This window comes from Mus caroli, unplaced genomic scaffold, assembly GCF_978045245.1.
Source record: "Mus caroli unplaced genomic scaffold, Mus_caroli_1 scaffold_4, whole genome shotgun sequence".
Classification (NCBI taxonomy): Eukaryota; Metazoa; Chordata; class Mammalia; order Rodentia; family Muridae; genus Mus; species Mus caroli.
Window position 1 is genome coordinate 85,323,492 of NW_028227259.1, and position 72,089 is coordinate 85,395,580.

Genomic DNA, 72,089 nt, shown 5'->3' on the forward strand with positions numbered 1-72,089 from the left:
TCTAGGCAGACAGATGAACCTGGGTGCCCTTCGATGTCTCTCGTAGCAGAGTACTGTGATGCGTCCTGACCTCCCCAGAGCTTTTTAAATATTCCTTAAATTGGAATGTGCTGCAGAAGCTGATATCAGAAACTGTGAGCACACTTCCCAGAACAGCAACAGGCAACTCAAATAAATGCTCTCTTTTCCCAAATGCTTGACTCCTGAATGTGAGCCCCTGAGTCACAGCTTTTGACTTCAGGGTGGCCTGGCCTTTGAGATGCTGGCCTGAGTCATACCACCTGACCATACACTTATGTTCTTGTCAACTGGGCATCTTCTCTGTGTAGATAAGGCTCCTTTCTCCCACCGGGGCTGCCATGAGGATTTCACCTTGTACAGGGCTCAATAGGGGCACATGGAGATCTTAAACACAATGGAGTCAAAGATGCCAGCAACTGTTGCCACTTGCTCCTTTGAAAAAGTTTTTGAAAATTGTTGTAAGCCTGGCAGAGAATAGGTAAATAGAACCCTTCATGAATAAGTTTCATAAGCCAACCCTGATTGAGGATAAATGTGCTTGCAGCACATTTAGCAGAAACAAGAGAGAACCACAGGTAGTTGATAAGCACAATGGAGGAGTCTCTTCCACTACTACAGAGCCCTTCTAAGGCCTTATCTGGGAAAAAGATAGGCACATTATTGAACCTTAATGCTGTTCAAAAGCTAATCTGGTTCTCAAATTGTGTGGTGTCCACCTTCATCTTTATTTTGATACTTGACTCCATTGGTCTTCTGGTTTTATTTCTGGTGCTGTGGTCTCTATGGGTAAAGAAAGGAACTGCAGATCCAATGGTCCTTCAGAGACTTCAGTGAGAGATGCACATGATGCTCAACATGATAAAGCCATTAAACAAATGTGAAAGACTCAGCCTTCCTGTTACATGCCCAGCTACAGAAGATAACCAAATATTACTAGCAGTGAAAAATCTAATGAGCCTCAGGATTTGGAAGGACCCACATGAGAATGGCTATGGGCTAGCATCCTGGAGGCTGGACAGGCTCATTTTTATTTTTGCACCTATATTTTCTATCTTCTCCATGTGATAAGAAAGTATGTTAGATAAAAAAGTAATAAAAATAAAAATCATAATCACCAAAAATAAAACTAATGAAAAATATTAATAACTAGCGAAGCCATTTTGAGAAATTAGTGTCAGAATTAAGTATTGAAGGAACTCTTTTGAAGAAAAGTTAATCATGTGCTAACTATGTACATTGACATCACTCCAATTTTTCAATCATTATAATTTTTATTACCATGATCTATGAAGAATATTGTGAGTTATGACATAGTTTTAAGAAAGTGAGGTAATGGTTATTTCTGTGCTTGTAATGGCATTTCAACTGTCCATGGGGAAGGAGTCTTTCTACATCTGGGAATTTCTATTGGAAATGAAAGCTGTGATATTAGAAAATATGTAGTGTAATTCAATAACAGTGAATTTATAGGAGAGAGGAAGAGGTATATGGGAGAATTATGAGGGGGAAAAGAGAAGGAAGAAATGTAACTATAATCTCAAGAATATATGTAAAATCTCTTGAAGGTAAACCCCTGTTGCTGAAGATATTACATACCCTGCACACAGGACTTGGAGGACCTGAACTGAAATTACCCTGATGACAGAGTACTAACTCTCATAGTAGTAAAGATGCTATTAAGGCTGCCTGGTTAGAAAAGAGTCAATACCCACACACAGCTGTTCCATGTATGATTCACAACAATGACCCACTGCAAGATAGTCTCAGTGGTACAATAGTGGCATTTATATTTTGAGAGTAATAAACAGTGTCTCATTTAGACTTATGACCCACTCATTAGGTTGATATTAATTTGTGGCACTGTAAATCTAGCCAACTATTTATAACTAGCGTTCTAGGGAACCTAGATGAGAACACACTACTTTTCTAAGCCAATGCAATTTCTAAATGCATTATATTTATCCTCAGAATCCAGAGATGAGTTTTGTTCTCAGCCATGATCAAAGAAGTTTCTTTTTCCACCATGGAAGTACACAAGGGGTACCAATGCAGAGAACTGGCCATTGGATTCCCAGCTGAAACACAAATATGTACAACACAGCCTTTGTACCTAAATCTCAAGGATCATGATGAAAGAAGGGATGGAAAGATTGTAAGCATCAGAGGAGTAGGAGGTCCACTGTAATATTGCATTTTCTATACAGGACAGAGACTGCATCCAGGAAATCTCCATATGGTAACCAAAACAAAACTGAATAATGCTAACACCAGTTGACATGCCAACTGTAGACATAGAACATCTTAAAAGGCCCTGTTTGTATATGGATATTAACAAACTACTAATGACTGAAGAGAAACGGAGAGTCCATGTTCTGCAGGGATTAGCACCTGGTTTGGTGATCTAACACCAAGTAGCCAGCCCAAGAACACATACAGAGAGAAACACTAAATGAAACAAGAAGATTGTTATTACATTATTAATATGTATTTATAAATGTTTATGTACATAAAAAATAAAACTTAAACTAACTATTAAAATAGGGCAACTATTAGTGATTAACTGTAAAGGAATTAATCTACTTATCATATTTAGTAGTTTGGAAAATATAGATTAGGTTTTCAAAAATTAATTTGTTTTGGGGTGATATTAATTTTAATATAGGAGATTGATTTCCAAGAAGTGTCTTACCACACAGTATATGCACATATATGCAATTAGAGGTGTGTATATCAACATTTACCAAAATGAATAAATACACAGCAAACCACATACACACTAATCACTCTGCCTTCACACAAAATTAAAGGAAAATTGTGCAGACACATTGAACTAAACATTTTATGTATATTGGCTTGATAAAGCATTTCTCTACGGTTTAATTGCAAAGATAGCTTCATATGAAGGCAAAAATGTTTTTCTCATAAACCTATTTAATAATGTTATTTTCACTTTTGTTACTAAGGGGATTTTTTCTTGAAACTGGCATATTATGAAAGATGTAAAATAGGGTGACAGTGCTCATTTAAAAATAGTTAACAATGTTATATAAGAGATTAACATTGTATCTTTAAGATTACTTTCCTATTAGAAATGTGCATAATAGGATACTTTGCAGAGTTGTGAATTTGCACATTATTTATGCTGAGATTGTGACAACTTTTGAATATGAAGATAAATAACCAGAACTGCTGGGATATTAATATGCAGCAAACATTCTAACAATGCTTCTAGCTAAAGAATGATTAATCTTACACATACGGATGATGTTTAAAGCAGAATCATTATTGAAATTAATCTTGTCCTGTGGGATAATTCAGTGAATGCTGCTGTTTCAAATTTGCAACATATTCTGTACCTTTACTATGTATAACTAAAAGTATTTTGATAAACTAGTCATATTTCTTCACTAAAGATTAGATACTTTTATAAACCTGGTAGTATTCATTTTGAAATAAATGATACTATGACAGACTGAATACTATATAACAACATCTTGGTATGCTTTCATTTATAGTGTAGAAATCTTGGTAATGGAAATACACCTTATGGACTCAAACCTACAATATAAAATACATTCTATTACATGAAACTTTGTGAATATAAGTTCTTTTTTACTTACTTATAATTGTTATTTTTAAAATTACTTCTGTGATCATTGAAAAAATAAACTTATTAAAATGGCAGTAAATGCCTCTTCTCCAATAAGGCGCCAGTTTCTCATATTGTTAAAGTAGTAAAAATTAGTTTTCAATAAATTCTGGTTGAAAACTCTGTGTATTATTTGCTTTTAGAAAATATTTTAAAAGACACAAGGACATGTTTTGCATATCTTTATTCATCAGCAAATACGTCCTTATTTCTTTTGCTTTATTTTGTAGTATTCTTAAACAATGAAAACATTAATTTTATAGTCATGGAGTTATTTTATCAAAAGTATTGGAATTACAAGACAAACAAATTAATAGGTGTTTATTTTTAGTAACATATTTTTGAACATATTCAACATGAGATAGTCTTCCTAGAAATAAAGACAAAAACTTAAACTGAAATATGGTTAATTATATATTTTATAATGGATACTTTAGAAAGCTTTGTTTTAAATAATATGTGTGAAAATCTTTAGCAATGATAACATTGAAAAGTGAAAAAGTGTGTGGTTCAGTCATGGACTTCCCAAAGCTGACATGCTTTGTTATGAGGGACTGGCAGTTATTCTTTATTGTCATCTTAGTCTATCATAATGTTTGTATTGTAACATCAGGGAGGTTATCTCAGTGTCAGTGTTAGTTATATCTAATCTCATGAAAAGTTAGCAACAGGGATATGTCTTTATGACTCAGTTAACTCAAGCCTGGATATATAGGTGATGGGAAAAGACAGGATCATCAGATTTTTAGAGGGTCAGGTTTGTCCTTGTCCAGTTTGCGTGGTGTCCCTGTAGCTTGGATAGGGGCCCCAACAGTGGGAGACAGGGGAATCCTGAGGCTGAGTTTCTACCTATTGGTCAGGGTCGTCTTCAGCTGTAAACGGGTTTGTGATTACAACTTGTGTGTGATAGGATTCAGGCTTTAATCTTATCCATCTTTTGTGCAGTAGCCGTGGTCAGGGTGATGACATAGGGACTTTTTTAAGGAGTCTGTAATGACCCCTGGTGGTGTCCCTTTATTAGGACCCAATCTCCAGGCCACTGATTCCAGAGGGTCGCCTGTTTTATAGAGATTATGAAGTTTACACCAAACATATTTATGAGCCCCTTGGGCATTTATGAGATTGTACAGCAATTGGCGATCCTCAAATTTAGCAATGACCTCTGTCTTCATATTAAGAACAATTGGGTTGGGATCTCCAACACGATTTTAAACGGGGTGAGTCTCATCTGGTAAGGGGAGTTTCATATTTGTTAGAGAGTAAAGGGGAGTTACTCAGTCATGACCAGTCTCTTCAGTTAAGGTTCAATTTAGTTAAGGTTTCTTTTTTTTTTTTTTAATTGGATATTTTATTTACATTTCAAATGTTATCCTCTTTCCCAGATTCCTCCCTCCTGGAAACCCACTATCCCATCCTCCTTCCCTCTGCTTCGTTCTGTGTGGATGCTCCTCCACCCACCCACCTACTCCCACATCCCCACCCGCATTTCCCCCTACACTGGGGCATCTATCAAGTCTTCATAGGAGCAAGGACCTCTACTGCCATTGATGCCTGACAAGGCAAAGCTTTTGACAATGCTTTGACAAATTGGACAATTTCAGCATCCCTTCATGTTAAGTCTTGGAAAGATCAGAAATTCAAGGCCCCTACCGAAACATAGTAAAAGCAATGTACAGCAAACCAGTAGCCAACATCAAACTAAATGAAGGTTTCTTTCCATATTTGTTTATAGTTTTTTTTTTTTTACCTGCTGTGAACTATGGAATCTAAGGTATAGTAAAGTTTTCAGTCAGTCCCCAGAATATTGGCTAGTCTCTGACTTATTTGGAACATAAGTCAGTCCATTGTCTGACCCTATCATCTGAGAAAACTCACACTTTGGCAATATGTCCTCTAAGAGTTTCCTTGTCATCATGAATGTGAATGTAGTTTGATGTTTGGTTTGGGAAGCCTCAGTCTAACTTGAAAAGGTATCTATAAATATCAATAAATATTTATATCTAATGTTTTTGGTTTTACCTCTGTGAAGTCTGTCTCCCATTAGGCTCTAGGCTTTGTGTCTCTGAACCTATTATCGAAGTTCCTCTCATTAGTCACCGCATTAGCTAGCTAGCAGGCTTTACAGTTCTTGATAATCTCAGCTATCTTTGAGTTGGTATCTCTAATCATGATATCAGATCCTGCATTCTCTGGATGCCCAAATGGTAGAAGCCGTGAATCTTCTGAAGTATGTATAGTGTCAATTATTCTGGCATAATAGCTTTGTAATCTATTGTTTTCCTTTTTTAATCTTTTAGTATATTGAGATGTGGGCAAATTCCTAGCCCTGGTTATATCATCCTTTGAATATTTAGGGTGGTCGGGGGATTGACTTTGGAATAGGAGCAGAGAAAGAATAGGTAAAGATCTATAGTTAACCTACTTGCTTCCCTGGTCATGCCTGTGGGTTCTCAGGGAATTCTGGTAGGAGCTGGGAACTAGGCTAACGCAGTGAGTCAAGGAAGGAAAGTAACGGAGGGGAGGTCAGTATGATCCATGGGACATTGGGTGGAGCCAAATGAGAGGGGAGATCTGGAGGAAATGGGAGGAAGACACACAGGGAAAACCACCAAAATCAGCATATATTGTGCGATGAAAATTGTATGCTCAATAAATGGGGAAAGAAGAGATAAATAAAAGTTAAAGATGGATAGAAGATAATATACATTCACTTAATGAAATGGATTGACAGAAAAAATACTAACCTATAAAACATTGTGTGATTTTGTTTTTATATAAAGCCATAAGAGGCACACAGAAACACTATCTTTCTTTGTTGCTGTTATAATTTGTTTTTGATTAGTAAAGTTTTAAAAAAGTTTTGTGTTTATGAGATAATTGTATAGAAAATATAAAGGAATCATTTTGACTACTGCCACCCCACCCGGTTTCCACCATATTTCCTCAGTACTGACATCTTATGTTGCTGTGATCCTTGTCTTGCTGTGGCTGAGCCAATGTCTCTGGATTGACATTCATGAAGAGCCACAGTTTAGATAATCGTTGGGATCTTGTCGTGGTTGTGCTATCTATATTCTGATAACTGTTAATGAAATCACCACCATGGTATCACACACAATACGTTCAAGATTCTAATCATCTCTGTGCTCTACCTATCTATTCCTGGATCCACCAGAATCTTTGGGAAAAAATTGTCGGTTTTATTGTTTTTGTTATTGTTTTGTTGATGTTTGTTTGTTTGTTTGTTTGTTTTTACCCGTTGTGTACCTCTCCTAGTGCATCAAAGATTTGGAATCATCCACTACAAAGCTAAGAACAATAATTTATTGTATTTTGCACTGTCTGCCTTGTCTCATGCTTTTCTTTGATTTTATATCTTCTTATTTAAGACTGCATAATGCTGTACCGATGTATGATAATTTATTCTACCAATAACCACCCCCAAAGAAACTGTTCCTTTTAAGTTTAGGAAAACTATGATTAAATCTGAGGAATTTGCATGTAAAGTAATGCTTTACTTTCTAAGTTAAGTAAAACCAAAGGATATAATTGCTGAATGATAAAATTATGCATAAGTTTATAAGAAACATTACCAAGTATTTCTAAATTGACTGAGTCATATTGCAAAGGACAGATATTGCTTCTGTTTCACACCTTCAGAAACATTCAGTGTTATTATTTTTCTAATGTAGCCACTGTGTTAGATGAGCAGTAGGACATCATTATAGTTGAAGATTTCTAATTTCTCAGGACATGTTTGAGGATATGTTTACATACATACTTGTAGTGTCTATTTTATCGACAAGGTCTCTGCTAAGACATTTTGCCTGCTTTTAAAATTTTATGTTGAATTTGAAAGTTTCTTTATATATTTTCATAAGTAATTTGCACATTTATCTAAAAATAGTCAGATAAACTGTGGTTTATCTTTTAAATAACTTTTTAATATCAGAATGTTTAATTTAATAATATTTAGGTTATAAATACTTTGGTATGTGGATGACATTATTGGGGTTGCTAGAATAAAAAAAAACATAATCACCATATCAAAGGACACTCAGATATTGTGCTGTGTGTTATTGAAATAAATTGCTTTGTATTTTATCTTTTGCTGACAAATGAGAAGTCAGTAAGTTAGTATGAGCTAAGTTTTCTGGTTAAGGACTCAGTTGGCCTAATCTTTGGGACTCCTAGATGAAACAGTCTTTTGTAGCACTAAGAAATGTTTTATAAACAATGTTTCAGACAGCACATCACTGAAAAGTGTTCTAACTTAAAAGATGTTTCAGGATTTCTGTTCATGTTAGAATGTCTGAGCTCACTTTAGAAATAAAGTGAAACATCAAGTAAAAATGAAAAGAAAAGACTATGCAATGTTTCTGCTCAACTGGAGGAAATCACTAAATTAATACTTTTTTAAAAAGTAGAAAATGTATACATTTTTAGCAAATATTTATAAGACAGTAAGAAATGGCAACTAAAGCAAAATAATATGGTAAAAAATAACATTATTTTGTGAACCTCAATATTTAACCATAATATATGAAAATGTCTCAAATAATTTATTATCATCCTGAAATACCCATCATTACACCAATCCCTTAAGTGTTCTTTCCAGGTATTTTTAAAACGTGCTAAATAATAGCCTTTTAATAAGAACATGTTTTTCAAAATGTCAATGATTTACTTTTCTCAGACATCCATTCCTTGAATAAAATACTGATAAAATTTTTATTTTCTGCTTAATATTTTGAAGCAAGATTCAAGAATTAAGTAAAATTCTTTCACAATTAGCTAAAACAACAGCAACAAATAAGCCAAACAAATAAGATAAAAGCACAAAAATCTTAAAAGCCCTTCAATTTTGAGAATAGCCATAGATTGTTAAACTATATTTTACTGGATGTCTTCAAATTACCATTTTTGTAATTTACTTATACTTTCTTCGATACTTTCATACAAGGTAGTTTGTTGATATTTATTCCTTTCCCAGACTCTCTAATATTCCCTCACAGCCTATGCTATGCCCTTTCTCTCTCTCTTTAAGCACATGACAAACTATTATTTGATTTAAAATGCTAAATAAAGGAGGATCAAAGCGCATGGCAAGGGCTGAGCATCTCGTGAATCTTGTCAGTAAGCATTGCTGTCATTGGGTATCAAGAGAATTTTTTTCTGATCTCTATAAAAATACTTGAAAATGGCCAATATAATAATATATCTTATGTTCGTTTTCCTCCAAAATGTTTAAAAAAATGGATCTTAGAAAGGGATTAAGAAGAATAAGAGAAATAATAGAGATTAAACAGAATGGAAGGAAAGAATTATTAAAAGGTAGCTGTTAGTAAAGTAAATACAAAACAAACAATGTGCATATATTACTATAATTTCCAGAGTTTTAATAAGGACAGAGACAGAAAGTAACAGAGAAAAGGAACAGCAAGCTAAATTATGTAGCAAAGCCTGACATATAAATTCCTTATTATTTTTACTAACATTACCTAATCTTCATAATTTCAAGTCCCCTATGTGTTAAGTTAATTCAAATTTAAATGTTAAAAAATATACACAAATGGATGCCCAAAATACAATTGAAACAGATACTATGTAATTAATACATTTGTATATTCATAAAATCAAATTTTATCAAATAGAGATAAACTTGTACATTAATTAATACATCAGTAAATTTGGCTTAAAACCACTTCCATTTAGAATATACATGTCATTACATATATTCTCTAATACAAGTTCTGGTTTTCTCAGAAAGATCTATCAAATTTACAATTTTAATATATCAATGCCCAAATGAAATCATACTTTGCTATTTTTCTTTCATGAATATGCAATAATTACAATCATTATAGTGATAAGCATTTTGTCTCTTTTCCATGTTTATAGCATTACATTCCAGACATTTGTCATATTGTTCATAAACAAGATTTCATAGGATATAATGCGTGTTTTTCCAACTTCCCCAGTTTATTTATATATTTTTATTTTTTAATTTTCTTTTTAAATAAACTTTCTTTACTGGATTGATTTTCTTCCTCTAGATTAAAATTTTGTCACCTTGCAGGTACATTTTTTTAAAAAAAATCTATATTGAAGAGTATTTTAATCCCTCAAAATAAGAGATAATTAACAATATTTAATTGTAGAGAAATTTTAATACAGTAAAATGGCTGCTCTTGCATGGGATCACCTCCAAAGATTTAGGTATATATGATCTGAATGGAATATATACATGCCCTTAGTACATACCTTGAATCCCTAAAGATGAAGGTAAATTCATTTTGTAGAAGAAAGCAGCCATGTTTGAACCTGATGTCTAATTGAGAGGAAAAAAAGGTGATGAGTCAGAGAAAGATTTTTCAGAGTGAATCAGAGATAGGATATGTCTGACTGACATGAGAATAGCAGAGGAAAAGGGCCTCTTAAGAACAAAGAGGGAGAGAAGTTGGTGCTCATGAATGGCAGTTTTACAGAGACAGCTGGCAGAGAGAACAAGCTAGATACAGGTGAAGACAATGTTCAGAGAAGAAGGAGTAAGAAGATTAGAATGTATCAGCAAAGTTTGTGTGATGCTAAGCAGAACAGTTCAGTGAGAAGCCAAGAGAAGCCAGATTGAATCAGTCAGCTCATCTTGGAAGATTATATTGTACATAGGATAAAAGCTTCTATGAATAAGCCTAAGGATAATTACAAAATAGGAAAAAAAATTATACTCTGGGCTTAGCTGAAGCCTTGTATTGAAACACCTTGGGTATGGTTGGCTCCCATCTCATCCCTTCATTTGAGGAACTAAAATGACACTACATTTAATACTACCATCATATATATATATATGTGTGTGTGTGTGTGTAAAATCTGTTTTGTAATACAAGTTCACTTGTAATGACAACAAAGCACAAGATATAGTACATTTGGTTTATAGTAATGGAAAAAAATGAAATTTTATAACAAAACTGCTTTTCTCTCTCTATGGATGGTAAACTTAATTGAAAGTAGAATACTGTACGATATTATGTGCATTTTTTGTTACTTAATGCCAATAACATGTCAATGAGCTTCTCTCATTTTATGCCTGTGTTGTCACTCACGAACAGTGCCTTACTCATCTGAAATTTTAGTGATCAGTTGACACATTTTAAATATTAATTATATTTTGACTTTTAACTCTCTATATGGAGTGTACAATCACATATATACATATATTCATACTTATATGCATTTGCATATACATATGTGTATGTTTATATATCCTATATGCTTAATTTGAATATTTTTGAAGTGTTATAGAAGCCATATGGTATGTGATCATCTATATTATTACACGTTAAACTTATAAGCAAAGCAAAACAACATAAGTGCCTAGTTTATAGTTTATTTAGCTGTTTTTATCACACTCTTCTAAGAATTTAAACTGTTATTCTTGTTCCTGGATGGGTGAACTATTCTTAAATTATGTTAATGTTTTAAGCTAAACTTTCAAAATTACCAGTTTTGGGTGTTGTTGTTAATGTTGTTTGTTTTATTGTTTGTTTTGGGTTTTTGTTTTGTTTTGTTTTATTTTGGTTGGTTTTTGGTTTTAGAGACAGTATTTCTCTGTGTAGCCTTCACTGACCTTTAACTTGCTCTATAGACCAGGCTATCCTCCAGCTAACACAGTATACCTGCCTCTGCCTCCTGAATGCTAGATAAAAGGCATGTACAACAAATACCCAGCTGAAAATTAACCAGGTTTATACTCCAAAATATATAATAGGCATACATTTTCCAAATCATTTTTCTAGAATGATAAAGACTCCTCTATTTATGATCAAGACACATCTGAGTAAACTCAATTAAGGTGGAAAACATCCATTAAAGTTGTATTAAATACAGTTAACCTATTTGAGAAAATGAAGGGGTCTAAAATATTTGATTCAGTAAGACGAAAAAGTTCATATGATAAGGTTAAAAAATAGGAAAAACACTTCAAGATAAAGCTCTAGGCACAAACTTCCTAAAAGAAGACCTATGTCTCCACTCTAGAGGCAGTGGGACCTGGGATGACTTGAATTTATAAGGTGGACTAAAGTCACAAGTAATGACACATTTTATTCAGAGCATCAGTTTGTATTCTGAGGTATAAGAAGTCATGTTAGTACAGTGTTCGATTCCAAGGCAAAGTATTCTTTTTTCTTTAGTGGCATAGAAACATCAAATTGAATCTGCTCTGAGTGTGAGGAGCAGCGAAACACATTACAAGAACAATTGCAGGTTTTGGAGAAACTGAGATGATGATACTCTTGTTCATTTGCTTGGAGTTTTTTCCACAAGCACTCAGAATTCTTCTCATTTGACTCCATTCCTGAACCGTGTTCTGCCAGCCTCCAGTAGCTTAGGAAGTAATCCTAGAAATTCCCAAGGGAGACAAAATGGTATTGAGATGCTCTTACAACTTTAAAGAAACAGTTAAATGAAGACATTCCATAGAATGAGGAAAATTCTTTGCTAATTATACACGTGAGAGGGGATTGACATCTACAAAGTATGAAGGACAGAGGAATTTAAACACAACAAAGACCCAAGTCAGCTACCTAATAAAAATGTCTATAATAGTCTCAATGCTTATTATTTCTCAAGTATTCTCTATGTTCTTTGTGAATTTCCCATTATTCATCCAATCCCACTCACCTTTCCCTCCCTTAATACCTATCCTCCACCCTTGCAACCACTCCACCAACAGAGGGGGGAAAAATCTTGTGGAAGATGTAGTATTTACTAGGGTGTCCCATAGTATGTACTTTTGTCCATTCTCTCCTTGAAAATGTTCATGGCAATAAGTTGTTGTGGTTACAAAGCCTTTGGCTTTTGTTCCAGTATCAATACTGGAAACTTGTTGGAACTCTTCTCAGATATTTTGTTGATGACCTGTGCTATGGAAATCCTATAGCTTTGGATCTAAAGAACCAGCCCTTTCATAATCCAGAAGTTCATTATTTGGGTAGACGTTGGGGTGGGCACCAATTAAACAGCCCTGGATATGGGCCTGAGAGGTATCTGAGCTGGTTAACACCCTAATACCCCCTGTTCTACTCTCACATCCTGAATGCTGGGCAATCAATAACCTTTACAAATAGGATCAACTCTAACCTTCTGCCTAGGCAAGTTACAGGGCTTACTCTCCTGATTGTTGCAGTCAATGAGGGACAAGGCCAGTCCTCCCAATCTCTTAACCCTGGTCCCAGCCCTCCTATCTGCCATAGGTAGTAAAGGATGGGTGAGGAGAGAAAGGCTTCTCTCCCTAGTATACCATAGCACAGATGGCAAAGGGCAGAGCTGTCTCTCTTTCACTGCCTGTGCCCTTGGGGCTAACTCAAATGCAACCTCCATCTCAGGGTCAACTCTATGGTGCTGCTCAGGTGAATTGCTCTCCTAAGTGCTGCAGCTGATGAAGAACAGAAATAACTCTCCTTCTCTATGACCCCAAGGCTCTCTAATCTGCTATGGGTAGTAATAGTTTAGGGTGGAGGAGTGCATATCTCTCTCTCTCTCTCTCTCTCTCTCTCTCTCTCTCTCTCTCTCTCTCTCTCTCTCTCTCTCTCTCTCTCTCTCTCTCTCTTTGATGTCACATTATAGACAGAAGAAAGACAGAATTGTGGGATCAGCTCTTCCATGCTAACATCCTTGGGGCTAACTCACAATGCCTACACCTTCATTCCCTGTCTTAGTCAGGGTTTCCATTTCTGCACAAAACATCATGATCAAGAAACAAGTTGGGGTAGAAAGGGTTTATTCAGCTTACATTTCCACACTGCTGTTTATTACTAAAGGAAGTCAGGACAGGAACTCACACAGGGTAGAAACTTGGAGGCAGGAGTGGATGCAGAAACCATGGAGGGATGCTCCTTACTGACTTACTTCCCCTGCTTTGCTCAACTTTATAGAACCCACAACTACCAACCCAGGGATGGCACCACTCACATTGGACTGGGTCCTCCCACCCTTGATCTCTAATTGAGAAAATGCCTTACAGCTGGATCTCATGGAGGCATTTTCTGAAGGGAGGCTCTTTTCTCTGTGACAACTCCAGCTTGTGTCAACCTGACACACAAAACCAGCCACTACGCTCCCAATCAATCTGGGCCTGCTCTCCTGAGTGCTGTAGCTGAGAGAGACAAAGACAAATCTGCTTTCATGAAACAGGGCCAGCTGATTTGCCTGCCACAAGGGGTAAAGATCAAACAGGAGATAGTTATCTTGCTACTTCTTAGTAGATGAGTGGCAGAACAAGCTCTCACATGCCCATACCCAAGGCTGACTAACTCCTAACTCCCAGGTCCAGCTACACTGTGCTTTCTGGGTAATTCCTGGGGTTGGCTATCCTGAGTACTACAGCTGGCTAGGAATAGGGACACCTCTCCTGTTCTCATGTCCCCAGTGCCTGCTCTCTTATGATGCCCAGGCTAGGGGTGGGACCAGTTCTGCACAGCCCTCAGATATGTACCTTGGTGGCAGCTTAGACTAGAGACATCAGTTTGGCCTTTGGTAGTAACAGACATCTGCTGTGACAGGGCCACAAACCTAGATGTGACTCCTGGTGGCAGCACAGTCTGGGATGTCACCTTGGTCTTAGGTGGCATCATCAGCTACTCACATTAGGCCATTTCTCACCACCCTGAAGTCTCCAGTTTTGCCTAGCTTCCTTGTGCCTACATCCTTCTATTCTCTTTGTTTTTCATTTCTCTACCACTTACATATTCCTCTTGATGGTGTCACAGATTTCTGAGATCCTGGTATTTTTAGAAGTTGTCTCTGGAGTCTGATGGCCTGCCCATGCATTGTGGCCCAAGAAAGGGTTCATCTCAAGCATGGTCTGCCCTTCTCCTCTGTCCCCAGGCCTATAAAGTGCTGGAATGGCTCTTTGTCTGGGCCCACACACTTGGTCACTCCTAGGGATTATCTGTCTTGGCTCCTTTCCACCTAAAGCCAGGTGAGGTTCTTCTAGTCTCTAGCTAGCTCACATCATGCTACATGTCCCCAGGCACTGTTTATCTCATCTACACTATTAATATTATAGTGTGAATTTTTAGGCTGCAGTGTAATGCATTTGTTATTGAAAATACTTAGTCCTAGAACATGCATAAAATGCAAGGTTTGTCTATCTATGTATCTATGCATGCATATATAATACAATATATGCAGAATCTATCACTCATATAACACTTTGTAACTAGAGTACTTAAAGTATTAAGAACAATCTAATAATCATAATGATGGATTAAACAGTGTTTTGTTGATAATATTAAAAACATATTTATCTACTGGTTTACAATGTATTGAAACCAATTGGATGAGGAATTTCTTATAAAAGGTGTTGCTTTGGCATGGTAAATGTAGTGGCTATTCCTGTTTGTCAACTTGACTATATCTGGAATGAACTACAATCCAGAATTGGAGGCTCACTAGTGATACTAATCTGGAAGCTGGAAGATACAAGTTTCTGACATGCATATTAGCATGGAGATCTTGAGGCATAGTGGCTATGAATTCCAGAAGACTAAGACAGGGAGACCTCTGAGTTCAAGGTCATCTGGGAATTAAAGGCATGGTGGCAACACCTTTAATCTGCACTACACCTTCTGCTGGAAACCTACATAAGGACATTGGAAGAAGGAAGATTTACACTCTTTCTCTTTTTGCCTGCTTGCCTTGTGGAACTGAGCAACTACTAGATCCTTGAACTTCCATTCACAGCTGCTGATGATTGTTGTTGGGAGTTGGACTGCAGACTGTAAGTCATCAACAAATTCTTTTACAATATAGAGACTACCCATAAGTTCTGTGACTCCAGAGAACCCTGACTAATACAGAAGTTAGTACTGGGAGTGGTTCTAGAGGAGTATAAGGATGAATCTTTTAAAAATCCGGAGTTGGCTTGATGATTCACCAGCACCTTCAACTACTGAAACCTCTCCAGATTCTCTCCCCTCCTGGGAGCTCAGAGAATATTGAAGAACTGTGGTTGAAACTATATTTCAAGCTTAAAAAAGCTAATGCCCTTGATTATCTTGATGAATTGGGTGATTTGGTGTACAAAGCTTTCTACAAGAGGTGGAAAAAATCAGAAAATGATTTTACTGGTTGGTTGCTCTTAGCATCTCGGAGAAAGACGATGAAGGAAAAGGAGGAGTTATGTGATAAAATCGAATGGCTCCAGACACAAGTAAACAATCTAAAAGTTGCTAAGTGTGTTGTTGAAGAGAAAGTTTTCCCCAGCAGCCATAGAGCTCAAGTTGCAGAAAATCAAACTAAAGCCCTCATTATAAGGTTGGCTGAATTACAGTGAAAATTCAAGTCTCAGCCTTAGAGGGTGTCAGCAGTTAAAGGAAAGGTATTAATTGGCAAAGAATGGGATCCTATAACTTGGGATAGGAATGTGTGGGAAGACCCTGTTGAAGTTGAGAATTTTGATTTGTCAGATTCTCAAGGGTTTGCCCTATCTGAGGAAAATAGTACCCTCAGCCCCATCCCTTGAAATAATGTCTTCCCCACATGAGGAAATTAATCCCCCTGAGTCTGATAAACCAGCGGTGACTTCCACTGAAGAAAATGCCAGACAAGACAATAATGAAGTTCCTCAAGGCCCACCAATAGTTTCTTCTAGACCTATAACCAGACTCAAGGCAAAACAGCCCCCTAGAGGGAAGGTAGGTAGAAAATGTAGTCCATAGAAATTTGCTACACTACTAAGGGGCTTAATGAGCTTGCTAATTTATTCAAACAGAAGTCTGGGAAATACTTGTGGGAATTGATTTTAAGGATGTGGGGTAATGGTGGAAGGAACATAAAACTATAGCAGGCTGAGTTTATTGACATGGGCCCTCTGAGTGGAGATTCTATGTTTAATATGAAAGCTTGCACAGTTAAAAAAAAAGTATCAGAAGATAGCCTACAGAAAAGGAGTTGGAGATGCCTAATATCCCTTGCTTAGTGTTGATGAAGGGATTTTAAGGCATAGGGAAATTGCAATGCTAGAGTAGATACATTGTATAAAACATAATCCTCCACAATGGGAAGGCCATTCACCAGTCCTATAAGATGAACACTGGTGAGAGGGGCACCAACCAGCACATTTGAAGAGTTTTGTTCTTGCCTTTGAACTTGTGCCACACCTTAGGGGTGGAGATGCTGCTGCTCAATTAGATGAATTACATTCAATGGGTTTAATTGGGCCCGGACGTAACAAGGGCCAGGTGGCAGCAATGAATCGCCAAAGACAAGGTTATCGTAGTTATTATAATGGACAGTGTAGACAAACAATGTTTATAATGACATACCCTGTAATGGTCAGCACAAGAGAGGTGAAATTTATAATTGCAACACTTCTTTGGACCTTTAGTACTGACTAATCAATCATGGTGTTTCCAGGAACAAAATAGGTAGGAAGCCTACTGCATATCTGTTTGATCTGTATAAACAGAAAAATTCTCAAACAAATGAAAGAAAGGCTACATTGGATCCTGGTAAAGGACAGTCTTGGCCAGTGAATCAATTTCCAGACTTCAGCCAGTTTGCAGTCCCAGAATCCCTTGAATGAAGGGTTGGCCAGGTTCCCCTGGGGAAGGATCTTGATAAGATACCTAAAAGTTTTGCTGTTAGTGTTTCTCCAGTTCTTCCCCAGAGGGACCTATGGCCTTGTACAAAGGCTGTTCTACCACTTGGACCATATGATGCAGCAGACCTGATGGTACTTGAGTTGTCAGTGGCAGATAGAGATGCTGTTTGGAGCCTCTGGCAGGCCCCTGTAGGTGAATCACAGAAGAGACCTTTGGGATTTTGGAGCAAATCTCTACCATCATCTGCAGACAACTATTCTCCCTTTGAAAAACAGCTCTTGGCCTGCTATTGGGCCTTAGTGGAAATTGAACTTTTGACAATAGGATACCAAGTTCCTATATGACCTGAACATCATGAGCTAGGTGCTGTCAGACCCACCAAGTCATAAAGTAGGACTTGCACAGTAGCAGTCCATTATCAAATGGAAGTGGTGTATATGTGATTGGGACAGAGCAGGTCCTGAAGCCAAAAGCAAGTTACATGAATAAGTTGCCAAAATGTCTATGGTTTCTACTCCTGTTACAATGCCATCTGCTGCCAAGCATGGGCCTATAGCCTCATGGGGTGTTCCCTATGATCAGCTGACTGAAGAAGAAAGGACTAGGACCTGGTTTACTGAAGGCTCTGCACGTTATGCAGGCACCACACAGAAGTAGACAGTTGCAACATTACAACCTCTTTCTGGGACAACACTGAAAGATACAGGTGAAGGAAAATCTTCCAAGATGGCAGAATTTCAGGCAGTACACATGGTATTGCAGTTTGTTTGTAAGAAGAAATGGCCAGATGTATGATTATTCACTGATTCATGGGCTGTAGCCAATGGATTGGCTGGATGGTCAGGGACTTGGAAAGATCTGTGAGAAAGACATCTGGGGAAGAAGTACGTGGATAGATCTCTCCAAATGGGCAAAGGATGTGAAGATATTTGTGTGCCATGTAAATGTTCACCTAAAGGTAACTTCATCTGAGGAGGAGTTCAATAATCAAGTGGATAAGAGGACCCTCAGGTGAGAATTCTTTGTTTAGCTCTGAGCCCCATTTGTTAATGGGGTTATTTGATTTTCTGGAGTCCACCTTCTTGAGTTCTTTATATATATTGGATATTATTCCCCTATCTGATTTAGGATAGCTAAAGATCCTTTCCCAGTCTGTTGGTGGTCTTTTTGTCTTATTGACAGTGTTTTTTGCCTTGCAGAAGCTTTGCAGTTTCATGAGGTCCCATTTGTCAATTCTCGATCTTACAGCACAAGCCATTGCTGTTCTATTCAGGGATTTTTTTTCCCCTGTGCCCATATCTTCAAGGCTTCTCCCCACTTTCTCCTCTATAAGTTTCAGTGTCTCTGGTTTTATGTGGAGCTCCTTGATCCACTTAGATTTGACCTTAGTACAAGGAGATAGGAATGGATCAATTCCCATTCTTCTACATGATAACCACCAGTTGTGCCAGCACCATTTGTTGAAAATGCTGTCTTTTTTCCACTGGATGGTTTTAGCTCCCGTGTCGAAGATCCATTGCATACACTAGAAAGATTTTGCTGAAAGGACCCTGATATAGCTGTCTCTTGCGAGACTATGGCGGGGCCTACCAAACACATAAGTGGATGTTCACAGTCAGCTATTGGATGGATCACAGGGCCCCCAATGGAAGAGCTAGAGAAAGTACCCAAGGAGCTAAAGGGATCTGCAACCCTATAGGTGGAACAACATTATGAACTAACCAGTATCCCGGAGCTCTTGACTCTAGCTGCATATGTATCAAAAGATGGCCTAGTCAGCCATCACTGGAAAGAGAGGCCCATTGGACATGCAAACTTTATATGCCCCAGTACAGGGAACACCAGGGCCAAAAATTGGGAGTGGGTGGGGAGGGGAGTGTGTGTGGGGGACTATATGGGCGACTTTTGGGATATCATTGGAAATATAAATGAGGAAAATACCTAATAAAAATTAAAAAATAAAAAAGAGGACTCGTTCTATGGAAGGTCAACCTCTTTCCCCAGCCATCCCTGTTATTGCTCAAGGGCACATATATAAAGTAGCTATGGTGGTTGAGATGGAGGTTATTTTTAGGCTCAGCAACACAGACCTCCACTCATCAAGGCAGACCTGACTACAACTGCCACTGTTCTTTATAAAATTTTACTTTACCTACTAAGGTGCCTTTGCTTCTTTGAATGAAAACTTCTGTGTTTTTGTTGTTGTTGTTGTTGTTTGTTTGTTTGTTTGTTCTGAGACAGGGTTTCTCTGTGTAGCCCTGGCTGTCCTAGAACTCACTCTTTATACCAGGTTGGCCTTGAACTCAGAAATCTGCCTTCCTCTGCCTCCCAAGTGCTGGGATTAAAGGTGTGTGCCACCACGCCCAGCAAAGCTTCTGTTTTAAAAATGAAAATTGTGAAAAAATGTTTCATAACTCCAAGCTTAGAAAAAAATCACTGATATATATCATGGTTGGTCAGCCAGCAGTCCTAGGGGAGAATGTATGACTCTTTCACAACTAACCAGAATACCCCAGAGCTTCCAGAATCTAAACCACCAATCAAACTGTACACATGGAGGGATCCATGGCTCCAGATACATATGTAGCAGAGGATTGCCTTATCTGGCTTCAGTTAGAGGGACTTGATGTCCCATTGTAGGAGGACGCTAGGGTGGTGAGGCAGGAGTGGGTGGGTAGGTAGGAGAGCAACCTCATAGAAGCAGGGGGAAAGGGGTGGGATAGGGGTTTTTCAGAGGGGAAACCGTGAAGGGGATATAATTTGAAATGTAAATAAGTAAAATATAAATAAAATAACTATGTACTCAATATACACACAGATTAATATATTCCCCACCTCCCATGAGAGAAGCTTCTTTGTGTATACAGCATATGTAGGTTACAAAGAGACTCGTCACTAGTCAAAATGACTGTGGAGCTATTAGCCCTAAAAGAAACACCTATATCCAAACCCTTACCTCAGGTTCAGATCATCATAGAAGAAGAGGTTCAAGGAATTTAAAAACCAAAACTTGAGTAGAACCTCTACAAGATTAGGTAAAGCCAGTTTACTCATCAACTCCCAGGAGCTGTGAAACTGGTTGACTGCCAAAGACCTGTGCATGCTCAAAATATTACTGGTAAGGCATTTATTACTTAATCACTCCATTTTATAATGGTGAGGCTTAGATATCAACCCTCCCTAATACATTGATTTTTAAGCATATTAGTGAAAAAATTAAGTATGCAATTGGGTCAAATAAACATGTCTGGCATTACTACTCTTAATAATGGGGAGAATACAAGCAGATTTCTGAGTTCAAGGCCAGCCTGGTCTACAAAGTGAGCTCCAGGACAGCCAGAGCTATACAGAGAAACCCTGTCTCGAAAAACCAAAAAACTAACAAACAAACAAACAAACAAACAAACAAAACAAGACAAAAAACCCACAGTTTTGTTTTAAAGTCCCGTTATCATCATCAATATAAAGAGTTTATGTGAGAAACTAAAGTTTTTTGGCTAGAGATTTGGGAAGACGTTTCTACATGTAAAACCACTTGCTATGGTTCTAAAGGAGAAGCTTTTGATTACAGTACCTGCTTACAATGGCTTAAAGCCATCTATAATGCCAGTGGATTTGATGCTCTCAGATGATCTCCAATGGTACAAAGCAGACACATAGTGGACTTACATTCATGTAGACAAAACACACATCTAAAATTCATATAAATGTATATTTTAGAGAGTATGAACTAAAATACTTATACTTACTTGGGAGTCTTAGTTTACACCCCTAAAACTGTAAGTGAAATGGATTTTAGTGTTTTTCATATTGATTATGTTTTAATAATTTGAGTTTAAAGTAATACTCTATAATAAAATTGAAATTCTGATTTGAATATGTTTATTATTTGTTCCCAGTTTCATGTTCAAATTTTGTTTTAATTACCTTAGTTGACTCCATTATGACTTTTAAATATATTATGAAATTTACTAATTTTTCTCTCCTTTCAGATAAAAGATCTGAAAGAAATATATATGCAGTTGGTTTTCAATCCAGAAATTAGAAGTTGAGTTGATGTACTAACCAGAACCCCGGAGCTCTTGTCTCTAGCTGCATATGTATCGAAAGATGGCCTAGTCGGCCATCACTGGAAAGAGAGGCCCATTGGACTTGCAAACTTTATATGCCCCAATATAGGGGAATGCCAGGGCCAAAAGAATGGGAATGGGTGGGTAGGGAAGTGGGGGGCGCTATGGGGGACTTCTGGGATAGCATTGGAAATGTAACTGAGGAAAATATGTAATAAAAATATTAAAAATTAAAAAAAAAAGAAGTTGAGTTGAGCAGACCTCTTGGGGACCTGGGCAGCAGTGTGACATCAGTTGGCTGTCAGAAGCAATATTAAGCACCCTCAAGTCAGATTGAAAAAGAAGTTATACTTTTTAAAGTAAAATGAATGAGTAACTCCAACAAAATGTTATTTTTCTTCTCCTTTTTAAGTATCTTTTTATTGACAATGTGACTCCCCTCAGATAGCTCTGTAAAACACTATGAACTTTAAGTAATTGAGAGCTTAGCTCATAATGAAGATTCATTGAGTTCCTATTCTTGCTTTTAAATATTAAAACTTTTATAAAAGCATCCAATCTAGTAGCTGTACCTTTGTTGTACAGATAGCTTCTTTTTTGAGAGGAAGTGCAAACATATTTTTCTTTGCTTAAACCTAAGGAAAACTTTCCTAGTGGTGATTAGCTGCAGCATAATTTTCTTTCTTAACTTTCATGCCTGTGTAATGAATAGCCCTTTATTCTATTTAATGATACAAACCTAAATTAAATATCAACATTTCAATAGCTGGTCATAGTATTCATTTGGAATTCTGAATTTTATGTAATGTACAAAGAAACTAATTTGAATATGAATACACTGGTTATTTTAGATCTAAATATAATGTGATTGTCATTGATTTGCCAAGATGACATATCCACCCATTGATATTTTGAATGGCTCTCAAACTCCATATACTAACTTTGGGAAAAAAAAATTTAAGGAAGTGTTTGCTGTTAACCCTAAAACCCTTTAAGGATTTTTCCTATGGTCTATTGATAAGTTGCTTGTAGATACCAAGGGATTTCATGAGAATTCATTGTTAATATAAGTAATGTATTAGCATAAAAGATTAAATTCAATGAGTACTTGTGAATTTGTAGTGTGATATAGTGTCATACATTTGTTTTGCATTAGTTGTTATGTTTTGAGATTTTAAAACTAGGTTCCTGTTCGATAGCTGAAGATCCAATGGAATTTGTTCAATGGACTCTGAAGGACTCACCATCACTTGTCTTGTCTAAGCCTTTTTAGTTCTGTGTGTAATATGAATCAACACCAAACAGACGTAATGGAGCACTGCACTACAACAGGCTTCCTTTGCTTACCCCTGCACTTGACAGTAGGAAGTTGCCGCTGTATAGGTGGAGGTGTCATAAAGATACTAAGGATTTCAGACACTGAGACCTAAAGATGACTGAGCTGAAAATAAAAACCGGCTTGGACTAGTGAGTGTGCCTCAGATGGGTTTATTGATTGCAGCTCACTAATAATTTGTGGATGATTTGTTCCTGCAGAATCAATTTTTGGTATCACATTTTATGATTGTTTACATAATGAATGTCATCAACTGTGGGGTGTTCTTAAAACACCTCTAATTTTCAGTTTTTATTTTCTCCTCCTTTTATATATCTGGCCAAGTTAAGGGACTGATCTCCTCTAAGATTTAAATATAATATATATTTTACTATCAACAGCCTACCTTCTATTGGCTTTAAGACATATTTTTATGAGTCTAGAATAAAGAGAATGACAATTTATATTTATTGTGATTTTAAACTTGACTACATTAGCTTCCAAGGCTCCCTAATTATCATTGTTGAACTGGCAGCCTCACTATTAAAAATGTTTGAGGTACAGAAGCATTTCCACTGGAATGTACAAGAATGTAATTTCTTCCTTTTCTCATAAAGGCTTCCGGAAGATTGGCATGTATTTATATGAATGGTTAACAACGAACCAATATGATATACTTTACCAAATCAAGCTTGTTCATAAGTACCTGTCATTTGTCGTATGTGGGGACAGTGACACAGAAATCAGGGAAAACCTATGAGATAATGATGTCACATGGTTATTGATTTGTCTACTTCTCTGAATTCCTAAGCATATTAACTATTCCAACTCATTTTATTCTCATTTCATGACCTTGCCCTCAAAGCATATGGTGCCACTGTGGTGGCATTAGACTATGTATTCAGCATAGTGTGACTAAGGTAGCAATGTAAATACCTAAATTTTCACAGTTCTGTATCCCTCCTCCATTTAGGTATCTCTAGACGTATTTCCAGGTGTAGAAGAGTCCATTTAGATGCTGAAAAAAGATTCCAAAGATTTGAAAATATTATATTTAATTTTAAATAGTCATTGTTAAGATAAAATCTATGCTAAGATGAATTAATGTATAATTTAATCAACTTTCCAATTTACCAATGTACTATGTGAATGTTTTATTAATATTAAATTTAGTGGCACATGAATATATAGTACTTGACTATGTTTAGATGACAACTGAATACTTGGCATGTTTCTCTCAGGTTTGCTATTAAAGCAGGATGTAGCTTGGCTGTGCAGGTCAAGGAATTAATCTAGGAATAAGAGCTTAAATGTGGACATAAAGATGGAAATACAGCATAAGCAATCGGGAGGCTTCACTGGAAACACATGATAATCTGGCATTAATACAACGTTTGAGGACAACAACACAGGGCTACTCCAGGGAAACAGGAGGGGGTTGTAAGGTCTAAGCAATTTTTCTAGGCTCAGAAATAAGAACTGGTACTCTGTTATATCTCATTGACATAACTTAAAGTCAGGAAGCCACGAGAAAGTCTCATTAAAAAGAATAGCCACCATTAAATATAGGAAACCTGTTACCTTTCCAACCCATCTACCAAGTACTTTACAAGCTCTCTATCAGTAAACTGTTGGTAAAAATGATTGCAGCAAAGCAAGGGTCGGGTTCTCTGGATTGTGCTGTGTAGCTCTTGGTAACACTCAGCAGCCTTTGTCACATAGATAACTTTTATGTTCTCAGAATATATGAATAGTAATAATGTCAATCTAGCTTGACTTTCCTTTCTCCATGTCACTGATGTCATGTTTTTCTGTCTCATTAATGCAGTCACGTTGTCTCACAAGCCACTTTACATTAATTGAAATGTAGCTCATTCCCACATGCAGTGAACTCCATTCATTCTTCTTTTTAAAAACGTCCATTCACAATTTAATCGTATATAATGATTTTTCATTAAACTCCTTCTCTCTCTCTCTCTCTCTCTCTCTCTCTCTCTCTCTCTCTCTCTCTCTGTGTGTGTGTGTGTGTGTGTGTGTGTGTGTGTGTGTGTGCGTGTGTGTGCACGCATGTGTTTTACTAGAGAGTTGAAATATCATTTTCTGCGTGTGCATGGGTTCACATGGGTAGGTAGTTGCTTTCTTAAGTGAACTCAGTGACTACATCACTACAGAACACTATGCCTTACAGCTGATACCGGATTGTATCTCTTCTGAGGTTGTTTAAACCCTAAGTAAAATACGGACTACATAGTTAATCACTGCATTACCAAGACACAGTAAAAGACAGAGAAAAGTCTTTTCTGTGTAGATGATAGATCATATGTGAAATATCATTGTAATGACTACATTTGCAATGTCAGTTTTATCGTGAATACTACAAATAAAATGATCCATATTCTTATCCATATGAATATGATATCCTTAGATTTGTGGTATGCATTTTCACTGCTGAAGAAATATCAAAATCAATCTTGTGTTGCTTCAGATGGGTTACTGCCAAGAATTACAACTAAGTGTACAAGATTATGATTCCCCTTTCTTTCCAGGTATCTGTTTTATTCAGCACAAAGCACAATCAATGAATCTGGTGGTCTAACTGCTATCACCTTGAGTTATAATGTGTTACATTTAGTTATAATGAACAGGCTTCATCATTCTCTAATCTATAATGCTGTGTGAAACATCATGACAGCAAATAGCCTTTTATAAATACACACGTAAGGATTCTCCCAGAAACACTGTAGGTAGGGAAAAAGAATGCATATCAAAATGAGTTTGTTAATGGGTAAGCCTTGAAATGATGAAATGAGTCTCCACCAAGCTGAGTAAAAGTGGAGCCATATTTTAACTGCAGAATATGATAAATGGATAATCGCTAAAGGTTCTAAGCATTGCCCTAAGGATGTACAGTGAATAAAAGAATGCTCATTCGTGGAAATCTAAGCATTGCTAAGAATAATGAGAGTCTACAGCATTTGTACAATGATATGAGGAAGCATTCCATAGTTCTCTCAGTGCATTTTAATTAAGGTAGTTTTGGTCTGAGCACATACATTGAAAAGTGCAGGGCCTTCTTGTCCTCAAGCTGACTGTTTTGATTTCTAAACTTACCAAGAGTAGGGTCTATGATGTTGGGCCCTATCACATACCCAAGTATGTACCATGTGCAACTATACTGTGATCAAATACTCTGACAAAAGGGAGTTATGGATATAAGTGTTTGTTTAGGGCTACTGGTCCAGAGGGGATGCTGTCCATTATGGTGGGGAAAGCATGATGCTGTCCGGTCATTCAAGAAACACATCAGTCACAATCCATCTGCACATTAGAAGCAAAGAGGAGAAAAGCACTTCAGATGAGACCTAGAATTTTCCAGGCCACCCCTAGGAAGTGCTGGACTTCCTAGAGCCAGGCTCCATCTCCTAAGATCCCATAATCTTCTTTAAAAATAATAATAAAAAATGTTGCACAAACTGAAAAGCAAGTGTTCAAAAGCCCATGCCTGGCATTCCTTATTAACACCATTACATCATGTTTCAGAATTTGTGTCCCAGGCTAGTGTGCTTGAGAAAAAAAAAAAGAAAAACTTTCTTACTCCTTTCTGCAAGCCAAACAGACACTCTAAATTTAGAAGACCTATTTAGGAATGTTAGGGTTCTGAACATTTCTTCTTAGATTATTTAATAAAGCCATATGAAATAGAAAAAAATATATTTCACCATTGGAAATTCATAGGGTATATTAATCAGACTTCAGGGAAGGATTCATCAATAGATAGTCAACACAAAACACACTTAATGGATTTTTTTTTAAAAGAAAAAAACATTGTGTTTAAAGAAAGGGCATGGAGTTGTGTGAGATGAGAGGAATAGGAGGATCTGAGAACAGTTGGAGGGGAGCGGATATTTCCGATTAGAAGACATTACATGAAAGACATCCTTTTCAATTAACAAAAAAGAAATTAAAAAAAAGTGCTCAGAAACCAGGGTTTCCTATTCCTAAAGTCCTGTCACCCTCATATGAAGCAACACTGTCAAGTCCTTAAAAGCAGTTTTCTATCATTAACCTAAAAACAGTGGTATTGTGGCTCATTATTAAGGGAAGGATTCCAAGGAGTTAAGAAACTGTAGAACTTTGCAAGAAATAATTGAATTTATTATGAATTTATGTGGAACAGGAAATAGAGACTTGTATTTAAGACCATTTTGAAGCTTTGTGAAGGCCTTGATGCAGAAAAGTGATAAGGAGTTAGACTTTTTGCTCAATCATGCACACAATCCAGCAGAGAAAGAACAAAAGTTGAACACAGAAACATGAAACAGAGGAGACCAGGGAGATTCTTCCTGGAGACTTGGTCTGTTCTGGTACTCAGTGAATTGCACACATTCGTTAGGTTCCACTAACTCTGGAGCAATTGCAAAATAACTTCAAATGGATAACCAAATTTTCTCATTTAAAAATTAACTATGCATTGATGTTAATCATAGTATAGCACCATTTGCCTAAGGATAAACATAGATATTAATGAAATAAGAATAAGGGGACAGAAAATAAAAGTGTATGTCTCCTGTGAACTGCTTTCTAGCATACATGTACAGCTAAAGATGGGATGGAATTGAAAGAGTAAGATGAAAGATGAAAGAAAAATTGTTGTTATTTATTATTGTATATTTTTAAAAGAATAAAAGACATAAAGACACACACACACATACACATACATATACATATCTTTATGAGTGTGAGTATAATATGAGTAAAGGATTTGGACAGACATGTTTCCCCATAGAACAAATAGTTGTTACAAAACATATGAAAGATGCCCAAGATACTTGTCATTGGAAAATAAAATAAAACTGTGAGGGGTGGAGAAAAGAGACCTACCACACTATCCAGGTATTAAGTACTGTTCCATTCACAATAGCCAGAAGGCAGAAATAGCTTAAATGCTTAATCAACTGTTAAATTGATAGTGAAATGATGGTACCTTTACACGGTAGAATATTGTTTTATAGTAACAACATGACAAAGTATGGAACTCTCAGCTAAATGAATGGAGAGGTAAACAAACATTCTGAGTGAAATAACAGACTAGAAAGATTAAAATCACATTTAAAAAAATTGGCAAGCCAGGCAGTGGTGGCACATGCCTTTAATCCCAGCACTTTGGAGGCAGAGGCAGGTAGATTTCTGGGTTCAAGGCCAGCCTGGTCTACAAAATTAGTTCCAGGACAGCCAGGGCTATACAAAGAAACCCTGTCTCGAAAAAAAAAATTGGCAATGTTACTTTTATTTCTTCAGATATATGTATCCTGCTTGGCATCCTCACTGATGTTAGGAGATGAGTAAGGCTGTCACTCAGGGGATGGATTTCAGGGAGCAGGTACAGAACATTGTGCTATAAAGCCTTAACACAGAGTAACAGCACAGTGAAGAATTAATGGGTGTAGGGATGGGAAGGTCTGATAAAGGAGGAAATATCAGGAGGGAAAATAAAACTAAAGACCATTTGAGGATGTAATGTGGAAATCTACCACTGTAGAAACTTCCTAAAATAAATTCATATAAACATATCAGGATATTTACCATATAGTAAATAGTTACCATATAACACATGTTGGGGTTGGTCTATTGCTATGAATACAAACACCAAATTATGAAGATCTGTTCACAAACCAGACACATAAATTCTTGGGTGCACTGGTCCTGTGTTATATAAATGTTGCTCCTCAATTTAAAGCTATTGGTTAATTAAAAGATAGAGGCTGTGAATGGGCAGAAGAGAGAGGAAGGCATGGCTTGAGTGGAAATTAAGTGAGGGGTCTCTAGAGAGACTATGGGTGAGAAAGAGAGGAAGATGGAGAGGGAAGGCTGTGATCCATGGAGGTGGACCATGAGCAAGTGGCCAGGAGAAGTGCATAAATAAAATACCACGTTTCTGTGTCATTTATATGGGCTAGCTAGAATAAATTTTTCATTAACATATACACATGGAAAACTTCAACAAATGTGTAAGGAATGAGCAAAACAAAATTTTTAAAGATGGAATTCACTGATGAAAATCGTCAACCTCACGAGGACTGAAAATGTTAAAGTTTAATTGATCAGTGAAGGATGTATTTGAGAGTTGACTCTAATTTTGAAAGTTCTGCTATGAATAAACACTGTTAAGATTCTTAGGTTGGAGTCAGCACTATACTAACTCATGTACATTTTGAGTTCTCAGAGACCTCTGTAAGAATCAAATAATAATCTTGAAAGAAAGCAAGAAAATTGCTTATGCAAATTGCTGTGTCCTGGAACAAAAGCCAGGTTCATAGGCACAAGGAGTCAGGGACTCCTCTTGATATTTATTCTAACAGAGATGATGGCTGTGTTGTTTCCCCATTGGCAGAGGTACCATTTTAGTCTTTCATGATTGATATATTTAAAAGACTAGAAGGAAAACAAAAAGGAGGTGGGCAGGAGAGACAGATGAGTGGTTAAGAACACTGACTGCTTTTCTAGAGGTCTTGAGTTCAATTTCCAGCAACCACATGATGGCTCAAAACCATCTGTAATGGAATCTCTTCTGGTATGTCTGAAGAGAGCAGAAGTATACACACATAGATAAAATATACAAATTAATCTTTAAAAAAAAAAGAAGTGAAAAAAATAAGTTGGAAAGCTGAAAGGGGTCAACAGCTTAATCATTTAAGGTCTAAGATTAAGCAAGGATCTTATGCAAATAAAGTTTTAACTCAGTGGTGAATTTAGCATTTGTATTGATGGGGAGATGAAAATATTTTAATTCCTTGTCAATCTTTTATAGTATCTGAGAAAAAATGCTAAAATGTGAACTTAATGTTTTTATACTTCGACTAAAGTGAAGCCAGGATTTTGGTCATAAAAATGAACTTTAAAATAAACCAGGGCTGGTGAGATGGCTCAGTGGGTAAGAGCACCCGACTGCTCTTCCGAAGGTCCAGAGTTCAAGTCCCAGCAACCACATGGTGGCTCACAACCATCCGTAACGAGATCTGGCGCCCTCTTCTGGAGTGTCTGAAGACAGCTACAGTGTACTTACATATAATAAATAAATAAATCTTAAAAAAAAAAAAAAAAAAAAACAAAATAAAATAAACCATTATCAGGAAGTGTTGATCTGTATTGAGGAAATGCTGTAACATAAATTTAAACACAGGGTTGATTAGAAAAAATTATTATTAGGGAAAAAGATTGGACCAATGTCTGAATGTTGACTTCTCCTCTGGAGTCAACTTAATTGTTTTGTAAGAGCCGTATGCTACCATAGTGACAACTGAAGGATATCTCAGAGTTGCTAATAGAGATTTAAGTGAAATCATAGGGTGATTGCCAGGAATTGAGTACAATTAGAGCTCGCAAAATAAAACTAAAAAGTAGCCCAGAATAGTTAAGGGATTTTGGATGTTCTCCTGGTAAATAATCTTACAGTCTTCTCTGTGAATTCACCAGAAAATATCAGGAAATGAAAAGTACCACAGTGGAAGGCTACATATGCTCAGATCTTAAGCATGGCTTATTACTATTTTAACACTGTTATTTAATTATATATATATATATATGTATAATTGACAAGGGCGCTAAAACCATCCAGTGGAAAAAAGACAGCATTTTCAATAAATGGTGCTGGCACAAGTGGCAGTTAGCATGTAGAAGAATGCGAATTGATCCATTCTTATCTCCTTGTACAAACCTCAAGTGTAAGTGGATCAAGGAACTCTACCTAACACTGAAACACATAGAGGAGAAAGTGGGGATAAACTTCAAAGATATGGGACAGGGGGAAAGTTCCTGAACAGAACAGCAATGTTTCAACAAATGGGACCTCATAAAATTGCAAAGCTTCTGTAAGGCAAAAGACACTGCCAATAAGACAAAAAGGCCACCAACAGATTGGGAAAGGATCTTTACCAATCCTAAATCAGATAGGGGACTAATATCCAATTTATATATAAAGAACTGAAGAAAAAGGACTTCAGAAAATCAAATAACCCTATTAAAAATATGATACAGAGCTAAACAAAGAATTCTCACTGGAGGAGGAATACCTAATGGCAGAGAAGCACCTGAAAAAATGTTCCAAATCCTTAATCATCGGGGAAATGCAAATCAAAACAACCCTGAGATTCCACCACACACCTGTCAGAATGGCTAAGATCAAAAGTTCAGGTGACAGCAGATGCTGGCGAGGATGTGGAGAAAGAGGAACACTCCTCCATTGTTGGTGGGATTGCAAGCTTGTACAACCACTCTGGAAATCAGTCTGGCGGTTCCTCAGAAAATTGGACATAGTACTACCGGAGGATCCAGCAATACCTCTCCTGGGCATATACCCAGAAGGTGTTCCAATCGGTAAGAAGGACACATGCTCCTCTATGTTCATAGCTGCCTTATTTATAATAGCCAGAAGCTGGAAAGAACCCAGATGTCCCTCAACAGTGGAATGGATACAGAAAATGTGGTACATTTACACAATGGAGTACTACTCAGCAATTAAAAACAAAGAATTTATAAAATTCTTAGGCAAACGGATATTCTGGAGGATATCATCCTGAGTGAAGTAACTCAATCACAAAAGGACACACATGATATGCACTCACTGATAAGTGGATATTAACCCAGAAACTTAGACTACCTAAGATACAATTTGCAAAGCACATGAAACTCAAGGAGTAGGAAGACCAAAGTGTGGATACTTCGTTCCTTCTTAGAAGGGGGAACAAAATACTCATGGAGGGAGTTACAGAGACAAAGTTCGGAGCAGAGCCTGAAAAAAGGACCATCCAGAGACTGCCCCACCTAGGTATCCATTCTTTAAACAACCACCAAACCAAGACACTATTGCATATGCCAGCAAGATTTAGCTGACAGGACCCTGATATAGCTATCTCTTGTGAGGCTATGCCAGTGCCTGGCAAATACACAAGTGGATGCTCACAGTCATCTATTGGATGGAACACAGGGCCCTCAATGAAGGAAATAGAGGAAGTGCCCAAGGAGCTGAAGAGGCCTGCATCCCTATAGGAGAAAAACAATATGAACTAACCAGTACCCCCAAGAGTGTGTCTGTAGTTGCATATGTAGCAGAGGATGGCCTAGTAGGCCATCATTTGTAGGAGAGGACCTTGGTCTTGCAAAGATTATATACTCCAGTACAGTAGGAGAAAGAGAGAGAGAGAGAGAGAGAGAGAGAGAGAGAGAGAGAGAGAGAGAGAGAGAGAGAGAGAATATTGACAGTATCTAGTCAAGTTTGACTAAGTTGGCATTTTGACTGTCAGCTGGCAAGACAACCCAATTAGATTCCCAAGTTAGGCTCTCCTTGCCATTATCATATCCCAATAATTTCCCTAGACTTGCTCTTCTTCTTAAGTTAACCTGGGATTCTTTTCTGTATCCAAGCTACCTGTCCTAACTAATTTTATCTTAGTGGTACAGTATTAATGGAACTCCCCAGCTGTCCATAGTAACAGAACCGAGTTGTCTTTGTCCATTTCCAGCTCTTAATAACTACTCTTTTAGCCTTCATTTTTTTCTCCTTGATTCCTGCTATTATTAACACAACATTCTTTACATTTTCCTATATTTCTCATAAATACTCTATTTAGCTTTTAAGAGATAATTGAATTTTATTAAATTTATATAATATGTAATTCTTCATAGGATCCTGAAAACCAAATTTTACTATTTTATTTCACTAAGCTACTGATGTTACTAGTAAAAATGAAGTTATTTTGTAAATATTTTTGCTTGCTTAGATGTTTTTTGTTTTAGGGATACTTTATCAGATTTAATCTTAGATGTGGAAAGGAAACTTTTCTATTGCAAGTAGTTACTTGTTTGACTTTTCAGGTCAGGGGTTTTATTTTGTTCAGATAAACTTAGATTATTTTCCTACTTTATAAGAAGTTATTACTCCTTAGACCCTCATAATAGAGAATTCCATTTTCCTTTCTACTTTCAATTGTATATCATTTGTTAAAACTCTTCATACTGAAGAAGAAATATCCTGTTTGGCTATTAAAGTATTGGTTTCATTTTCTACATAATCATATTTTACTTTTGTTGACTTTCAACAGAAAACTAAATCCTTGCAGGATTGTCTTATTCTTATTCTCATTTATTCTTAGGTTTCATCATTGTCTTTTCAATCCACTTTACATCATAAGGAAGAGTTATGTTTAAGTCCCCATCAACACAGAAGAGAATGGTGGGGCAGGGAAGTTTGATCTGCTTTGATGAGAAAACTTAGTCTGCTTGTCCTTAACATTTTTAAATGTTTTCCTAAGAAAAGAAAAATATTTCAGTTATTTTTTCTTTTTCCTTATTGATATTTATCTGTGCATGAGATAATTCATTTGGGATCATAGATTTTTTTCTTAAGCCACTTTTGATCATGACTTATCCAAGAGAATCCATTCTGTTTGAATTACTTCTGAGATATAATCTGTATAGACCCCACTACAGGAATAAAATATTTTTGGTTTTGTTGTAGCAAATATTCAAAAATGTTTTAAATGAAAGGAGCCAGAAAAAAATCATTTGTCTGCAGAATGTTTACTCCTCAAATGCTCCAAATTTTGACATGTTCACATTTGAGCCTGTGACAGGTGTCTAGAATTTCAAGGTAAGTCCATTTGTTCATTGACACAAAAACACTACATAGGACAGTAGTAAAAAGAGAACACACTCACACACACACACACACACACACACACACACACACACACACACCAATAGCAACAGCAACAAAAACAACAAAAAAACAACCAAACAAACAAAACAACCAAACAAACAAAACTGGATTTATAAAACAATCCTATAAAACTAAGGTTCATATGGCAGTGGCCTCTCAAACATTCATTATTATGAGAAACATTTGAAGTTCGCTGTTTGAGCCTAAGACCTTTAGACTGAAGGGTATTTTTATTTTCACTTTAATGAGGTTGTGATTTTCTTACGAAATCCAGATTGTGTGACTAAATTAAAGGATGTTTCACCAAATTCAATATCCTCCCAGAAAAAACAAAAAACAAAAACAAAAACAAAATTTTTGATCATGATGAGTACATTCTAATTTTTTTGTAATGTAGACAAAATGAGTATACAGAAAAACAGATTACAGAATCAACATGCCTCTGTGTCTTGCACATGCTTCTCCTTGATGTCTAGGTATAAAAATTAGCTTTACTGATGACTTTTGCCTCTTGCAATGCACTATCTCTTTTTACACTCCTGAACTCATTTTTAAACTAATGTCACTCAAAGATTATCTTGAAGAATATTTTATATATCAAAATATAGTCCTTAAATGTATACCTACCTTAGGGTTATCAAAATTGCTAGCATTATGTATATTCTTTTTTAATTAGGTATTTATTTCATTTACATTTCCAATGCTATCCCAAAAGTCCCCCACATGCTCCCCCACCCACTCCCCAACCCACCCACTCCCACTTTTTGGCCCTGGCATTCCCCTGTACTGAGGCAGATAAAGTTTGCATGACCAATGGGCCTCTTTTTCCACTGATGGCTGACTAGGCCACCTTCTGATACATATGCAGCTAGAGACACGAGCTCTGAGGGTTACAGGTTAGTTCATAATGTTGTTCCACCTATAGGGTTGCAGATCCCTTTAGCTCCTTGGTTACTTTCTCTAGCTCCTCCATTGGGGGCCCTGTGATCCATCCAACAGCTGACTGTGGTCATCCACTTCTGTGTTTGCTAGGCCCTGGCGTAGTCTCACAGAGACAGCTATATCTGGGTCCTTTTAGCAAAATCTTGCTAGTGTATGCAATGGTGTCAGCATTTGGAGGCTGATTATGGGATGGATCCCAGGATATGGCAGTCTCTATATGTTCCATTGGTGAGGATGTGGAGAAAGAGGAACACTCCTCCATTGTTGGTGGGATTGCAAGCTTGTACAACCACTCTGGAAATCAGTCTGGAGGTTTCTCAGAAAATTGGACATAGTACTACTGGAGGATCCTGCAATATGGCATATATCCAGAAGATGTTCCAACCAGTAAGAAGGACACATGCTCCACTATGTTCATAGCAGCCTTTTTTATAATAGCCAGAAGCTGGAAAGAACCCAGATGTGCCTCAACAGAGGAATGGATACAGAAAATGTGGTACACTTACACAATGGAGTACAACTCAGCTATTAAAAAGAATGAATTTATGATATTCCTAGGCAAATGGATGGAACTGGAGGGCGTCATCCTGAGTGAGGTAACCCAATCACAAAAGAACTCACACAATATGTACTCACTGATAAGTGGATATTAGTCCAGAAACTTAGAAACCCAAGATATAAGATACAATTTGCTAAACACATGAAAGGCAAGAAGAACAATGACCAAAGTTTGGACACTTTGCCTCTTCTTAGAATTGGGAACAAAATACCCATAGAAGGAGTTACAGAGACACAGTTTGGAGCTGAGACGAAAGGATGGACCATCTAGAGCATTATGTATATTCTTAAAGGAGGGTCAATTAATTATATCTGCATTATTTAAAAATAGGTTGTGTTTGATTTGGATAAATTATGAGAATTAAAAGTATCTGAAAATTACAACCCTCATGATCACTTCTGGATCACATGTACTCAAATTGGAGCAATCTAGAGATTACCATGGACCTTGCTCAAGGATGACATGCAAATTCATGAAAAACTTTGTACTGTTTCTCAAGCCCAAGCGGTATCATTCTTGGGCATATTTCAAAGGATGCATCCTTCATTCCTACCACAAGGACAATTGCTCAATCATACTCACTGCTGCTTTATTCATAATAGCCACAAAATGGAAGCAAATTAGATGTCACACAACTGAAGAATGTAAAAAATGACTTTGTGAATTTTGCAGACAAATATTTTAAACTGGAAAAAAATATTCTTGAGTGGTGTAACCCAGTAAATTACGGTATGTATTCACTTTTAAGTGGATATTAGCTGTTAAGTAATGATAACAAAGTTATAGTCTCCAGACGCAGAAAGTCTAGATAAAGAGGAAAGTTATAAGGGGAAGCATAAAGTCCTTGGGAAGGGAAATAGAATAAATATAGTGGATAGAATGGGAAGAGTGGGAACAGAAGTAAAAGAGATCAAATGGGCAGACAGAGGGAAAGAGTATGCAGAGAAACAACTGGAAATGGGGTTCTTCGTGTGTAGGGGCGTGGAAAATTAGTGCAGTGAACATTTCCTGGAGTCTATGAGGGTGACCTTAGGGTGGACTTATAGTAATGGAGGATACTGAGTTTGAACTCAATGGCCATCTTTTGTTGCCAGGCAAAGCTTCTTATAGTGGGACTGGGTACGTTTGGCTGAATAGCTGGCAGATGAGGCCCAGAGGACATCTCTAAACAACACAAACTTTTGCAAGGACAGAAGGTTGCCATCTGAAAATTAAGCCCCATTGCCAAAAACAATTTCTACTCAATTCAATCAATATTCAGAGGTTAAAGAAGTACGGAATTGTAGCCTTTGCCCCTACATTCTACATGGATGTACAAGAAGGTACTCTGCAAGCTATGAAAAGAGAAACCGGGACACGGGACACCAACCCAGTCACAAAAATCGCCATCTATTATCTGTTCTGCCTGCAACATGTGCTTCGGCGGCCATGATTGTTCAGAGCCTATGGGACTGGTCAACCAATGATTGGTTTAACTTCAGGCTCATGCCCAGAGAGAGGACACATGTTCTACAGTCTGTGGATAACCAAAAACCAGAGACTGGATAGCCTAGAGACCTAGGATAGAACAAAACAAGACTGACAGGGGAAAAAAAAAATCCATGAAATGTTTCCTAATGATATGTTTCTGTACTCATTGATTGTTACTTTATTCAGTTATCATTAGCATAACTTCCTCTGGCAGCAGATGGGAGGAAGTTCAGAGACCCACAGTCAAGCATTATGGGAAAAGAGATCCTAAATTGCATATCTCTATGTGATGGTTACCCCCAAAGAACAGAGAAACCTGAGGAGGACAGCGAGAAAAGACTGTGGGAGTCAGAGGGTATGGAGAACACCACGAGAAAAAAAGCCTACGGACCTTAGCAGCACTCATGTGGACCCACAGAAACCAAAATAGCAAGTAGGTTATTAACCTACCCTCTATACTTCTGTAATTTATCATCATATTTTCAAGCTGGAGTTGTACTGAATTGCTTCCTTGATCTATTGTCACTGCCTTTTTTGGTTTGAATTGTAATTTGTTCACCTGTCCCTAAATAATTAACATAAGATTATATTATATGGGAAAATATATAATATAATATAATATAATATAATATAATATAATATAATATAATATAATATAATATATATTATATAATGCCATATATACATTGATTTGAGGACAGTAATTTTAAATCCAAGATCCTACAATTTTATAATAAAATGTAATGTTGATACAGGAAATCTAGGTTGTGAATATGTTATAACTGATTACAAGTATTCACAAAAGATCATAAGAAAATATACTAAAACTCACTTTTTAAATGTTAAGAAAAAGATGTTTTAATTTAATGGAAATAAATTTTCCCTGCTAATCAGATAAAGCTTGTGATAAAAGGAATATTCTAAACTTTGAGTATAAAATAAAGATACATAATCCAAATTACCAGCGTTAATTTAGGAATTCTTACAGTAAATAAATAAGTACAATTTAAAACTCATTGTGAGTATTCTATTTCTTTCCAATTTCCTATCTTCTTTTCAGGTGAGTTGATTGACACTGGGAAGAGGAACTTGTCTTATCCTTGTCCTTAAAAAAAGACAAGTCCTTTTATGTTCAGCTTTATACCTGCTTAGCATTTTACACAAGTTAGAAACTATTAGTTTTATGTAGTGCTGTTTGCAATTATATTGTCCTTGATAATATTTTAGATGTTATTCAATTATGATGCATTTTTTTCTTTTACATATTAGTGTGTTGTTTATGATATTTTTGTTTAAGGAAATCGATTATTGACTTCTGGAGATAAATTATTTGCAATAAAATCCTGCTAAGAATATTTTAAAGCTGAAAAGACTTATAGAGAATCTTAGTATATTAAGAATATAAGCATACTTTAGTAGAATAAGAACAAGATGGTAAAGCATAGCTTTATAATATAAATGAGAATGGACATAAGTAGCTATTGAGAATCAGAAGATTTTAGTTTCCAATAGACTATTTATCTATTATCTATTATCTAAAATTTGTCCTTGAATATAAATCAAATTGAATCTAGATAGAAAATAAATTTTATGTTAATTTTCTCAACTTTAACACTGTTTTTATATTCTGGAAATCAATGGCAAATTACCTAGTGAAAATATAGATATGAACATAGAAAGATACAAAGCAAAATGTTATTTCATCACAATCAGTTTTGTCAAATATGAGTATCCTATGTAAAATCATAAATACAAGATTATATACTGAATTAAAATATGCAATACTCTCCTCAATGTCTCTCCTACCTTGTTTTGTTATTTATTCTTATGGAGGTGAATTATTAATAATGAGCTCATGGGTGGAAATAATACTTAGATACACTTACTCCATTACTTTCATTAATATAAATGTCATGCTTTTTGTCATTATACTCTGTAGAGTCTATGCAAATTAGGTTTATCAAATTTTACATAGTCAATAGAAAGCAGTGATGATGAAATAATAAGTAATGTTTATTTATTGCTAGTTTGTCTTCAGACTTTTTTGTAAGGTTAATATATATTTTTTTGTTTTGGGTCTATTAATAGAATATTTTTATACTTGTTCCAATCATGGAATTGTTGGACTCAGGGTAAAACTTCTTAATTAAGATAGAAAATTTATAATTCAAGATGCTACAATTAAGGACATCCAGATTAGCCTGTTCACATAGCTGTGCCTTGTTTGAATAGAGCATGCAAACACACAAGTACATACTTTTAAATGTTCTTACCCTTCTTTTCCAATTAAGCTTTGAAAACAAACACTAGAAATTGAATCCAAACAGTAAGTAAACTTTCAGCACATTGACAGAAGAAAAACCATCCAAACTCTTTAACAAAACATTCACGCATAGGTGCTATGAATGTGTACCAATTTGCTGGAAATTCTTTTTTAAAAATGTTCTCTCAAATACTCTAAATGTCATACTTGATTCCCTAGAACTTGGGTGAAAATGTAAAGTCCAGCACTGGTCAGGAAGATAGATAAGAAAACTGAACTCATATATATTTAACTCCAGAAGTCAAGAAACAAGTCTTTAAAATGCTTTATGTTAATATCAGACATTTTATGGTGAGTTAACCTAAGCCTGCTTTTTACTGCTGTTCTAGTAAAACCTTTTGACATGTGAGACAAACACTTTCCAACTTAATTTCATCAGCACATCCAGGGCTGGAGAGAGATTCCTTTGTATCTTGGACTCAACTTAAAACTCTTATTCTCTTATCTCTGATTCCTTAGTGATATAATTATAGATTTTTTCTACCATTCCTTGCTGAATTTAATTAATTTTAAGATTAGAGTACATATATGATTTATTTTATTTTTTTTAAAGTCATGGTGGATCATGTCATTTTGATCAACATGAATAAAACCATTCACATTAACTTTAGGATTTCAATAAATATTTGCCAAGTGAAACTTTATGATGACCAATTTTCTCATGTAAATTTAGCTTATAATTATGTATGTTTATAAAACTGAATATTAAGCATATTTCAGATGAAAAACTTCTTTGTGGTATATAAGTTTCAAAACCAAATGTCATTTAAGGGGTTTCATCTAACACCTGCTAAGACAAATTATATTTTAAACATAATTGACAATAATTAATCTCTACAATGTATACACAGAGAACTGAGACCTTTTTCTGAATTATTCATCTTAAGAAAACATATTTTCAGGATGGGTAGGTGACCCCATCTCTCCACTGGGGATTTTGTCTATTGGAGGTGGTCTCTTCATGTTCCATCTGTTGGGCATTCTGCTAAGGTCATCTTCATTGAGTTCTGGGAGCCTCTCACATCACAGGTCTCTGGGACTTTCTAGAGTTCTCCCTCCTCATCACCCCCCATAGCTACATATTTGTATTCATTCTCCTGGGCCTTTATAGTTCTCTCCTGTCTTCCCTAATACATGATTCTGCAACCCCTTTCTTCCTCTCATCCTCTCACCCTCTCTCCCATTCAGGGACCTCCGTTCCTTTGTCTCAACTGATTATTTTGTTTCCCCTTTTAAGTGGGATTGAAGCATCCTCATTTATGCCTTCCTACTTGTTAATTATCATAGGATCTATGAGTTGTATCATGAGTATTCCTCTGAGAGGCTCTGCCAGTTGCTGACTGAGAGAGATGCAGATACTTACAGCCAACCATTGGACTGAGGTCTACGACCCCTATGGAAGAGTTGGGGGGAAGAATCTCAGGAGATGAAAGAGATTGTAACCCCATAGGAAGAACAACAGTATTAACTAACCTGGACCTGCCAAAGTTCCCAGAGATTTATTCAGCAACCAAAGAGAATACATAGACTGGGCAATGGCCCTGGGCATAAATATCACAGAGAGAGGACTGCCTTGTCTGTCCTCAGTGAGAAAGGATGCACCTAATCCTGGAGAAACTTGGTACCCAGGAAAGGTAGATGCTTGGGAAGGTGAAGTGAAGGTGGTTGGATGCATGAGGTGGTGTGTGTGTGTGTGTGTGTGTGTGTTTGTGTGTGTGTGTGTGGTTGAATAGGTGGTGGGGGTGCCTCTCAGAGGCAAAGGAAAGGGGGTGGAGAACTCTGGGAGGGGGAAGTAGGAAGGACGCAACATTTGGAATGAAAATAAAATAATTTAATAAAAAGAAAGTAAAATAGGAAATAATCAATTATTTATACAAAAATTAATACAAACACTATGAATAGATTATTTATCAGAGCTATACAAAGCAGATACTCCAATGAGAGACTAGAGTTGGCTGCCTGTAAGTGGTGAAGAGCCTTGTGGCGTTTTATAATGGATTTTAAACAGTTTTTTTTTTTTTGTGATAATTTAAGAGATAGTTGGCATATTCATGGAGTAACTTGACTCCTTTTTTCTCTCCTAAATATTAGAGGAGCAGATCAAACTTTTGGATTATTTCTTCTTGATCTTCACAAAAGGGGAGGGGTATTAGATGTTGGGACAGTAGTATCATGGTTTTGAAGACTTGGACAGACCCCTTAGAGTACATGAGTGGGAGGATGCAGTGGGATTTATTTTCTGTTATAGTGAAAACACCTTTCCTAAGGCCTTGCACTTGACACAGGCTGGAGTTATCACAGAGAAAGGAGCTTCAGTTGGGGAAGTGCCTCCATGAGATCCAGCTATGGAACATTTTCCCAATTAGTGATCAAGGAGGGAGAGGGCCCTTTGTGGGTGGTACCATCTCTAGGCTGGTAGTCTTGGGTTCTATAAGAAAGCTGAGCAAGCCAGGGGAAGCAAGCCAGTAAGGAACATCCCTCCATGCCCTCTGCATCAGCTCCTGCTTCCTGCTTGAGTTCCAGTCTTGACTTCCTTTGTTGGTGAACAGCAACATGAAAGTGTAAGCTAAATAAACTTCGTCCCCAACTTGCTTCTTGGTCATGATATTTGTGCAGAAATAGAAACCCTAAGACAGGCCTCACTGATATTTACACACAAAGGGTCACTCTTTGTGACCATCAGCAGGCATAGCTGCCAAGATTCAGCAGCATATCTAACTTTCTGCCTACATGATATCAATTCCTACTCTAGGACTGGAAGCTCTAACATTAGTTTCAACATTAATATGTGTTTGAACTGAGAAAATGTTACTGTATTGTTTATAAATGTTAACCATTTCAATTGATGTCAGACAAAGCCAACCCTTTAAAGAAACGGAAAAGGCTTTATTAAAGAAAAGCAAGATATTTTTGTTCAAGCGCCATGACTTTCTTGATAGCTTGTTAGTCTCAATAAGATAGAATGCATAAAACCTTATCTGTGGGACAGAGAAGTATCATTCCTACACTTAAGGCAGTGAACAATTGAAAAAATACAAAGAGAAGGATCAGCGTCTCTCTTCCTATTGACAACCCATAGTCAATGTAATTGGTCCCAATATCAAACTGCTACTGACTAAGAATTGAGCAAAACAGTCTAAACTTTGAGAGGTATTATATTTTCAAATCATTTATCATCTGAACCAACTGAAACTCACACCAAATTATGAGTTTTCCTCAGCTCCTCAGAATATGCTGCTACCAACAAATTTCTAACAAAATAATTCACAAATACTGTACAGGAGATTTAAACTCTTAATAAAAAGAATTAATCTATCTTATTATAGGTGAATGACACTGCAAATAAATACGTTTATAAAAGAAAGAACATAACTTAAAATACGTGTAATTGATTTGGAAATAATAAGTGTTTTGAAAATAAACTGTACTTTATTAATCCAATCTTAGAAATAACATTTTAGCAATATTCTAAAGATGGATTAGTATTTAATAAGTTTTCTTTTTTTGAATATTTGAAAATATAAGGATATTATGATTACTTTCATTATTTTTTACACTTCACATAAATTTTCCACTTTATCATTGGATACTAATGAAGCACAAGAGTATACTTTTATTAAATACAAATATTTTTAAATATGTGCATATTTCCCTTCCTCCCAAAGTTGTTTTTTATAATAGTGTTGCATTAAACAACAGAAAACCCTATCTGAAACATAAGGTATATTTCAGTCAATTTTTCCCTAAGGAAATATTTCATTTTTGGAGGAAATATGTGGCTTTGTTGTTTATTTGTTTACCGTTGCACAGCAGTGGAAGAAAATAAAAATGAAAGAACTTTGAGTGTTCTTGTTAGGAATAGGTCAATCAACCGATGATCAGATATGACTGGAACCCACAGAGCCTTGAACCTGGGATTGCAGCCAAACTGAAAAGAAAAAGGATAGGAAAGAAATCACTGAGACAGAGGTCTCTGTAGGTGTTATTAAGCTGGCGAAATTGAAAAGAAAAATTAATAGTGACAGAAACTGGTTGAAAACTGTTCCAGTAAATGAGATTTAATGTGAAATACATTATCCTGGTCAGACAATAATGTAGCTCAATAAGAGGATAATGTATGCACAAGAAAATTAGAATGAACATTTCCTAGAATATAAAATCACAAATTTCTGTTATTGATTTAGGTTTCTATGGCTTCTTCTGCCTTAATAAACAAAGGCAGAAACATCTGAAAATGATATAATTTAGGATACAAAATTTTATATTTTGATATATTTCATTTAATAAAATAGTCATAAAACAAAGAAAAGGAAAATATGCTTGAAAATCAAGAGGACAAAATTCTTCAATATAGTCATAGGCAAGTGTCACAAGACAGGTGTCATGTGACAATGATTAAAGGAATGGCATAGTAAGCCAAAACAAGCATGTTCCCACATGTACAAAAATATGACCTTCATACATAAAGGCAGTTTAATGGTGTTATAATTAATAAAGAGACTTTGTTGATGAATAAATAAACATGCACTATTCATACAGCAGAGTATCATGTAGGTAGAGGAATGAATAAGGTATTGATACTTTCAACAAAATTCTTCTATCCAAGATCAATTATACTGAGAAAGGAAACCAAATTTGTGATGGTTTCTTTTTCTGTTCACATTAAGTTTCTGAAAGATTAAACAAATATTTGATTGTAGGAAGCAGTTAAAGGTTAATTGTGGAGAGCAGAAGTGTATCCATAAAAAATTATAAATGCAACAGGAGAAAACTTCTAGAGACCTTGAGTATGTTCATGGTTTTAATTATATTGATGGATTGAGGGTCAAGTAGTGCAGAATAAATAGATATTTTGAAAACTCAATGGACTTCCACTTCACCAAATTTCTAGAAATCCACTAGGAATATTTCATGTCCATCCTACAGCCAAGATATAAACACAAATCCTAGTAATCTCCTCATTACAGAGGCAATATACTTTAACATTTACTCTCTCTCTCTCTCTCTCTCTCTCTCTCTCTCTCTCTCTCTCTCTCTCTCTGTGTGAATGTTTTTCTCTAGAACTAAATAATATTTAACTATTGTTCAAAAATATGCTTGTTTTGAGTGGATCTCATATAGAATAGAACCAACACAGTGATGTATATGATTTTCTGCCCTTCTTTCTATGTTATCCAAAATCTTGTGGTTCTTAGAATGACCATGTTAGAAAGGTATTTCTCACACTTTACTTCTAGTTGAGAAACTTACTTCATAGTCAGTCACAGCAGTGGGTTTCAGAGTAATACCATTTTTTAACACTGTTCAGAAGCACTTGACTTTATCGCAGAGTGGATAGCCTTCTGAAGACTCAGATTACAGAATCTGTTATAATGCGTTTCAGAACTGGGAAAGAATTTTCTAGGAGATTGTGTCAGGATTCATGGGCTAAGATTCATATAGCACAAACATTAATCTATTGACTTACTGAAATTTTTATTTGATCTACTCACCTAGGGATATGGGATTTCAGAAATGACAATATTTATCCTTGTTATGCTCTATTTTACTGCAGATACTTATGTGGACTCTTATAAAGTTGGTCATCTGTCACTATGACAAAATACCAGCATATAATTATATCATAATCTCAATAATAAGAGAAATAATGTAAAATATTCTCCCCAAATTATAATTTTTCTATGGAAAATTTTTGGTATATAAAGTGAAATTTGTTGCAGTAAATCTCCAACCCAAATAAGCCCGGTCAATGAAAACACAACTTAATTAATATGGATACATTCTATGCACCTAGATGGGCAGACCTACGACTACACTACCATCTTCCCCATCTATGAGACCCCTTATAACTTGCAGTTTCTCCATGCCAGGTAATTCCTTGAAATAAAGAGAAAAATATAAACTTTTGATACTTAAAGAGGGGAAATTTTGCATGAGGATTGGAAATAGATAGGGAATATTAGTCACTCCCTCCAAGTAGAGAAAGCAGTGATAATTGTCTGCTATGAACAGGTATTAATTAATAGAATTCTGTGGCTCCAGGTAGAGAACACAACAGAAAGATGGTATAACAGGATGGCTGCTCAAGGCAGAGAGCTTAACAATTAAAAACTATCTGCTTCCTATAGGCAGATATTAGTGGAAGTTGAATTAATTGCTTTAAAGATGGTATAAAGAAATATTGCTCTAATAAGTCTTACAGGATATTCAAATTCTGTCTAACATGAGCTCCCTAGGAATTTTGGGTTTAAATCCTAGTTTGACAAGCTGCCTCCTACAAGCAGGTATAGATAGAAGTGTTAATCAATTGTTTTAAAGATGGTATAATAAAATTTACAGGAGAATCATTCTCTAATGTGGACTCCATGGAAATTTTAGGTTAATATTCTCAAATGTGGACTCCACAGAAATTTTGGGTTAATATCCTGACATAACAAATTAGAAAGGCCTAAATAGGCTAAAATGTGTGTGATTTTGTGTATTGTGGTTGTTTTATTGTTCCTCAGGGACAACGGGCAAGCTACAGGTTTTCCTGGTTACAAGTTGAAGGCTATGCTGATTTGAGGAAACGGTTTTGTCTTTGTCTTTTTGGAAAGGTGATTAAGGCATTTATACCTACCAGAGTTATATGGATCATATTTGATAGAGGGAGACCACCTGAAGAACTAGATTCCAGAGAATCAAACAAAAAGGTTATCTTGATGATACTAAAATTTTGTTTTGAGGTCTATCTATTACAGAATATACAGCCTTGGTGAATTTCATCATCAGACATGCTGAACTGACCTGCCTGAACTCCTGATGTCTTGGTTTTTCACCTGGATCCAATCAGGAAACAGACATCAGAGACTAATGCAATCGTTGGTGTGGCCTTCTTAAGGCCAACCAACTCCCTCATTTTCTCTACCCTTTCCCCTTCCTTCAAAAATATTTCAATGCCTATATTCAGCTTGTAGAAGTTATGAAGAGTCATCATCCCAGTTCCCTACACTTTGGGACTGGGCATGGTTATTATAGGTTGTCTTTTTAGGGAATGTAGAAATGGTCATAACTGGAAAAGGGAGGAATATATAGAATTGATTGCCTAGCCATAATCTCATTTGGTAGAAATCTCTTTAATTATTACTAAGCTGAAGTTATAATTTCTTAAATGGTACATAATTTGATTCAAAATCAAAGATTTTCTTTGGTTTACATTCTTCTATTGATACTAAAATGTTTGAAGTGGCTTAGACCTAGTCTTTCTATTGATGTTATTATACACAGATCTGAGGTATTTAAGCCTGTGAATTAGGGGCCAAATAGGAAATTCATAGCTCAGAGTTTATTGTTAAGATGTTTTCAGTTATTTTAATTACAAATGGCTGAGAGTAGGTAACAGAGAACAGTCCAGATTACTTCACATAGATAGTTGGTTTTCAAAAAAGTCATAAGTCCTCAGAATGTGACATTTAATGTTATTTATTCACTTGTTGTTGAGACAAGTCTGTTTCTGACAGCATTCCCTTTCTTGGATTCAAAAAGAAATTGAGCATCAATTGGAGTTGCTCCAGTTGTGGCAAGAGAACCACTAGTCAAGAATTGCCTTATTTCATCTGCAGACAAATATTGTCCAGAAAAAGGACACACTGCAAAATAGTCAACTAATAATCTCTGCCAAGACAGGGTAATCAGTCCTTAAAAATTTTTAGTATCAATAGAAGAACTTTATACAAAAGAAAACCTTTGATTTTTGCATCAAATTGTGTACCATTTAAGAAATTAGAACTTCGGCTTAGTAACAACTAAAGAGATTTCTACCAAATGAGATTATGGCTATGCAATCAATTGTAGAAAATTCATTATTGTTATTAAATGTCAAATCTTAACAATGACTTGAATTGTTTTATGTGTCTGAGTAAGAGTGTTTCTAGAAGGTATATGACTGGTAACTTTTAATTTCTGTTTGAAGTATTTGAACTTTGTAATTTATATTTTTGGTTGTGAGCCTAGCCTTTAACTGCTGAACCATCTCTCCAGCCCCTTTGTAATTTATAAATAAAATTTGCTGAAATGTTTCTTTTTTAAAAATGAAAACAAACATCAATATATCTCAAAAAATAAACCCTTTTGGTGGTCTTGTCATTTCATTTTATACTGAAACCCTATTTCCTGCCTTTAAACCTGACCTAGTCCTGAAGTCAATGAACTGTGGCCTTTGGCAAATCAATTAAAATTTTAAGCTTCAATTTGCTCCTATATTATAATACTATTTTTTTCTCTACACTGGCATGTGAATTATACTAAAGAAATAAATACCTAGAATATTTGTTCATGAATGATGAAACAAATTATAATATATTCTTTGTTTCTAAATCCCATATCTCTTACTAATAAGTAGTTCTGTAGAATCATCATTGCTTCTGCCTTGGACAGCTCTCTGCCCAACCCTACCTGCCCTTGGTGGTTAGGGGTGAGTTGGTGCAGAATCAATGATAGACTCAGGGAGCAGGTGAAATGCTGCAGCAAGCTCATCTAAGCACTGCTATAAGGTCCTTTAACACCCTCCTCCCACAACCCCATTGGTCACGAAAAATATCTCTTCTGAACAGCAGTTTCTGATTAGCTGGCATTGTTTGCACTAGCAATCCTCTAGTCGTCTTTTAGGTTCTCCTGAAGGAGATGCTTTTGTGGCTGCAGGGACCCCAGAGTTTACATAGAGGCAGCCATGCCATTTCTGCTACAATCATATCAAATTTCTTCCATAAAATATTCCTGGAACTTACAAGTTCTTTCTATTGCCTTCCTTATCTCTTATAGGAATAAAATGGAGGAAGTGCTGAGCATAAACCCCAGAACTGTTGACTGTATGGATACAAGGATGTCAACTGCACCTGCTAAAAGCAGGCATAAATGATCAAACTTGGCAAATATGGATAGACTATGAACGTTTTCAATTCCTTATAATTTGATCATTGCTAAAAGCATGCTTTATAGTACAACTGATATCTAATTGTAAGTATATCAGAAAGTAAGGAAACGAATATTTCCATATCTTCTACAGATTATGTCATGTTCTTTTTATTGAAATATTTGGCCCTGCTAATACTTTGGGAATTCTAGAAAAAATTAATGGTTTAACTTATCTAAGAGTTAAGGTTATACTCATAATTACATGTGATTTTTATGAAGCTCATGTAATGTAACTCTTAAAAGAATGAATGAACTAATATTGAATGCTACTGTCAAGAAAGAATGAAGTTTATAATCGCTCTACCATATAACATTTTGGCATTTAAAGGGATATAAATAAAACACTTTACACAAAAGTAAAACTTATGAGCCAGGTTTGGTAGTAGATGCCTGGATGGAAAGTGTAGCACTCAATAGGCTCAGAAGGACTCAACAGGCACAGAGAACATGAGTCTCAAGGCAAGGCCTTGCTGCCTCAGAAGATCACACCTTAAGTTATTTCTGAAGACATTAATATGATTTACTTTTATTTGGGCTGAAATTCCTGTTTCTAAAATTATGTTACTTATAGAATAAGTTATATATATATATATATATATATATATATATATATATATATATACTGTGAACATTATGTCAGTAGTATTTCTGTTTTGTTTTGTTATGTTTTTTTTGTCTCAGGCATATGTCTTTAATTTTGTTTGTTTGTTTTATTGTTGTTGTTGCTGTTTGTTTGGTTAGTTTGTTTTTATTTGTGTGTGTGCATGTGTGTGTGTGTGTGTGTGTGTGTGAAAAAGTATAAGCCTCTATCTTGTGGAATGATTGCATAGAATTTTCTCACTTTTACTTTCAGTGACAAAAAGAGATACCCATTTCTCCAACCCTTTCCTGAATTAGTTTTAAGCCCTATACATTAGATATAAAACAAATATTAACAAATGACAACATATCACATAGAGATCCTAAGACCTAAAGTGATGCATTTTAAAAGATTTTTTTCTGCTTCATTTTTCCAACATTGTTCGTGATGTTTGTAACTCAGAAAATCCATTGGACATAGATAATACTACAATCTCTATAAACCTCTTTTATATTATATAGAGGAACAAGAAAAGCTTTAGAATATTTCGAGACTAGTGTTTCTTCTTCATCTCTCTGTCAAATAATATGATGAAGCCCAGCCTCAGCCACAAGGACACTTAATTTAAAATACTATATCTTTATTGTTGTTAAGAGACAATCCAGGTCTACCATGATGTGAAGAGCTAGAAGTTACATCTCTTCTGTCCAGAAATGAATTGATTCTTCCCCAATAATCAATGTAAATCTGTTAAGGAGACAGACATCATATGTTCACTGGCAGTGAGATGTGCTTGTGTTGGCCTTCTCACAAATGAAATAAGTGGAGACATAGTGGAGATTCAGGATTCTCCAATTACCAGGCAACAGGAAGAACCCTTTTACTGCAATGTTAATAGAAATCCCGTGGGGTGTAAAAACTCCTCTTTTCACTCTAGATTAAAGATGCCCTCCTCTTCAGGGTGTTCATTAGTTACTGTTCTGTAGAGGAATAACACTGATAAATGAATATATAAAGGAAGTTATTGAAGTGGCATATAACCTGAGTTCCAGGTATTCTAACAATGGGTATTTCCCAATACCAAGTCCAACAATCCATCATTTGATCATCCACAGGATGGATTTCTTATCTAGTCTTCAGTATATGTCAGAATCTCTGAAGAAGTAAACTCTAATATCAGTGGAGCAAGAGTGAGGGCACCTAGGCAAAGAGCACAGTCTTCTTTATTCCTTCTTCTTTATGTACACTCTCACAAGGTATGGCCCAGGTTTAGGGTGGGACCTCTGGTCTCAAAAGATCTGGATTTTAGGTAAGTCTTTCCATCTCAAGTCATGTGGATTTAAGCATCTACCAGCCTCAAATGATATAAGTTAACAACCAAGAATAGCCATACGAGGGTGGGAATGGGGGTTGTGAAAGTAATGTTGAATCCTACTATCTTCTGATAGCAAAAGGCAAGACATCGAATTCTCCTTTCTTTCCCATAGAACATATCAGAATAAAACAAGGTTAAATTATGAATTGTATAGAATCCAAATGTCAAGTATCAACAAAGGATTATTGAAGGTTTTACACTGAGTGAAAAAGAAAACCAAAGAGGTATTGACAATGATATGAGAGAGATTTGGGATTTATGCAATCATGTTTTAAAAGGACCAATGAGCAATTTCAGACATGCTTAGAAAAAGAGAAAAAATACAAAGCTATATTAAGTAGAAATTCAGCCAAGGGTTAGAATTACTACATGAGAACTCAAATGGGAAGTTTTCAACTGAATACTACAGTGAGGTTAAACAAACTTCATTTGCTGACCTAAGAGCTAGAAGCTGGAGTTAGCGAGCTAGAAAATAGAAAATAGAACAATAAATTTATGTACTTTAACAAAAACATTGAAGCTAGAAATAAGGCAAAATGAGGCTCAAAGATGGATGAGATAATGATAAAAAATAAAACAGTATCCATTTTTGTTTTGTGATAATCGTACAAGGAAGAAAATACCATTTTCTGCATAGGGAAAGAAACTGTATTTCACATTATCTTATCCACTGGTATCTATTAAATGCATAGAACTCACAAAGCAAAAGAAAGTTAAGAGCTGAATTAGGACAATTAAAAAGTGATCAATGGGTATGAGGACATGTTCCACCACAAATATCATGAGTTTCTGTATATGGCAAATAAGTGCATAGAAGTGGTCATTATCATTAGTAATTAAGAAATGTAAAATGTACAGGGGCTAAAAGAATAGTGGCTTATGCTGTGGTAAACCTGTCTTTAATCTCAGAACTGGCAAGGCACTATCTAGTAGATATCTGTGGGTTTGAGTCTAGCCTGGGTTATATAGATAGAAACTATATCCAAAAGAAAGAATGAAGGAAGGAAAAGAAGGAAGGAAAAGTAGGAAGGAAGGAAGGAAGGAAGGAAGGAAGGAAGGAAGGAAGGAAGGAAGGAAGGAAGGAAGGAAGGAAAGAAGGAAGGAAGGAAGGAAGGGATCGAGGAAGGGAGGGAGGGAGGGAAGGAGGGAGGGAGGGAGGGAGGGAGGGACGCAGGGACTCAGGGACGCAGGGATGCAGGGAAGCAGGGAAGCAGGGAGGGAGGAAGGAACAAATGAATGAACAAAAGAAAGAAAGAGAGTAGCATCTCTAGATGCTAATGAGGAAGAGAGAATATTCCATTATTTGTACAGGATCCAAATGTCATATGGCAAAATTATGCTGGAATGGAGTTAATGAAATTATTCTTTAAAAACACATCTACCAAACAACCAACCAAGTATACAAGCACTAAAACTTTGACTAGCTAGAGCCAGAAACCAGTGCTCCTGGGGTCTTACAACAAGTACTTATGAAGTTCCAAGCCTATTGTAATTAATGAAGAATTTTGAGTTTCAGATGAGTTCTGATATTTTATATACATTTGTCTCAATAGATATCTTTGTGTGTGTGTGTGTGTGTGTGAGTGTGTGTGTGTGAGTGTGTGTGTGTGAGAGAGAGAGAGAGAGACAGAGAGAGAGTCAATAGATATCTTTAAGTTCACCCAAAAGCTATGAATATTTTTCTAGTTACAGTCCTTCTTGAAGTAAGTCAGATGAAAGAACCCATTCTTTTTTTTTTTTTTTAAGTCAGGTAACTAAGTTCAACCTGAATAATAAAATGCAAACCATTGACAGATATACCTTAATAATCCTGATGTAACACATTTATAACAGTGGAAAAAATCTGGAATTATGGTGTTTCTAGTCAAGAGGAAGAGTGGGTAGCTCAGAGAGCAAGATCAGAGATACTTGTGGTGATGGGCAATTCTGGTTTTGAATATAACATAGTCAATTCAAGGTTTTCAGACCCTTATAGCTCTATTGGAGTGCTATTGAAGCAACTTTGTAAAGTAAAAAGGTATCATAGAACTGTCATGAACCTGTAATAATTTCAACAAAGTATTCATTCCACACCCCCAGAAAAAGGAAAAAAGAAAAAAAAAAGAAAAGAAAAAAAGGCCAATGAGTTGGCTTGTTAAGAAAAGGTGCTTGCTGTTCAAATCTGCCAACATGCTCTTTATGTAAAGCTGTAAAGAGAGAAAAAATATGACTTTAAAACGCTTTCCTCTGACTTCCATGCACATGCTATAGCAAACATTCACTCATATAAATATCATGCATGCACACAGTAATAACATGAGCTATCAATAAGTTAAAAAGAAATAAAACAGAAACATACAAAATGTACAAAGTCTATTGTGGAAATTCTTCATAAAATGTCTAAAAAGGTTTTTTTTTTTTTTTGGTAGTTCAGAAACAACTGAAATGTGTCTTTAAATATTAGTAATTTTATCAGCAGCTATAAAATATGCTGCATTCAAACCATGGCTTCCCATACTCTCTAAAGAGTCATGGTATTTTTAATATTTGAATTCACATATTCTCAATCTCATATTCCTGACAAAAAATTTATATTTTTTCTTACTCAGAATTCCTTTTTTGACAAACTTCCAAAGTGTAAGTATTTATTTTTGCAATAACCATAAAATTGTTCTCTGGTAAATTTGAAATATACAAAAAATCTTAGTAAGTTAAAATAAACAACACTCTGGGCCTAGAAAATAGATTAATTTTATACCTCTGATATGTTGGTAACTAAAAACTTCAAATCGTGGTTGTCTTAGATATCAAATTCTCTTAGCTGTAGACAATTACTATTATCTGTGGTAGTTTGAATTAGATGTTTTTCCATATGCCTTGCCATTTAATCACTTATTCTTCATTTGCTGGAGCTGCTTGTTGTTGCTTACAAGGTCTGGTCTTGTGGGTTTAAATTATTGGGCAGTGTGGAGACTTGGGGGCATAAAAAGGTAAACACTAGTCCAGTTAGACATTTCAGTTTCCTGCTTGTGGATTAAGAAGTAAGCTCTCAGCATCACGCTCCAGATGCTAAAGTTCACCTTCTGTTGGTGATGGACTCTGATCCATTTGTAAATCCAGATAAATCCTCCTTTTTCCACACCATAAAAGAAGAGATATATAATAATCCATATAATATAAAGTAGGTAGCTATTAGCTTTGATTCTTTTTGTTTGGTTGGTTTTTTTAAATTAGGTATTTATTTCATTTACATTTCCAATGCTATCCCAAAAGTCTCTCACACGCTCCCCAACCCACTCCCCTACCCACCCACTCCCACTTCTTGGCCCTGGCGTTCCCGTGTACTGAGGCAAATAAAGTTTGCATGACCAATGGGCCTCTCTTTCCACTGATGGCTGACTAGGCCATCTTCTGATACATATGCAGCTAGAGTCAAGAGCTCTGAGGGTACTGGGTAGTTCATATTGTTGTTCCACCTATAGGGTTGCAGTTCCCTTTAGCTCCTTGGTTACTTTCTCTAGCTCCTCCATTGGGGGCCCTGTGATCCATCTAACAGCTGACTGTGAGCATCCACTTCTGTGTTTGCTAGGCCCCGGCCTAGTCTCACAAGAGACAGCTATATCTGTGTCCTATTAGAATGGCATTTCAGTCAGCTTAGGTCACCAAATAGACATTCCAAATAAGCAAACAGAATGCTTTATCTGATGAATGAAAAGAATGTGAACTAGTACCATTTAATATTCCTGTGAACTTGAGACACTGAAGTCAAGCTGCTCTATGATTCATTGCTTAGCTCACTGAATATAGATGTTTGAAAGTATTGTTTATCTCTCCTCTTGACGTATAAATCTTAATATATGTATATGTATATGTATATGTATATGTATATGTATATGTATATGTATATGTATATGTATATGTATATTCCTTAGAGATTTTTGTTAAAGTCCAGATTGACACTCAAAAGCTTGGGTGTGATGGTGTGTGTTCCTCAAATAAAAATAATGACCTGGTCTCTTAGTTGGTTTAGAAAAACACTTTTATTAGTCACCTTGTTATTTTATAATTATAAGAAAATAGGCAAAGCAAGTCAACATTGTAGAGAAAAAGAATAAAATATTTCCTTCTGGATCATGGATAGAGAAGATCTCATCATGGTGCAGGCTTTAAAATAGTCCAACCTGCATCCTATCATGGTAGTGACATGTGTACCCCTGTGATCTAATTTTTGCTCCTCAAAAGGCCATCAGGAGTTTAATTAAGCACCACACTCTGATGCTCTGATGTTCCATAATCAGTCACAAATGTTTGGACTTGCAACCCCCAAGTCATATTAAATTTTAGTAGTTTTATACCATGAGTTTAACTCTTTAAGATGAGAATGTGTGTGTAGTTTTAATTAGTAAGTGGTCTTGAAGGTAGGGATGGCAATCCATAGTCAACCCACAGCAGGAATCTTAATTTAGTGTCAGGGGTAGTTAGCACATGCAGGTGGCATATTCACATAAAATAAATTTGACAAGTGTTTTCCACACTTCCTACTGACGTGTGAAGTGTGTGTTACACATCCCATTAGCACCAAACCTAGTTCCAATATTCTCTAGAACATTCTCATTAGTATACTAAACACCTCGAAACCAAGTCATGTCTTCCTGGAGAAGGGACCAGAAGTTTTTCTACGTTTTCTCATTTTCAGTAACATTGAAGGAATTCTGACTCTCTTAAAATGTTTAGATCATTTTTTTTTCTGTCACTGTAATCTGGAGGCAGTAAGATGTCATTCTGTATAAATCAAACACACATCATCCCACAGTAATGTATTCCTGGACTAACATGGCTATTAATCACCATGGTCTCTATATATTTATTGAATCTCTGTTTTGTTTTGTTTCTTTCTAATAACATTAGATAGTTGCATTTTTATCAGGAACATCTCATTAATATAGCAAATTAACACATGTCTTATCAGACTTAAAGTCTCAGTATTAATGGAATGAAGCTAAGGATCATTCTTGGGAGGTAAGACTTAAAGTTCACTAGGATTGCATTACTATAAGTTCTGAGCAAAGTACCATATAAAGAATTACTCATCATACATAAGATAAAATGATTTTGTTGCAACAACCATGTGCTTATTTTCCAAGAAATTCTTTTCAGTAAAAGAGATACAAATTGAAATATTTTTAAGTGCTTTAAACATTACTTCAAAGGGATTTCTAGAGGACTTGCTCCAGTTTGCAATCCTATCAACAGTGAAGAACAGCTTACTTTTCCAGTCATTCATACCAGAATTGTTTCTCTTGATTTTAGGATTGTGATTAAGGTAAAAGAAAATCTCAAAGTTGTAATTTGCATTACCATTATTGCTATGGATGTTGAATGATAGTTTTTCAAATTTTTATTAGATATTTACTTCATTTACATTTCAAATGCTATCACTAAAGTCCCCTATACCCTCCACCAACCCCTGCTCCCCTACCCACCAACTCCCACTTCTTGGCACTGGTGTTTCCCCCTATACTGGGGCATATAAAGTTTGCAAAACCAAGGGGCCTTTCCTCCCAATGACGGCCAACTAGGCCATCTGCTACATATGCAGCTAGAGACACGAGCCATGGAGGTACTGGTTAGTTCATATTATTCCACCTATAGGGTTGCAGATCCCTACAGCTTCTTGGGTAGTTTCTCTAGCTCCTCCAGTGGGGGCCCTGTTTTCCATCCAATAGCTGACTCTGAGCATCCACTTCTGTGTTTCCCAAGCACTAGCATAGCCTCACAATAGAAAGCTAAATCAGGGTCCTTTCAGCAAAACCTTGCTGGCATATGCAAAAGTGTCTGAGTTTGGTGGCTGATTATGGGATGGAACCCCAGGGTGGGGCAGTCCCTGGATGGTCCATCCTTTTGTCACAGCTCTAAACTTTGTCTCTGTAACTCCTTACATGGGTGTTTTGTTCCCAGTTCTAAGAAGCAGCAAAGTGTCCACACTTTGATGTTCGTTCTTTTTGAGTTTCATGTGTTTTGCAAATTGTATCTTGGGTATTTTAAGTTTCTGGGCTAATATCCACTTATCAGTGAGTATATATCATGTGAGTTCTTTTGAGATTGGGTTAGCTCACTCAGGATGATGCCCTCCAGGTCCATCCATTTGCCTAGGAATTTAATGAATTCATTCTTTTCAATAGCTGAGTAGTACTCCATTCTGTAAATGTACCACATTTTCTGTATCCATTCCTCTGTTGAGGGGCATCTGGGTTCTTTACAGCTTCTGGCTATTATAAATAAGGCTGCTATGAACATAGTGGAGCATGTGTTCTTATTGCCAGTTGGAACATCTTCTGGATATATGCCCAAGAGAGGTATGGCTGGATCCACTGGTAGTACAATTTCCAATTCTCTGAGGAACCGCCAGACTGATTTCCAGAGTGGTTGCACAAGCTTGCAATCCCACCAACAATGGAGGAGTGTTCCTTTTTCTCCACATCCTCGCCAGCATCTGCTGTCACCTGAATTATTGATCTTAGCCATTCTGACTGGTGTGAGGTAGAATCTCAGGGTTGTTTTGATTTGCATTTCCCTGATGATTAAGGATGCTGAACATTTTTTTCAGGTGCTTCTCAGCCATTCGGTATTCTTCAGGTGAGAATTTTTTGTTAAGCTCTGCACCCCATTTTTTAATGGGTTTATTTGATTTTTTGGAGTCCACCTTCTTGAGTTCTTATATATATTGGATATTAGACCCCTATCTGACTGAGGATTGGTAAATATCCTTTCTCAATCTGTTGGTGGCCTTTTTGTCTTATTCACAGTGTCTTTTGCCTTGCAATTTTATGAGGTCCCATTTGTCAATTCTAGATCTTACAGCACAAGCCATTGCTGTTCTGTGCATGAATTTTCCCATGTGCCCACATCTTTGAGGCTTTTTCCCACTTTCTACTCTATAAGTTTCAGTGTCTCTGATTTTACGTGGAGTTCCTTGTTTCACTTAGACTTGACCTTAGTACAAGGGGATAAGAATGGATCAATTTGCATTTTTGTACATGATAACTGCCAGTTGTGCCAGCAACATTTGTTGAAAATGCTGTCTTTTTTCCACTGGATGGTTTCAGCTCCCTTTTCAAAGTCCAAGTGACCATAGTTGTGTGGGTTCATTTCTAGGTCTTCAATTCTATTCCATTGGTCTAACTGTCTGTTGCTATACCACTGCCATGCAGTTTTTATCACAATTGCTCAGTAGTACAGCTTTAGATCAGACATGGTGATTCCACCAGAGATTCTTTTATCATTGAGAAGACTTTTTGCTATCCTAGGTTTTTTATTATTCCAGATGAATTTGCAAATTGCCTTTTCTTATTCATTGAAAAATTGAGTTGGAATTTTGAGAGGATTGCATTGAACCTGTAGATTGCTTTCTGCAAGATAGCCATTTTCACAATATTTATCCTGCCATTCCATGAGCATGGAGATCTTTCCATCTTCTGAGATCTTCTTTGATTTCTATCTTCAGAGACTTGAATTTCTTATCATATAGATCTTTCACTTCCTTAGTTAGAGTTATTTTATATTATTTGTGACTATTTTGAAGAGTGTTGTTTCCTTAATTTCTTTCTCAACCTGTTTATCCATGTGTAGAGAAAGGCCATTGATTTGTTTGAGTTAATTTTATATCCAGCTACTTCACTGAAGGTGTTTATAAGGTTTAGAAGTTCTCTGGTGGAATTTTTAGGGTCACTTATATATACTATCAGATCATCTGCATATAGTGATATTTTGACTTCTTCCTTTCCAAATTGTATCCCCTTGACCTCCTTTTGTTGTCGAATTGCTCTGGCTAGAACTTCAAGTACTATATTGAATAGGCAGGGAGAAAGTGGGCATCCTTGTCTAGTCCCTGATTTTAGTGGGGTTGCTTTCAGCTTGTCTCCATTTACTTTGTTTTGGCTACTGGTTTGGTGTAGATTGCTCTTATTATGTTTAGGTTTTGGCCTTAAATTCCTGATCTTTCCAAGACTTGTATCATGAAGGTGTGTTGGATTTTTTCAAATGCTTTCTCAGCAGCTAATGAGATGATCATGTGGATTTTGCCTTTGATTTTGTTTATATAGTGAATTACATTGATGGATTTCTGTATATTAAACCATCTATGCATCCCAGGGATGAAGCCTCCTTGGTCATGATGGGTGATCGTTTTGATGTGTTCTTGGATTCAGTTTGCGATGATTTTATTTAGTATTTTTGCATCAATATTCATAAGGGAAATTGGTCTGAAGTTCTCTATCTTTGTTGGGTCTTTCTGTGGTTTAGGTATCGGAGTAATTGTGGCTTCATAGAATGAATTGGATAGAATACCTTCTGCTTCTATTTTGTGGAATAGTTTGAGAAGAACTGGAATAAGGTCTTCTTTGAAGTTCTGATAGAACTCTGCACTAAACCCATCTGGTCCTGGGCTCTTTTCGGGTGGGAGATTATCAATGACTGCTTCTATTCCTTTAAGGGATATAGGACTATTTAGGTAATTAATCTGATCCTTATTTAACTTTGGTACGTAGTATCTGTCCAGGAATTTGTCCATTTCATCCAGGTGTTCCAGTTTTGTTGAGTATAGCCTTTTGTAGAAAGATATGATGGTGTTTTAGATTTCCTCAAGATCTGTTGTTATGTCTCCCTTTTCATTTCTGATTTTGTTAATTAGGATGCTTTCCCTCTGCCCTCTAGTGAGTCTGGCTAAGGGTTTATCTATTTTGTTGATTTTCTCAAAGAACCAGCTCCTGGTTTGGTTGATTCTTGAATAGTTCTTTTTGTTTCCACTTGGTTTATTTTGCCCCTGAGTTTGATGATTTCCTGCCTTCTACTCCTCTTGGGTGAATTTGCTTCCTTTTGTTTTAGAGCTTTAAGGTGTGCTGTCAAGCTGCTAGTGTATGCTCTCTCTAGTTTTCTTTTTCGAAGCGCTCAGAGATATGATGTTTCCTCTCAGGAATGCTTTCATTGTGTTCCATTAGTTTGCGTATGTTGTGCTTCATTTTCATTAAACTCTAAAAAGCCTTTAATTTCTTTCTTAATTTCTTCCTTGACCAAGATATAGTTGAGGGGAGTTTTGTTCAGTTTCCACGTGAATATTGGCTTTGTATTTTTTATGTTGTTATTGAAGATCAGCCTTAGTCCATAGTGATCTGATAGGATGCATGGGACAATTTCAATATTTTTGTATCTGTTGAGGCCTGATTTGTGACCAATTATATGGTCAGTATTGGAGAAGGCACCATGAGATGCTGAGAAAAAGGTATATCCTTTTGCTTTAGGATAAAATATTCTGTAGATATCTGTTAAATCCATTTGTTTCATAACTTCTGTTAGTTTCACTGTGTCTCTGCTTAGTTTCTGTTTCCAGGATCTGTCAATTCATGAAAGTGGGGCATTTAAGTCTCCCACTATTATTGTGTAAGTTGCAATGTGCGTTTTGAGCTTTACTAAAGTTTCTTTAATGAATGTTATTGCCCTTGCATTTGGAGCGTAGATATTCAGAATTGAGAGTTCATCTTGGATGATTTTCTTCTTGATGAGTATGAAGTGCCCCTCCTTGTCTTTTTAGATAACTTTGGGTTGGAAGTTGATTTTATTTGATATTAGAATAGCTACTCCAACTTGTTTCTTCAGACTGTTTCCTTGGAAAATTGTTTTCCAGCCTTTCACTCTGAGGTAGTAACTGTCTTTTTCCTGTAAGCAGCAAAATGTTGGGCCCTGTTTGTGTAGCCAATCTTTTAGATTTGTCTTTTTATTGGGGAATTGAGTCCATTGATATTTAGAAATAGTAAGGGAAAATAATTATTGTTCCCTGTTATTTTTTTTTGTTAGTGTTGGGATTTTGTTCTTGTGACTGTCTTCTTTAGGTTTGTTGAAGGAATAATTTCTTGGTTTTTCTAGAGAGTAATTTCTGTCCTTGTATTGGTGTTTTCCTGTTATTATCCTTTGAAGGGCTGGATTCCTGGAAAGATATTGTGTGAATTTGGTTTTGTCATGGAATACTTTGGTTTCTCCTTCTATGGTAATTGAGAGTTTTGCTGGGTATAGTAGCCTGGGCTGGCATTTGTGCTCTCTTAGTGTCCTTATGACATCTGTACAGGATCTTCTAAGAGCTAAAAGCTGGAGTCAGTGAGCTAGAAAATAGAAAATAAAAAAAATAAATTTATGTACCTTAACCCAAACATTGAAACTAGAAATAAGGCAAAGTGCAGCTCAAAGATGAATTAGATAATGATAAAAAATAAAACAGTATCCATTTTTGTTTTGTGATGAATGCTTTTTTGAGATACTTGTTACACTATTTCTTTATCTGATGAGAAATCTATGCTCACATCCATAGTTTATTTTTAAAATCCAGTCATTTTCTTGACTTTTTGTCTTTTATGTTCTTTATATATTCTGTACAAGAAATTCCTATCTGATGTACAAAGAGAAAAGATGGACCATTTGTTAATTGTTGGGCTTAATTGCTGGGTTCATTGTTTCCTATTCAGAACGTTCTTACTAAATCTATATCTTGAAATTTGCCATCAACATTTTTTTCAATTTAAGCATTGCATGTCTCACAGTGAAGTCTGATTCATTTGCAGAACTTTGTTTGTTCTGGATGATAGATTGAGGTTTATGTGGTTGTTAAGGTTTCTTTTTATCATTTGAATGCTGTCTTTCTTGTGTGTGGCTTGTATGATCTTTATTAAGTATCAGATGCTTGGATAAATGAATTCATGTTTGTGTTATCTACATTGCTTCACTGATCTACAGCCTCTTAGTGTCCCAGTACCATGCTGGGACATGTTATATTGGTTAACACTGTTATATTGGTAACACTGTTACCATGTTATATTGGTAACACTCTGTAATATATCTTGAAATCTGTAATAATATTCTTTCCAGTACTGTTTTGTTAACTTAGGCTTGCTTTGGCTATCTGTGGTTGTTGTGGTTCCATGTACATTTTAGGCTAGTTTTCTATTTGTGTGAAAAATGATTATGTGATTTTCATTGTGAGTGTACTGAGTCTGTAAGTGGGTCTTGATAGAATGGTCATATTCTCAATATTAATTCTTCCTCAGACCTTAGAGTAACTCTTGCCATTTTCAGGAACCATTATAATGTCTAACAGCATCCTACACAATTATGTTGATACACACATTGAAGTTTATCTCTCATTCCTCATCAAATGAGATTCTTTCTACGGTAGACAAAGACCACTACAAACATCCATAATTGATAAAACTATCAAGAACGAATGGCTTAGGTTGAACAGAGTTAATTGTTGCATCTACAGCCAAATCTCTTAATGCTCAGGGAATATCATGAGAGACAGGACCAAAGAGTGTAAGAGCCAGAGAACCATGACTTCTATATTACAAAGAAGGTATACCCAGGAGCACTCAAAATTTAGTTGCATAAACAAGAACTGAAAAGTAGAAATTCCAGTTTTCATGCTATCACTTTGAGGGGAAATATCACTAGGCCTGGCCCTGAATGAAAATATAGCTACAGGCTATTAATAACTGCTGAGAGAGGGAGAACCGGTCTCATTCAGAGATGAACCCCTGATAGATTTTTCAATCTGAGGGAGTTAGACTTAAATAATATGCATATAAGAAACAATAATTGAACTCCACAGGGTGTGTGTGTGTGTGTGTGTATTTGTATGTGTGATTTGTTGGTGTGTCTCTGTTGGGTTTTATAAATAAATAAATAAATAACCAGGATATGTTTGTTAAAGGCATGGTATTGTGAGGTTGAAGGGGGTGCCTCTGGGGCCCATGCTGAGGTATCCGTTCTCCCTGAGGTACCAGACATATGACAGGTGTAATATCAACAGAGTTTATTTAGAGCATGAGAAGGGGAATTGAGTAGAGATGGAGACAGGGATAGAGAGGGAGGGGGAGGGGGAGAGGCAGCCAGGAACACATGGAAAGGGAGGGGAGAGGGAAATGTAGAGAGAAGGGACACAGAGTATAAGAGAATGAAGAGAGACAAGCAGCCCCTTTTATAAAGAGTCATGCATACCTGGCTGTTGCCAAGTGACTGTGGGACAAGGCCTAGAAGGAATGCTAACAGTCACAATAATTAAAGAAGAGAGCATTAATTTGAAATGTACTTTCATATGACATTAAATAGTAATAAGTGACTTCCTTTCAGAGTAGTTAGAGAAAATGAAATCCAAACTGCATAGTCTACTTTCTCCCTGTTTCTCCCATCTCTCTGAAGAGGCTGTTATATTTGATTGTCTCTTATATGTCTGATATCTGTCTGTCCCTAACACTGGTCATTGTTTTGTATTTATTAAACAGCACAGAAAGCATGCTATTAGAAAAGCATGCAAAATTTTCTTCTATGGAAAACTTAAGCAGAGTTCGAAAAAGGAAGGTGGATCAAAATCTCACAATAAAATCACAAACTGTATCTGTTGATTCTCATTTCTATGGAAAATGTTTGTTTTCTTTAAGGCTCCTTTCAACACATACATACATATTTACATGCATACAGACATGCATACATTCATACATACTTACACTCTTTCTGGGAATATTTAGTATTGTGAACGGCTGGTACATCGCTGAAATTTTAGTTGGGAATGATTAATTCTCTTCCTCAGCAGCCATCATTTTCTTCTAAGTAAGGTCAGTACTTTGTAAGATTTCTCCATTCTCGTTGGCATGTTAATTGTGTTTGAACATGTAGGATTTGTTGTAGTGATGGCTACAGTTTTGTGATATACTAAGTGTACCTTTCATGTCAAGCCTAGAAGGCACAACCTCAAAGCAAGCATTCTGGTCCTCTTGCTCTTAAAATCTTCTCATCTCCTCTTTTTTTTTTTTTTTTGTATTTTCTTCATTTACATTTCCAATGCTATCCCAAAAGTCCCCAAAACCCTCCTCCTCACTCCCCCTCCCACTTCTTGGCCCTGGCATTCCCCTGTACTGAGGCATATAAAGTTTGCAAGACCAAGGGGCCTCTCTTTCCACTGATGGCCAACTAGGCCATCTTCTGCTACATATGCAGCTCCTCTCTTTTAATGTTCCACAATCATTGTCTTAGGTATGTTGCTGTATGGCTGGGTACTCCCATTGAAAAATCTTACACTTTTGCCTAAACAAATGTACAGTGACAGGGGACCAGGCCAGGGTAACTGTAGAATCCTAAGAGCTGATTATGTTCTGCACTGGAATCATATAGAAAATTAGAAAATTTGTGGTTTTAATCATAATACAGAGGTTAAAAAAATCCTAGCTGCAAATAGATCCTGAAATCCATAATTAGCATACTCAGAGTAAATCTGGCTTTTGTTTTGTTTTGTTTTGTTGCTAAGAGAAGTTAGGTAGCAGGGAAAAGTAAATAATCCTGCAGAACATTTGAAATCACCGTGATCACCTTGTGCCTTAGCACATTTTCATATTATTCACATCCTAGGCAAGGTACCACCAACCCTGAAGGCCTTCCAATGGCTGTGACATGTATAAAGAGCATAAGTTTGTGTCTGACCATTTACATCAAAAGAACAATGATCAGAATACTATGTGGCATTTAATAATTGATCCTGTGATTTATTGTGCTTTGTTCCTTTGTATGTATGTTTTCTCAATAATAACTCCCTTAAAATGCCACACTATTATCTCTGTCTAGAATGTTTAATTGTTAAGAACTGAATACATTTTGCCAAAACTCTTAATTCTAAAGAATGACATTTAAATGTAATACTCACTGTAGACATATATTATGACCACCATTTTAGTTTCAGACATACTTTGTCCCTCCATTAGGAAACCATGTATTACAGGACATACCTTAATAACTTCCACTTCACATTCTTCAGTAAGTTAACAGCATGGCTATTCTGTAACATTTTAGTTTCCAAAGGTTTAATTTTATTTAAATATTAAAAATATTTATTTTTAATTTAAAAACTTAATGTAAGCGGGGTGTGGTGGTGCATGCCTTTAATCCCAGCACTTGGGAGGCAGAGGCAGGTAGATTTCTGAGTTCGAGGCCAGACTGGTTTACAGAGTGAGTTTCAGGACAGCCAGGGCTACACAGAAAAACCCTGTCTCAAAAAAAAAATTAATTTAAAACAAAACAGGCAAGAAGTAGGCGTCTTATTCCAAAACCTAGAAGGCCTAAGGCATGGTGCTGTGGAAGGTGGATAACTTTGAACTCCAGTAAAAAATGCTGTGCAGATTCAGATCAAGGCTAGCCTAGGTTTCATAATCAGGCCACATTTTAAAACCAACAACAAAACTTTACAAATATAGCCTATACACTATTTCTTAATCATGATGCACTAAAGGAAACTAATAGCCATTACACATTAAGCCATCCTCTCTGCAACACAAATTACTTTAATAAGTTCATCAGTACTTATTATGATTTCTGGGTTTATCAGTTTTCTGTAGTGTAAAGTTTTAAGTTTCCTGTCTTAGCAAAGTGCAAAGAGAAATCTAGACATTTGGAAGTAAGGTCAAGGTTTTCATTATAGATGAAAAAAATTATTAGAGCTCAGAAGATAAGCATCATGCTGTGTTTTTGTTTTATTTTCGCTAATTTGTTTTCTGAAATGGGTCATTCTCTCCCTTCAGCTATTTGGAAAATAACTGCAATTATACTTCCTTTTTGTTCTAAAGCTGCCAACAAATTAGACACATTAAGATGCAATTTCACTATTGCATATTTTGAGTGATTTATAAACTCATCTTTCATTTTAACTAGTGTATTTCACTTGCAAAATAATGAAGATCACATGTTAAGACAATGGCTGTATCATTTTTAATTTGTTTTATGCTCCTGTTTACTTTGGTCAATGTCATTTAAAATCCAAATCTACAAGTGAGTCATTTATAATTGAATAACAATAACGTCGGCTTTATTTCCACTCTTGGATGAGAAGGTCCACACAAACCTTGTAGTGTTACAGAATAGAAACATTAGTACAACATGAGTCAGAACGACAAGCAAATAAACTCCTCACAAAAGAGCTTTCAGTCAAAGTCTGAAAGCGTCTGTTGGGTTGTCCCATAGATTCATTTCCCCACTTCTGCCCCAATTCATGTATAGTTCCCCTTACTGTAGTTACTTTTGTTTAAAAATACAGAATATATAGTTATTAACTTTGCTTTGCCTGGGCACTTACTAATAAAGCTGTAAGAACAAAGAAGCAATGGATTTAAAATTAAATTTTGGTGAATTTGAGAACAGTGAATTAATGAAATATGCCAAACAAAAATACCACCAAAATAGATTTAATATACTACTGTCAATAAAGCAGAAGTGTCAAAACTTAAAGAGCAAATAGAAAAAGGTTATAATACCACTTTTCTGGGGAGCATGAAAATGATTGAAGCAAGCACAATAGATAACTTTTTCTTTTAAATTCTTCTAGTGAAGATATACATTTGAGTCACTGACTAATTTTAAGACTAGCTTAAACCTGATTCAAAAACGTCTTTAAGCATGTGATGCTAGTGTTTAAAAGCTGATAATTAATTATATATTTAACCCATTTGAAGGATTAGAAAATATTTAAGTTTTAGTAGCAGTTCCCAGATATTGAGCCCCTTTGCCACTGTTCTTGTGCTCCCCTCATGTGGCAGGAGGGGATGAAACTGTTATTTTACACATGGACAATCACCGGCATTCTACCCGTGGTATTCTCTCTTTACTAGTATTCATTTTCATAATAACAGTTTGGAGAGCCATACAGATTTTCACCACACAGTGTGTTTCAACAGTAAATGCCTGAAAACACCTCACGAGTATTCTGCACGCACAGTGCTTGTGCACCCAACTCCTCTGCTGAGGCTGGTTGTCTTTCCTGTGTGCCAGTTATATATCCAAAGACTTCCACTGTGTTCTTCTCAGATTTCAACAAAAGCAAACAAACAAACAAAGAAACACACACACACACACACATACAAAACCAATAATCTTCCCTTTACTTGCACTTTTCATGAACTAAATATATAGAAAATTAAAATTAAAAAAAAAAAAAGTCTGAGAGATCTAGGGAATTTGGGTTAATTGAGAATGTTGGTCCTCCTACAGGGTTGCCCTCCTCCTCAGCTTCTTCCAGTTTTTCCCTAATACAACAGGGGTCAGCAGCTTCTGTCCATTGGTTGGGTGCAAATATCTGCATCTGACTCTTTCAGCTGCTTGTTGAGTCTTTCAGAGGGCAATCATGATAGATCCCTTTTTGTGAGCACTCCATAGCCTCAGTAATATTGTCAGGTCTTGGGGCCTCCCCTTGAACTGGATCCCACTTTGGTCCCGTCACTGGACCTTGTTTTCCTCAGGCTCTTCTCCATTTCATCACCAACCAGATGGCATACAACAGCTGATATGAGGCCTCCAAAACATACACAGCAGAGAACTGCAGGGGCTGTGTTCATTCAAAGAAGATGCACCTAACCCTCAAGAGACTAGAGGCCCCAGGGAGTTTAGAGGTCTGATGGAGTTGAGGTTGGGGGGACATCCTCATGGAGACAGGGAGTGGGGAGGAGGTACCAGAAGTGGAACAGTCAGAGGGTGGACCTGTAGGGGAATACATTCTGGAGTATTAAAATAATAATAATAAAAAAAGTCTACTATGCTTCAATTCTCAACATTAATATATGATAAATATTTAAATTTCACTTTTTAGTTTTTATAATTTGTAGATGAAAACATTTTTCTTTTAAATAGTCTTATTTGCATTCCAAATGTTGCTGCCTTCCCTGTCCCCTCTCCAAGAGTACTTCATTTTGAAAAGGTAAATATTAATGCAATGATATTATTAATAGGGCAAATATTTGAATTCTTACATAATTAAAGAAACTAATACTTTTACTCATATTAACTCATGTTTGGGGATACGGAGTACAAAAGCTGTTTTTCTGACATCAACAACTAAAAGAGATAATGTCAGAGTGAAATGAATAAGAGTTTTATATTTTCTTTAAGTTAATGGAGTCTATATATTTATTCAAAATAAAATGTATACTTTTAATATGTTAAATTCCATAACCATGGAAACCACAAAGGAAATAGCTAACAACCACACACAAAAAGAAATTAGAAAGGAAGAAAATGTGTGCATAAAACAGAAGTCAGTTCAAACAAAGTTGTTTATAATCACCTTGGCTACTTTACTATATAAATAAAATCTTTCACATGGAAATGGCAGTGAAGGACTTTGTAATTGCCACCTTATGGACAACCAAGAGAAAACATTTGTGATGTTTGTAACCTGAAAGATGTGGAATTTTCAGGATTCTGTTTTTGTTCAGCTGGATTCCCATCTGTTTCTTAAAAATTAATGAATAAATAGTTAAGTAAGTAAATAAAGAAATTAAAAAGTGGGAGTGGAGCAATGGCTCAGTATTAAGAGAACTTGTCTTGCCAGCCACTCTTCCAGCGTGCCCTGGTTAGCAGATCCCTTCTTGGTCTGCTCACCTCTGCTTGTTGTAACTTCAGCTCAAGGTATCTGACATCCTATTGCCTCGGTGAAGCCCGGCACACATGTGAGAGAGATGAACTCACATAGGCAGACACGTTTATGAGTAAATAAAAATTAATACATGCAATTTTGAAAAATAATAAATCCTAGAGATTGACAAGAAGCTACCATAGTCCTTGACTCCATCAAAACAAACAGAGTAGCGAGCAGGGCAGGGGAAGGTATAGGGGACTTTAGAGAGAGCATTTGAAATGTAAATGAAGAAAATATCTAATAAAAAAATAACAAAACAAAACAAAACAAAAAAACACAACGTTTCTCTGATGCAGCTGTCAGGTCATTTGTTGCCTTTTTCCAACTCATTGCTACAGTTTGAGTTACAATCGATGCATGTATTAATCCAGAAAATATATTATGTATATTTTTTGCATACAGTACTCTTGTAAAAGACCATTTTTGTACAAGTATATATTGTATGCTGACAATAACCCTGCTAGCCTGCTCCGCTTTCCTTTGTCACTCTCTACCATCCTATTTGTTGTAGCATTCTCTTGGATCCAATTCTGCATTCATGTTGCCTGTGCATATATTATTTTGTGAATCATTTCAAATTTAAGAATGAAAAATGAAAGAAAATATATTTGCCTTTCTGAGACTTGCTTAATTTAGTTAATGTGAAAATCTCAACTTACATCAATGGAAATACATTATTTTCACTTTCCATACTTTGAGATGAGTAGATTTGTAAATAATTGATAATAAATTCTGTAGAAAACATGTGCTTGCACTCATGTTTCAAACATGGGCTAGCTATCTAATGATTTTTTTCTGAACATAATATATCCTGAACTTATATCCATTAGGGACACAGTGTGAAATATCATCGCTTTGTATATTACCTGTGGTCCCCTGGTAATCAGGATAGACAATCCTAAAGACTCTGTATATACAGATCTCACAAATCAGATGCTGTGGAACTTAATTCCAAGAAAATAATTAATATTTATTTTAATTTCATTATAATATGGAGGAAACAAATGAGATTCAGAGATATCAGGACACCATAGAGGATTTAGTGACTTCCCTCAAAATTTTGATACTTTCTAAAGATTGAGTTCTTACCCACTGAGACATCCTGTAGCTCCCTGGATGTTTTAGAAACATCTTCCTTTTGTTGGTTTTGAAAGAAGGATCACTTCAGTTTTGTATCTCTGGCTATCCTGGTTCTTATATAGACCAAGCTTACTTTGAATTCACATAGATCCATCTTCCTATGCCCTGTTTCCCTACCCCCACCAAATCCTGGTATTAGAGGTGTGTGCTGCCATGCCTGGTCTATCTTTCAGTTTTATGAGAGAAGTATGTTCTATTTTTACAAATATAAATTTGACCCATATATCAGAGGACAAAATAGACTGGGATCTCAATGGAAGTTTTAATTACCCTAGAATTTCATTCCACTATTTCATGAGTATAAACAATTTTGTTTCTCCATTTTAATTGATGTTGACATGAATGAATCTGTCTTCTCTTATGACTAATGTAAGAAAATGTAAACCTTAAGTAGGCATGTTCATTGTAGATCTGCCCACTAGTTAAAAATAAAAATAAAAATTGCTGAAGGCTCAAAAATATCCCTGAAATTTAGCAACAAAAGAATGATGGTCCTCACACACCTTGGGTGGGATTGCAAGCTTGTACAACCACTCTGGAAGTCAGTCTGGAGGTTCCTCATAAAATTGGACATAGTACTACCTGAGGATCCCGCAATACCTCTCCTGGGCATATATCCAGAAGATGTTCCAACTGGTAAGAAAGACACATGCTCTACTATGTTCATAGCAGCCTTATTTATAATAGCCAGAAGCTGGAAAGAACCCAGATGTCCCTCAACAGAAGAATAGATACAGAAAATGTGGTACATTTACACAATGGAGTGCTACTCAGCAATTAAAAACAATTGATTTATGAAATTCTTGGACAAATGGATGTATTTGGACGATATCATCCTCAGTGTGGTAACTGCAAATCTGCAAATTCATCTGGAATAACAAAAAAACCTAGGATAGCAAAAACTCTTCTCAAGGATAAAAGAACCTCTGGTGGAATCACCATGCCGGACCTAAAGCTTTACTACAGAGCAATTGTGATAAAAACTGCGTGGTACTGGTATAGTGACAGACAAGTAGACCAATGGAATAGAATTGAAGACCCAGAAATGAACCCACACACCTACGGTCACTTAATCTTCGACAAGGGAGCTAAAAACATCCAGTGGAAGAAAGACAGCATTTTCAACAAATGGTGCTGGCACAACTGGTTGTTAACATGTAGAAGAATGCGAATCGATCCATTCCTATCTCCTTGTACTAAGGTCAAGTCTAAGTGGATCAAGGAACTTCACATAAAACCAGAGACACTGAAACTTATAGAGGAGAAAGTGGGGAAAAGCCTCAAAGATATGGGCACGGGGGAAAATTTTTGAATAGAACAGCAATGGCATGTGCTGTAAGATCGAGAATTGACAAGTGGGACCTCATGAAACTGCAAAGCTTCTGCAAGGCAAAAGACACCATCAATAAGACAAAAAAAAAAAAAAAACCAACAGATTGGGAAAGGATCTTTACCTATCCTAAATCAGATAAGGGACTAATATCCAATATATATAAAGAACTCAAGAAGGTGGACTACAGAAAATCAAATAACCCCATGAAAAAATGGGGCTCAGAACTGAACAAAGAATTCTCACCTGAGGAATACCGAATGGCAGAGAAGCACCTGAATAAATGTTCAACATCCTTAATCATCAGGGAAATGCAAATCAAAACAACCCTGAGATTCCACCTCACACCAGTCAGAATGGCTAAGATCAAAAATTCAGGTGACAGCAGATGCTGGCGAGGATGTGGAGAAAGAGGAACACTCCTCCATTGTTGGTGGGATTGCAAGCTTGTACAGCCACTCTGGAAATCAGTCTGGCAGTTCCTCAGAAAATTGGACATAGCCCAGAAACTTAGAACAACCAAGATACAATTTGCAAAATACAAGAAAATCAAGAAGAGGGAAGACCAATGGGTGGACACTTCATTCCTCCTTAGAATTGAGAACAAAATACCTACGAAAGGAGTTACAGAGACAAAGTTTGGAGCTAAGGTGAAAGGGTGGACTATCCAGAGAGTACCCCACCCGGGGATCCATCCTATAATCAGCCACCAAACCCAGACACTATTGCAAAATGCCAGAAAGACTTTGGTGAAGGGACCCTGTTATAGCTGTCTCATATGAGGCTATGCCAGTGCCTGGCAAATACAGAAGTGGATGCTCACAGTTCCTTAAGATGGAACACAGGGCCCCCAATGGAGAAGCTAGAGAAAGCACCCAAGGAACTGAAGGGATCTGCAACCCTATAGGTGGAACAACAATATGAACTAACCAGTAACCCCAGAGCTCATATCTCTAGCTGCATATGTAGCAGAAGTCAGCTATCATTGGGAAGAGAGGCCCCTTCGTCTTGCAAACTTTTTATGCCCCAATACACGGGAATGCCAGGGCCAAGAAGTGGAAGTGGGTGGGTAGGGGAACAGGACAGAGGGAAGGTATAGGGAACTTTTGGGATAGCATTAGAAATGTATATAAAGAAAATATCTACTAAAAAAAAAAAGAATGATGGTCCTTATTATCCATTTGCAATAAAGAAAGACATTCAAGGCTCTGGTTGGGGAGGCAGAAATCCGGCCTACGTAGGGCCACAAGCCTCTTCCAGTCAGAAAAGCACCAGGGTAGCTAGGGCACAGAGTCGGCTGACACTCGCCAGCTACCCACAACACCTGCCACAGGATCATAAGACTTCTGGTGAGTGGAACACAGCTTCTGCTCCAATCCAATTGCACACGGGACCTGAGACTGCATTAGTTAGGGAAGCAGAAACCGGCCTGAGTAGGGCCACAGGCCTCATCCGGCTGGAACAGCACCGGTGTAGCTAGAGCGCAGGGTCGCCTGACACCCACCAGCTACCCACAACCCCCGCCACAGGATTTTGAGACTGCTGGTGAGTGGAACACAGCTTCTGCTCCAGTCCAATCACGCGGGACCTGAGACTGCTCTGGTTGGGGAGGCAGAAATCCGGCCTACTTAGGGCCACAAGCCTCTTCCGGTCAGAAAAGCACCAGGGTAGCTAGGGCGCAGGGTCGGCTGACACTCGCCAGCTACCCACAACACCTGCCACAGGATCTTAAGACTTCTGGTGAGTGGAACACAGCTCCTGCTCCAATCCAATTGCGCACACGGGACCTGAGACTGCATTAGTTAGGGAAGCAGAAACCAGCCTGAGTAGGGCCACAGGCCTCATCCAGCCGGCCGGAACAGCACCGGTGTAGCTAGAGCGCAGGGACAGCTGACACCCGCCAGCTACCCACGACCCCCGCCACAGGATTTTTGATACTGCTGGTGAGTGGAACACAGCTTCTGCTCCAATCTTTAAACAGTGACAACGACAACAACTAACCCCAGAGATTACCAGATGGAGAAAGGTAAACGTAATAATCTTACTAACAGAAACCAAGACCACTCACCATCATCAGAACCCAGCACTCCCACTTCGCCCAGTCCAGGGCACCCCAACACACCGGAAAAGCTAGACACGGATCTAAAAGCATATCTCCTGATGATGGTAGAGGACTTCAAGAAGGACTTTAATAACACACTTAAAGAAATACAAAGGAACACTGGTAAACAGGTAGAAGACAATAAAGAGGAAGCACAAAAATCCCTTAAAGAATTGCAGGAGAACACTGCTAAAGAGTTACAAATCCTTAAAGAAAAACAGGATAACCTAATCAAACAGGTAGAAGTCCTTAATGAAAAACAGGAAAACACATCCAAACAGATGATGGAAATGAACAAAACCATACTAGACCTAAAAAGGGAAGTAGACACAATAAAGAAAACCCCAAATGAGGCAACACTGGAGATAGAAACCCTAGGAAAGAAATCTGGAACCATAGATACCAGCATCAGCAACAGAATACAAGAGATGGAAGAGAGAATCTCAGGTGCAAAAGATTCCATAGAGAACA

General features: G+C 36.5%; 1 non-coding gene across 1 annotated transcript; it reads left to right on the plus strand.

Annotated features, from left to right (window-relative positions):
• The first annotated feature begins 35,265 nt into the window (after positions 1–35,265).
• On the plus strand, positions 35,266–35,369 carry LOC115031157 (U6 spliceosomal RNA). The gene has a single exon (XR_003836780.1). It is a non-coding gene; the product is annotated as a U6 spliceosomal RNA (small nuclear RNA).
• The last annotated feature ends 36,720 nt before the right edge of the window (positions 35,370–72,089 follow it).